Raw genomic sequence first — 72,089 nt, forward strand, 5'->3', positions numbered from 1 at the left:
ATCCGAGACCACTTATGGACTGAGGGAGAGGAGAGGAACATGATGGTATGATCAGATCCGGCAAATATCGCCGGTGACCCGCGGCCGGCCACTGTGCGCAGTTATTGACTATCCGAGACCACTTATGGACTGAGGGAGAGGAGAGGAACATGATGGTATGATCAGATCCGGCAAATGTAAATCGGTGGCCGTGATCGGCCCTTTGTCTTGTGATGGTTCGGCGATGGCTCCAGATGAGCTTTGGAGATGATTCAACTTTCAAAGGCTTCCTCATAAATTTTTGAAATTTTTGAGACACAGACAAGCTTCGGGTAAGATTATTTTCATTATTTCTCTGTCTGTGGAGCATAAATACAATGTTTCTTAAACAGGAAAAATTGGAGAAAAATTTTAAGAAAAATATATGATAAAAGTAAAATTATTTAGAGATATTCTATAGTGTTTGTTGAATTTTTGAGTGATTGTAGAATATTTTTGAAAAATATAAATGGATTTTAGTTAGATTTTTAGCATATGGGCATATAAGATTATTTGAAATTATGATATTTAAATTTTATATGATTGGTTGAAGCTTGAGGATGGAGGTTTAAATATGTGAATATTTAATTGGATTGAATTAAGAATATGTTAGCTGTTAGAAACTTATGAAATTGAGTAATATTCTTGAATAAAATATTCGTGGTAGCTTAGAAAATTATAATTCCTTTTGCATTAGCTGAGTAATATTGCTAAGGACTGCGGGGCAAAGTTTTGGAATTTTTAGAGCTCGTTTGGGTAGTTTTTGCAAAAGAGTTAAATTATAAGGACTAAACTGTAATTTTTCATATTGTGATTGTTGACTGTTTAGATGGGCCTAGGAGGGGCCTTATGATGTGATTGAGTTGTGATTGTGTGATTGGCGGATATAAAAGTGTATTTTGAAGCCTTTTGCCGATTGGGTAGGTCCTAGGTATAGGGGAGACTGTGCTGAATTTTCGGCACAAATTAAGATGTGTTTGCCTCTTTAAAATTTATTTTTATATGAATTAGTACTAATAAATTCACAATAAAATTATGTAGGTAATCAGGGTCAACTATCTTCCTTCACCCAACCTCTATAGTCGTCTCTGGTGTACTGTGAGTAAAATATTAATTTTAATTGTAATTTCGATATTATTATATATTCAAGCATGCCCATGCATCACTTATATGTATATATCTATGTAATTAAACTCTAGGCATGTTTTATATTGCATTCATAACTCTTAAAGTGCCATTGATATTATTTGTGGTAATTTGGAGCAGTGTGTGTGCGTTGGCGTGCGTGTGGTATGGTGTTGGATATGGACAGGACGAGTAGACACGGCTTGAGATCTTCGCTGGGATCCGGTCTTTCGGGGTAGACACGGCTTGAGTTCTTCTCTGGGACCCCGTATTTGGTTTATTAAGCAAAAGTCCGGCTTGAGATCTTCGCTGGCAGAGATTGGATTAAGAGGGATGTATAGGGGATCAGCTCCCATATATGTATTGTCTGATACTCTCGGGTGTGTGAGTGCTCCAAATTGCCTTTTTGATGTGTTTTGTATGAAATTTATGACGATGTTGCATTTCACTCTACATGGTGCATTAGCTTTAGATAGCTATAGAGATTATGATTAAAATTGATATTTTACTCTATGAGTCGAACGCTCAATCCTGTTCACCATATTTTTCCAGGCTACAGGAGAAGATCTTTTTCAGAATAACCTGTTCCTTTCCTCGCAGGTTATGAAAATAAAAATTTCTTAACTGTATTATTATTATCTAAATTTGTAATTTAGAACTCCGCATGTGCTAGTAGTAGCATTAATCTTATCAGGGATTGCATGAATTTAAGTTTTTGTATTAACAAATGAAAAATTTTTATGAGTCTTGAATAGTTTGTAAATAATATAACAGGGTTGAGCTGGGCTCCCCTAATTTTAGTTTCGGATAATTGCTGGGCTAAAGTTGGCCCGAAATAAAATTATAACAGTTTAATTTAAATTATTTTATATGCATATTGAGCCTAAATTGTGGGCCTGGTCATGGGTTTGAGAATTGTAAGGCTTACTACGGGCCTCGAGGCTTTATGCCGGCCTAGGTCCTAGTGCCAGTCCGGCTAATAGGTTGGGTCGTGACACTCATTTTATTCAATAATAAAATATAAAATTACTATTCTCTGTTCCCACTTTCATATAAAAAAATAATATAAATAATTTATATTTAATAAAATACCAGTGTTATATATTGATCCACTCACCTGTACTAAAGACATATTAAAGCCTAGACCGCTAGAGCACCCTTAGTATCTACTATAGTAGCTGGATCCTCTTCTAAAGTTAAAGAAAATAAAAATGAATCAAGACAGGAATTTTAATCCTATGATGGAAATATGAAATATGAAATGCATAATCTCATTCTAAAAAAAATTCTAAGAGAATCCACCTCGACTGCTGAAGCACCCTTAGTATCTACTATAGTAGTTGGATCCTCTTCTAAAGTTAAAGAAAATAAAAATGAATCAAGACAGGAATTTAAATCCTAAGATGGAAATATGAATTATGAAATGCATAATCTCAGTCTAAAAAAATTTCTAAGAGAATCCGCCTATATTTTAGTATAATTCAAATGTTCCCAAATTTTCCAATGACTCTAACAAGCACTCTAAAAGTTACAACAAATCACAAGATAATTAAAATGTCCATTTGAAACTTATACAAAAATACCTATACTTTTCTCAACTATTTTTTTCATTTCCTACACATTGATCCATTCATAATATTTCCATTCACTTCCCTTATAATTCCTACCAATTCTATTCTTCAAAATAAAAATTAGCAACATAATAATGATAAATCCAATTCCTTAGCTCATTCTTAAAATAACATACCTAAATTGGAATTAAAATTAATGTTAAGCTTGCTCAACAAATCCTAGGACATATATGAAATTTTTTTACTCAATTCTTCAATAAACAAACTTTACTATAAGTTATTCAATAATATTAAGCAACCATGGAAGCTCATGATGCAGCCTAACAATTTAAAATAAAGAAAATTCAACTTGAAAATCCTAGTATAGAGAAATTGACGTTTGGCTACCTATTGTCCATATCATTCTTTAGTTTCATTGTTACCCTAGAAGAATATCAACAACTTATTAAATCATGGAAGGAGGAAGCTATTAGTGTTACCTTGATTAAGAAACAACAAGAAAGAATTAAAGATATCAGAATCAATAAGTTTAATTTCTTGATTTTAGAATTAAATTTCTTGATTTAATCTCAAAAATTAATAAGTTCCATTTTTTGATTTTCTTGATTTTTGGATTAAATTAAGTTTAAATTGTAACTTTTGGGCTAAATTAGATAAAAGTTGAAAATAAGATAAATTAAACTTTCTAATAAGCACAACAGGTATAATTGAGGTTTAAGCCATAATCTTAGCAAGCACTTAATATAAATCGGCCACAATCAACTATTAGTTATCATTATCACTTAACATTAACCACTATCAGTTGCATCAAATAATTAAATCAAATAGACTCTTAAATCATGAGATTTTTTTTTTCATATTGACTGAGTTAAAAAGGTGTTTGGCTTAACTTATAAGTTGGTCTTAAATTGATTTGTTTGTTTAACATACTTTTAGAGCTTTTAAGTTGTGCTTATAAAAAAAGGAAAAAAAATTAAGATAAGAAAGATGAGCTTTTCATCTTGACGCTTATAAGCTAGATGCTTAGAAGTTAATTTGACTCAATATTTTATTATATTACTCTCATTTAATTTTATAATTTTACTATGTATCCTTATTGTATTTATTCTCATATTCATTTTAAAAAAATTTTTTTCCTACAATATTTTAAATAAATTATTTACATTAATTTTAATAAATTTAAAATCACTTTTTATTGATTTTAATAAAATATTTTTCCATAAAAATTTATTTATTTAATTTAAAATTAAATTATGTTATAATATAATTTAAATATATTTTAATAAAATTATGATAAAATATTGAGTTAATGTAATTTATCATTTGAGAAAATAATTTAGTAGACTTTTTAGTTATTTTAATAATAAATATATTTATAAGTTATTTTTTACTAAACGTGACTGTTTTTTATCAATAATTTATAAGTACTTTAATCAAATACATAACTGTTTAAAATTTTAAATATTTATGAGTTTAAATTAACTTATAAACTATTAGTATTTATAAATTAATTTTTATGAGTTAAGCTAAATACTCTTTAAATTTTGCATTCTTTTTTTTATTTAGATAAGTACTATATTTTATTTTGCCCTGTTGGCTGAAAAAATCAAACCTTATCACAATTTGGCGCTTATTCAATCTTTTTATTTTTGACACAATCAATCAAAATTTTAAAATATATAAAAATTTTACCCAAATTTTAAATTGAATCTAGAGAAGCTGACATGCTACGAGCTTGATAAGCTTGACCATAGTTAAAAGCAAACTAACCCCGATCAACAATGAAACCAAAATTAAAATTATTGCTCCTCATTTGCAATCCCCAAATTAAACGAGGGAACACTTCACTGATAGAAGATAAGAGGTGTCAAAGAACCAGTTCTCAATATCGACAATGTCAAGGAGATTATGCATGTCTTCAACTTCTGCACTTTCTTGCTGCTGCTGTGATATTGGAATTGGGAAACCCATTTTTGAATGCGCCTTTTCTCTATTGCTCTTTTTCCCTCTTGTTATTTTTTCGCCTTTTGTGTACACATTTTGATTCTCTTGAAAACACTAGAGTTTTGAAAAAAGATTGTTCTTTATTAATTGTTGTACCTTATTTCCAATTAAATATTGTTCCAATTTTAGATTGGTTTCTCTGTTTTGCTGTTTATTTTCGCAGAAAATTTAAGGAATGGAAAGGAATGAAATTTTTTTTTGATATATCGTGTATTTTTTTCTCGCATGTTTAAATGATGTGCTTAAATACTACATTAATCAAATACGGTTGCTAACGAGACAAATTTCACCCATATCATCATATCTTTCTCTGCGTGATTGAAAATCTTGCCTTTTCTTAATAACCAAACACTGGATTTCACTTTCTTTCTTTCTTTTTTAATCTTGCATTTTCTTACTAACCAAACACTGAATTTTCACTGTTTTTTTAAGTAACAGATTATGCAATTTTTTTTTGCCCAGTAAAACAGTATGTTGATTGAAATAGTGCAAATATTTAGGTGGGAATGAATTCAGATTGTCACAATAATCTCAATTCTTGGTATAGTATTCATATAATCTCAAAAAAACAAGGGCTTAATTAATTTTGTTATCTACTTCTGGGTAAGAGGCTCGAACAATATATGATTTGCTGCATGTTGGTAAAGAAAAACAAATCCGAAAATTTAACTTGCTAATGTAGGATTAGATGTGACTAATAATATGAGCCCTTGGCACAGTATATTCCTGCTTGGGTAAGAGGAAAAGATGAACAAATCCTGAAGAAACTCCTGCTCGTGCTGAATTGTACATTGTTGGGCTTGGCAATTGTGGTGATCCATGAAAAGAAGAAAAATTATACGGCCCACGGCCACTTTGGTTGCCGTCCACGTTGCACTGCCACAAAACAGTCACTGAGCTCTTTGCAATACGTGTCCCTCAAGCTGAAGGGTCTTCTGCAGCTATTTGCACCTGCCAAAGCTAGCATTAAAAACTGCAAGTTCCATATATCCTTGCAAGGTATCGCCTTTTGAGTCGTGTATTACGTTGTTTCTTGTTTTGGATAAAATTGCTTTCTGCTTTCTTCTTTGGGTGAGGAGTTGGGGCGAGTGGTTTGTCCACGCCTTTCACTTCAAGGTATTTATCTTTCTACAAGATGAGGAGTTGGGTCGAGTGGTTTGCATGGCTTTTCATATGCTGCTACTCTCTTTAGCTACCACATAATTTGCTAGGACTGTCTTCTCTCAAAAATGGCCTTTTGGGTTGTTCTTATTCTTCTGGGGTTCTTTGATTTTGAGGTGGTGGCAGCCTAGGAAATCTTGTTCTGTTCAACATTCAATTTCCATTCTCGAGGAGGTAACTTTATGATTCTTTTTCTTGTGTAACTGCATGCCATTAATGTTTAGTTTCCTAACTGTTGAATGTGAGTCCTTTTTTTTTCTACTCCCTTGCTGATTATTAATCTCAGCCACCAATACTAGTGATGTTCTGAGTCGAGTAAATTTGGATCAATCAAATGTTAATCATATGGCTGAAAGTGCGGATAAATGAATTTTCCTTCTTACATTTGAATTCTGAAGAGGGATGTTTTTATTTATGTTCTTATGTGATGATCTGTTAGAGGGTGATTTTCCAAGGGTCAAATCTCCAAAGATTCCTAATAATTTGTATTATTTGAGATTTGAAATTTATTGTATTATCTGGTATTCAAGAATTTGTAAAATCGCCTTGGGTTTTCCAAGGAAGACCATATTCATCTCCGCATTTTAAGACGCTTATACTACCACTGTGGGAAAATTCTTATTTGAACAAATCAATGGTAAATGAATAAAAAAGGAAAAATCAATATGGTGCTAAAAAGCAATAATCCATTGTGAATTCTGTCTTCTTCCCTGTGTATTAGACTGAATTAATCCATTTCTCTTTCTAGTGCAAATGAAGTTTACTGATTGGACATGTAAACCCCCAAAACCTGGAAATTACTCATAGACTAACTGCGGCAGAAGCCCTGCAGATCCTGCTTCCAGAAGTGTATGTAATATGAATCATTGTAAGTTTAGCAAGCCTTACTTTTATATCCTGCAAGCATTTTGATGTCTTCATGTTCCTTAATTTATGTTTAAATAGGTACAAATAAGCCTGTTATAGAGAACTTTTTCAATATCATTGTCAGGATCCATTCTGTGAATTGTGCTTCTTGAGAGTGAGCAGATACTGTGCTTGCAAAGATGGAGACCGAAATTAGTAATAACCAAGTATCAGGTGAAGAAGAGAAGATGAGCAAATCCCTAAAGAAATTCCTGCTCATAGTGAACGGTGCAATGTTAGCGATAGGCAATTGTGGAGGTCCCCTTATCCAGCGTCTCTACTTCTTGAAAGGTGGTAAGGGTGTCTGGATATCAAGCTTTCTTCAGACAGCTGGTTGGCCATTTATCATATTTCCTCTCTTTGTTTCATACTTGTATCGTCGAAGGAAGAAGGGTTCCAGGGCCAAGCTTTTCTATATAAGCCCTCATCTCTTTTTAGCTTGTGCTGTCATAGGTGTTCTTACTGGCTTGGATGATTTTCTTGCTGCCTATGGTGTTTCTTCTACCCGTCACTACTTCTGCTCTTATAATAGCTACCCAACTGGGCTTTACTGCTGGATTTGCTTATATTTTGGTAAAGCAAAAGTTCACACCTTTTACCATTAATGCAATTTTCTTATTGTCGATTGGAGCTGTTGTCCTAGTCCTCCATGCTAGTTCTGATCGCCCTGCTCATGAAACCGACAAACAGTACTTTATGGGTTTTTTTATGACACTTGGAGCTTCAGCGCTTTATGGGTTTGTGCTACCCTTGATCGAGTTGACATATAAGAAAGCAAAGCAGACCATCACTTACACTCTAGTTATGGAGATGCAGATGGTTCTGTCTTTCTTCGCTACTGCATTCTGCACCATTGGGATGCTTCTGCATAAGGATTTTGCGGTTTCCTCTCTCTCTCTCTCTCTCTTTCTCTCTCTCTCTCTCTCTCTCTCTCTCTCTCACACACACACACACACACAAGCTTACATATATATTCAAGAACATGTCCTCAATGGTAATTTCCTTTGATAAACAGTACTTATTTCGATAAACAGTACTTATCCTCTAATTAAATTTCAATGCTACATCATAGAAAGGGATATGAACTCTTAAGCGGCTAAAATTGAGGGAGTGTTACCACTTCCTATTTATCTGAACTTGGGACTTCTAATACATATCAAATGGTTGCTTACCTTAGCATTATGATAATGTTGAATGACAATTAAGAATGAAATCTAAAATGGATATTATAACTGGCATGGCTTGATGCAGACAATTCCAGGAGAGGCAAGAGACTTCGAGCTTGGGAGAGCAAAATATTATGTGGTGATGGTGTTTACTGCAGTATTTTGGCAATTCTTCTTCATGGGAGCAGTTGGTGTCGTTTTCTGTCATTCCTCGTTGCTCTCTGGTATTATAATTGCTACTCTGCTGCCTGTGACAGAGACATTAGCTGTGTTGTTCTACCATGAAAAATTCCGAGTGGAGAAGGGGATTTCTCTTGTTTTGTCTCTCTGGGGCTTCATTTCTTACTTCCATGGTGAACTCCAGCAAAACAAGAAACTTAGAATCAGGCTTCAAAATTAGGAGAAGTTCGATCATATGTTGGATATATGTAATAAGTGCTTGTATATGTTTGTTACCAAGTTTCAGATTGAGAGACAATTGTTATCATGTGACCATGCCTGATTTAAAAGTTCTGTCCAACTGAAGTTTTTAACTGCATGATAAGCTCACTTGAAATAAGAGAGTTGCTTCTTTACCGTGTTTTGCTATTTTTTGTATGCTCAATATTGCTTTCGTTTTTGTTGTTGTTGGGATTAACTACATGTAGCGTTTTAAATGTTTCCAGGGTTTTGTTCTTGCCAAACAAACTGTAACAAGTTGATATCTGTAACAAAATATTGGTATACAAGAACATTAAGAGCTGAAGAATTCCCATCCGCTATTGAATTGTATGATTTTTCAACATCAGCAAACAGAAGTCAGTACAGAAATTTCTAAACATACATAAAATCAGATCACTACAGTTTACGACTGGGAGCTAAGGTATCCAGGAAAATTCATTGCTCCAAAAAGAATAGCAAACATGCCTCCACTTAAGCTAAGTTCAACTGTAGAAGTTACAAAGATTTACATGTATCTCCAGGAAAGTACAACGCAGGCCTCTAGGACACTGGTCCAAGATAATCGCCCTCCAAACTAACCAATGCCTGAAACTCCCTTTCTGAATCAAGCCACTTTGTTCCAATAACAATGAATCTTACCACCGCATCTTTATCAATCTTTGACATCTTGTCATTCAGAAAGACTGGATTCTCTCCAGGAACATAATGGTAATCTAGCATTTTCATATAAGAGAGATACATATGCTCAGTTGGCTCACATCTCAAGAAAACACCATGCTTGAGCACCTTGTGAACAACCCCTTCATGCTATAGTTTTAAAGCATTGCTTGCTCTTCTTCAAAATCCATTCATGTCCAATCTCATAAATCAGAAAGATAATGAAGGAAACACACCTCTCCTCCTGCTTGCTGCTCTTGGGCTTAACTGTTAAACTCTAATAAAGCATCCCCTTTGTGACAAGAATGCTACTAATGACGATAACTTGACTGCTCTGGACATTGTTTTGGCCACAGCTGACATTGTGAAAGCAAGTTTAATGAAGGTATTACAACTTAAACCATTACACACATATGAGAACGGAATACAAAAACCTGGTTTAGCACAAGTTTTATTCATTATAAAACCTTCATGTAACCCAACAGAGATGATAAAGACCATATAAGATTAAAACAACTATTCTTCTTCAACATAAATATTAATATTCAATGTTTTAGCAACTTTTGATATTGACACTTCAGCAATCTCATATGGGAAAAGATGACTAAAGGAATCTCAATAAATACATGAAATTAGCCAACAAAGCATAATGAAAAAACTAAGTGCATCACTTCAATAACTGACTGATGGTAGATGGGCTATCTACCACTTGAATTAACTAGGTATATACAATCATGTGCGTTCAGTAGAAATTTATACTTTGGACCAAAAAAAAAAAAGAAATGAAAGCAATCTCATATGGGAAAAGATGACTAAAGGAATCTCAATAAATACATGAAATTAGCCAACAAAGCATAATGAAAAAACTAAGTGCATCACTTCAATAACTGACTGATGGTAGATGGGCTATCTACCACTTGAATTAACTAGGTATATACAATCATGTGCGTTCAGTAGAAATTTATACTTTGGACCAAAAAAAAAAAAGAAATGAAAGCAGAAGAGATAAATTCACAAAAATAGAGAAATATCACCGTATAACCCTAATCCTATGTTGAATTTTTTAACAAGTTAGAGACAATAATAAAAATAAATCACAGTGCCAAAGAAAGACAATACACTCCAGTATTTTCCACAAGAAATCATGCCAAAACTTCTCGCACAGAACTTTTAGGCTCAGTTATAGTAGATTCCTACATCAATCTTGACTAGCCACACTACCTTAGAAGAATTGTGTTTCATTGCCATGCATGCTACATCTCTACATCATTGCAGTTTTTCAATGATTCAAGTGAACACACAATTATGTTCCACATATTAAGTGTTGTGGAATGTAGACACACCCACCTGTTCACTAATTTACTAGAACCATCATCAATTATGCTCAAGCAATTCACTAATTTACTAGACCAATCATCAATTTTCAGTTTTGAAGTTTTATAGCTTTTCCATATGATATCAACACCAGCAGCATGCATGTTCAAAAGCAATCTAAAAACACAACTAACTAATCCAATTGCTACCAGAAACCATCACACTTATGAGCAAAACAAACTCACTAATCCATCCCAGGAAGCTTATAATACCATATGAAATTCCAATTCAAAAAATTTAAAAAGACACATAAGAAATTTTACCACACAGCTTAATGAACTGTCTGATAACAAAAAAACACAACTTTACATAGCTAAAAAGCACAGATTAACTAGAGGCCTGCTTTTCCCTCTCTCATTTTTGGTAGAATGACTTTGGTTGAACCCAAATAAGCATAACCACAAACCATGTCTTCATTAAATTCTAGAAAAAATAAAATAAAATAAAATAAATTATCGCCCAACAAACTTACATCAAAACCACCATAATACAACGACACAGAACACATAAAAAAGCTAATATTGGTATTAAAAAAATCCCTAACATTCGGCATTATAGCATAAAAAGCCCCAAAAATAGACAAAAAAGAGAAAGCACAAATTACAAAAATGCAAACAGAAAAAGTTATTAAGTGCTTCGGGGCAGAACCTGCTTTCGTCAGAGACGTTGCGAAATGCGGGTTCACTGGTTCTTCGAAGGTTGACCTCAGTAGCTTGCTGCGACAGTAGGAGAAAAGACTCTGAGTAGAGCGATGGAATTGGGATTTTCGTAGTATATAAGACGTGTAGTCGTTTTCCCTGTACATGATAATTTCTCTGTATGTGACAGCTCCCGAACAAAACTTAATTATCGAACCAACCGAGCTGGATCAAATTCGACTTCCTATAGATTATAACTATTTATAAATCACATGCAGTGCACATGTACATTTATTTATATGCATAATAATTGAAAATTATTTTAATTATTTAATTAAAATATTAAAAACTTTTTACAATAATTAATATATAATTTAATTGGTGCAATATATTTTAAAACATTCCATTATTTTATTGTTAGAAAAATACTATATTTAAAATAAAATTTTTAAAAATATAATAATTTTAATTTTTTATAATTATTTATTGTGTGAGTATTAATTTAACTATTTATATATGTTAATATATTTAATATTAAATAATTAATATTATTATTATTATAGAGATGATAAAAGTTTTTGAACTCGATTCAATATATTCTGAACTCGATATTGTGTGGGACATAAAAAGGGAGACTTTTTTCTTAACTCGCTTTCAATAATAATATATTATTATTTTTTATTAAAAAATAAATTATTTTTATGTATTTATATATTTAAATTTTTATTTATTTTATAAAAAATAATTTATATATAAAAAATATTTTTATTAATAATTTTTTTTAAAAATATATTTTTTAAAATGTTTCCTAAAAAATTTATTGTAACATCCTTAATTTTTAAATAATTAATTTATATGTAAATATAAATATTTTAGTCTAAAACCTAGTATTGTAAACTTTGCATAGGTACTTTCGTTTCGTAGCAATTCGACCGTCGCGCAGATCTTTAATTTCGGGCCAAGCAGATAAACTGCCGGAATTACTTCAGAATCGGGTCAAAGTTATAGACTACCCCACCATTTTCAGATACCCCGAACACGTTCCAAGTGTTAGAATTAGCATAGGTAAACCCGAACTCTGAGTTTCTTCAATTTTATAGTGCTGAATTTAGAATAAAATTTTATAAAATATTCGTGAGTAGCTAAAAAATTATAATTCCTTTTGCGTTAGCTCTATAATATTGCTAAGGACCGCAGGATAAAATTTTAGAATTTTTAGAGCTAGCTAGAATGACTTTTGTAAAATATCCGTTTTAAATCTTATAATTGAATTGTTAGATTAAGTGAGATTGCCTGAGTTGGATGGCCCAGGAGGGGCCATGTGTTGTTGTTGAGATAATATGTGGCTTTAGAAGTGTGATTTGAACTACTTTGCAGGTTGGGTAGGTTTTAGGTATAGGGAAGGCCATGTCGGATTTCCGGCATAAATTAGGATATCCTTATTTTTTTAAAATTTAGATTTGGGTTAGCATTAATAAATTTATAATATAATTATCTAGGTGATCAAGGTCATCCATCCTTCTCCCTTCAGCCACCGCAGCAATTTCTCGTTAATCAGTGAGTAAATATTTATTTTATTTATAATTTCAATATTATTATACTTCTGGCATGCTCATGCATCACTTATATATATGTAGTTAAATATTAGGCATGCCCCGTATTGCATTTGTACTTGATGAATACTATTTTAGTTACTGTGTTTTGATAATCTAGAGTTGTGTGTGTATTGGCATGCGTGTGGTGTGATGTGATGGATATGGGTAGGACGGGTAAATCAGCTTGAGCTAGTCTCGCTTAGGGCTCGATCCTTTTTGAGAAAGTCGGGGTGAGAACAACTTTGAGTTGATCTCGCTGACCCTCGCATATGGATTATTAAGTGAAAGTCCGGCTCGAGTTGATATCGCTGACAGGCCTTAGATTAAGAGAGTTGAGTAGGGGGATCAACTCTCCATATATGCATGCGTGAGTATGGATTTGACTCAGGTGCATGAGTGCTCCAGATTATCTTTGATGTGACTTAATATGATTTGTATGACTTGTGTGAAGATGATGCATTTCGTTTCTAAGGGTGCATTAGAATTAGATACTTATAGAAATTGTATGTAAAATAAATATTTACTCTCCGAGTCGAACGCTCACTTCTGTTCACCCTATTTTTTCAGAATATAAGAGGAGTTCTTTTTCAGAATATAAGAGGAGTTCTTTTTCAGAATAACCTGCCTTCTTCCTCACAGGTTTATTATCAGTTATTTATTTGTGATATATTTTTTTTTAATTTGAAATCTAGAACTTCGCATGTGTAAGCAGTATTGTGGATCTTGTTAGAGACAGTATTAAATTGAGTTTTTTATTTTTCACTGAATGACAAAAATTTTTATGATATATAAATAATTTGTAAATTGTAGTAATACGGTTGTGCTGGGCTCTCTTCGCTTTAGTAGCTGATAATCATTGGGTTGGGTTGACCCAAATTCAAATGAAATATTTTTATTTTATTTTATTTACATATTGGGTCTTAGTTTTGAGCCTTGGTTATGGATTTGGAAACAGTAAGGTTTACTATGGGCCTCGGGGGCTTTATGCAGGCTTAGGTCCTAGCGCCGGTCCAGCCCATGGGATCAGGTCGTGACACAGTTGGTATCAGAGCTTAGACTCCAGATTCATTGGAAGTGCATGTCTAGGGATTTAAAAGGGGTCTTGCTAGGAGATCACATGCGGAGTATAAGATCCTATTTCGTTTTATTCTATAACTCCTTGCTTCTAGCTTCTGTGTTATTCCTTGGGTAATATAAGAGTACTTCAGTTAGTGTCTTGATTTTCGTGGAGTACATAGAAATGTGAAGTAGAGTTAGGAGATGTGTTAAGGTCTGCCATGGGAATACGTACTCCAAGAGATGCTGTGTTTTTGTTAGTATGGAGCTAATGATGTGCCTATCTAGTGCAAGGTACTAGTATTTAAAGGTGAGTTATGATAGCATAGCTGCCCTAAATGAGAGTGAGGGTGCCACTGCTAACAGTCATTAGTGGATAGCCTAGTCAGAGTAAGTGTATAGTATTAGTGAGTTCAAAAGAGATAAGAGGATATGGGACGTACCATAGTAACTATACAATGTTCTTGATGTTTGTGCTGTAAGCTGCAGATTACAGTGTCGAAATGAGATTATTGGGTAGAGCTGCGTGCTTCACAGTGATGCCCATGATGAGGGTATTTGCAAAGAGCCTCTGTTTTGGTATAGTTACTCTAGAACAAAATTTTATTTCTACAAAAGACTTTGGGACTTCTAGTTAACAGTTTAAGAACTTAGAGATAGAATATCAAAAGTCACAGTTGGGTGATAACTAGAGTCAGTGACTCAGTTATCCTAACTTGAGTGCAGAGTTATAGCATAAGTGGTATGAAACTAGAGGTTTTTAGCACGGTTGCAGTGTAGTGATGACACCTACTTAGTGGGATCATCTGGTCTTCAGTATGAGATCGTTGGCAGTGTTGGCATTAAGGTGGACGTATTGCCTAAAGTTTGATGAAAGTAACACCTTCTTTGTGTGATAGTGGAGTGTAAGTACAGCTCTACTCCCTAAAGGAGACTGGAGGTTACGAATAATATTTGTAGTCTATGAAATGGCATCCTAGGAAAGTTTACAGTATAAGAAGAGAGCAGATAGCTTTATATAGTTGTGGAAATGCAGTAGATGTAGTACCTCTCTTATATTCAGTTATGCTACAAAGATTGGTAATGTCTTCCCAGGAGAGACAAAAGAGTACCACTAAAATAATGATTTGTGGAATAATATCCTAAATGAGACTGTAGTGTGATAGAGAATAGTTGGCTCAGGTATCCCCCTTAGGGAGAGTACAATTTTCATTATAAGGATCATAAGGGATCAGATCATGATAGATGCAGAACTTTTGAGCAGCAAGGAAAAAGGGGATCTTATAGATTCCCTCCTTAAGATATTAAAGGGTAGTTTGTAGCTAAGCAGAGGAAAGGACAATGACTGCAAGTCAGCGAGAATAAGTTAGTAGATAAAAGGAATTATAGAAATGAAAATTTGAATGGTTGGTCTCAGATGTAATGGGAGAAGAATGAAATTAAGGAATAAAGTAATCAAGGTTCTATTTTGGTAAGATAAAAGAGATGAATTAAAGAGCAAATGGAATAGCCACGAATAGGACAAGGTTAGAAAGATCAAAGTGAGATATAAAGTACATAAAGTGCTATCCTCGGCAAGGTAAATAGGTTGAACTGAAAAGCAATATTAAAAAGTCCCAAACGAGATTACCTGAGTGGGGACAGTTGTCCAGATATATAACCCAAAATTGTAGGACTTAGAGTTAATCATAATTGGTGTAGTGTTAGGAGCTAAAACATGAAGCTCAAAGTTGCAGGATATAGAATAGATTATTTATTTTCTATTCCCAAGGTGGAATAATGGCCAATGGGACAAAATCCCTTCACCCAGTTAACAGTATGAGCAAAGTTAGTTGAGGAAATGCAATTAGAGTAAGCAAAAGTTATAGGATGTACAGTGGTGTCATGAACTGTCTTATCAAGCAAGGGAATGAATTAATAAGTAGTAAGTTAAATAAGAGTAAACCTGATGGTTTAAACAGGCATAACAAACAAAAAGGATGGTGGAAAATGGCAAATAGCCTTAGGACCTGAGTAGAGATGGTGAGATAGCAGTTATGGGGTCTGCGATCAAGGGTTAGGTAAGCATTTTCAGTATGACCAATAAGGTCACTTTGTAAAGAAACATGAATGAAAATAAGTGACAGAACGACAGTAGGAGATAGAATAGGAAGAGATATGTATGAGTGGTAGTCACAAGTCACTGAGAAATACCAGGATAAGAGTTATAGCAATGAGTATGATTGGAATCAATTATAGAAGAGTCTGTTAGTGAGAGGTATCTTCTAGAATACAGTAAAATATAGGAATGCCAAGGAGCGATGGTAGGTAAAAAGGGTAAAAATAGAGTATAAGTAGAGATAGTAAATCTTAAGATGATATGTTAGCCAATTGGTGGTACAACAGAAGGATGGTCGCGGTTGATATCTTATAAAAAGGAGATGATGAAATTTCAAGGAAAATACTAAATAAGTAAGGAAAATTGTGTGGAGGCGACCCAATATTTAAGAATTTGGTAGGCATCAATCTGTACACATTCTCCTTAAAAGGAAATGACGTTAAGTGTGTACCTAATGTTAAATATGAAAGGACGATCAGAGTAGTGATAGGAATTAAATCGAGTTAGTTATCAGGGCTTGCAACCTTTCTGAACTATAAGCTGGAGGAAGTACTATTTGTGGATGAGTTACAGTTGATGAACTTATTATTGATGGGTAAGTTTAAGGCTGAAGTTTGGAGAGCTGTGGGCAGTATATGTGATTATATTAAAAAGAATGGACATGTGAAGTATCTTATCTAAAATTATGGCATAGTACACATTTTCCATAGCCATGTTAGTTCGGGTGGAACTTATAGTTTCAAGGACTCCTATCCAACCATGATGAGCGATTTCCTACAAAGAGTGGTAGGGAATGATAACTTTTGATGGTCAAGTTGGAAAAGAAGATACAAGAAGAATTTTCTATGGTTAATCACAGGTGTTACATATTGTGAAGTATATGTTGGTAGGAGCCAATCGTAAGGTTCAAATTTCGGAAGTGATGGAACTAGTAATCAAGATAGGACTAAGAAATAAAAAGTAGATTAAAGTTGATGATGGAATAGACATCCTTAGAGGTATAAAGGTGAGAGAGGACAAAGGTTAAAGAATAAGTATAGTAGGTTGGAAAGATATCAACAATAGCAGAAACAGGAAAAGGAAGTGGATAAGATCTAAAGGATAGGAGAAAAGCTCGATAGAGTTGATTACAATGATTAGAATAAAAAGAAACAAGTATGCTAGGGGCACACTAAGAGATGTTTAAAATAAGTTATGGTGAGATGATAGACTAAACAAATAATGGAGCCTCGATTTAAGTACCAATGTGTCCGAAAGCACGTCAAATAGTAAGAAGTTTCAAGCAGAAGTCAAGAATCTTTCTTTTTAGAAAATGAGTAGGCTATGATAAGTAGTATTGATTGGGTGCAACTCTACACAACTAATTATCTAAGATAGGTAGGAATTGTTACAAGGAACTCTTTGGTGACACAAAGTAAGTTAGAAGCTTGTAGTATCATAGAATTAGGAAGGTAAAAATGTTTTTAGTATGGGAGGATCTAGCTAAAGCTTCAATGGCCAACAAAATTAGCAATGATCTTAGGTAAGGTGCATGCAAAAGTAGTTATTAGAAGGGTGTTTCATGAGATGTTGTAAAACAGACAATATGAATCACATCCTTACACCACAGAGATTGGTAATAAAGGGGAGGAAAGGCTAGTGCTGCAGGATACCATATTAGAGTGCAAAAGAAGCATAGATGGTGTAGGTACATTTGGCATTTCGATGGAACTCTTCATGACTAGTTGTATAAGATGGACAGGAGTTAGTCTAAGGACCTTAGTAATGACACAAAGCAGATTAGAAATTCGAAGTATCATGGGAGTGAGAAGATGCATAGGTATTGACCATTGAGGTCACAGAACAAATAGAAATTTCGAATGAGATGCTTATGACAGGTGCTGCAGGAAAGCATCTCATAGGATACTATAGGATAAGAAACATAAGTTATGTCTTTGGGAAGTAGAGATTGTTAAAACAGAGGAATGGGAATTGAAGTCGCTAAGAGATATGTTAGGACACAATGAAGGAGAGGTAAGCACTAAAGCTTATTGAAGTTATGAGATATCAAGTCAAGCGTAGTGGAGGTATAGTGCGTACTGAAGATGTCAGAAAAAGATTAAGGAGTGGTTTGAGGTACGAGTTTCACTATGAAATGACGATGATAGCTAGGACACTACAGCAGACAAAAGAGCTATGCAGATCCTAAGTGCAAGGATTTAGAGTTTACAGTGAGTGATTATGTATTCCTGAAGGTCTCTCCGATGAAGGGAGTTATGAGATTTAAGAAGAAGACCAAGTTCACATCTCGATACATAGGGCCTTTTGAGATTATTGATAGAGTTGGAGTAAAGGCCTATTGGTTGGAGTTACCACCAAGCTTTTCTCATGTCCATCCAGTGTTCCACATTTCCATGCTTAGGAAATACATACATGATCCTTCCCATGTGTTACAACCCAATATAGTGGAGTTGAAAGAAAATTTTACCTTCGAGGAGCAGTCAGTATGTAACACCCTTATTTGTATAGCTAGTACATTTTACTGTTCCGGTGACCGGTATCGGTCCGGATAAGTAAGAGGAGTAGAACCACGTCTAAGACACCTAGATAAGCCTTGAACACAAATAATTAGTAATTGCCAAATAGTTAAGTATAAAGAAGAAAAACAAAGTACAAAAAGTTAAATGAGCCGGGAGTCACAACGATGGGTGACCTTCTTGAGAATGACTGCGAGGTCAGTCTAAACTCAAATTTCGAACGGTAAAATATGACGCCGCGGTCCTTAGGACTATTGCGAACACAGTGGAAAAGAGAAAATTATAGAAAAGAATTGTTAAGCAGGTCAAATAATTAGGTCAGGGATTCGGAAGAAATATCAAATAACTTGCAAATCAGATTGAACTGGAGAGGGGCAATTTGGTCAATTCACCCCTAGAGCTGACTCTTGACCTAACTGTCCAATAAAATTGGAGAAAAGAAAATTTCGGGATCAAGAATTAAATTAAAGAACTAATGAAAAAATAAATGTAAAAAGAAAAAAAATTGAAAAAGTTTATTACATCATTGGATGACATCATCATGATGTCAAAATGCAATTTTATTTCCCCACCATAATTAACCAAGTCAATTAAGTTAATTACCTATAAAATAACAAAAAAGAAAAGAAAAAAAATCATTTTGTTTCTTCTTCCTTCATATGTGCCGCCCTCTCTCTTTTACCTTTCTCATCTCTTTCATTTTTTCCACCATGAAAGCTTATTTTAAAGCTTTCTAAACAAAAAATTCAACCATAGATTTTGAGGTTTCCTTGGTTAAAACTTGTCCTTGGGTCTTAATTTGAAGATTGAAAGTGAAAAAAAAAGGAAAATTAGAGAGTTTGAGAAGATAGAAAAAACTTCATTTGAGGTAAGTGATTGAAGTTGAAAATCTTAGTTTATTTATTGTGTGTGTAGCTCACTAAACTTAGAATTTATGCAAAATCAATCAAAAACAATTGTTGAGGGACCAAACATGAAATTCGTCTAGCTAGGGTTAGGGTTTGAAATGAATAAGTTTGAAGTGTTTGAATGATTATTTGAGGTGCATTAGGTTTAGAGATCATGAATGTGCACTTTGAATGCATTAAATTGAACTTTATGTGTAGCTAGGGTTTGAGCATTTTGAAGAAATTTGAGAAAATTTTGAGAATTGATCAAATGATGTAGTTAACCTTATTTGAGTTGAGTAATGGTCAATTGTGACCATTTGTGGTGTGTATGAATTATTGGAACCAAGTTCCAATTCTGATTGGTGAAGGTCAAGTCAATCTGCAGGCAGCTTGACCTAGGTCCTTTTCAGAGACCAAAACTAAAAATTTACTAACCCAATTGGTGTGAGGCCAATTGGGAATGAAACTAGACACAAAATGGCACATTTTTCATTCAGGAATCATGCCTAGAAAATGACCATAACTTAGTGAACAATTAGGCCAAATCCGGATTGGGCAAACTGACCTGTACAAAAATGACCAAATGAATAGTAATTACATAAATGACCATAACTTAGTCTAGAAAGGTCCAAATGACCTGAATTTTATACCGATAGAAAGCTGAGACATAGCCCTACAACTTTCATGAAGAAAACAAACCCAAATTTTGATCATAACCTGTTTGAAAAACCACCTGCAGTCAACCCACAAAAACTGCCAATAACCAGGAATTTGCCCAGAATTCTAGGTGACACCAAATTCGGCCAATCATGTTCTAATGGCCATAACTAGGGCTACAAAACTCCAAATGGAGTGATTCATAAAGGGAAATAAGGTTAAGATAATAAGAAACAACTTTTATGAAGAAAACTTAGTCAAATTACCACAGTAACTTGACTAATGGAATAGTGTAAAACAGGACACCAAATATGAAATTTTGGAATTTTACCTAAGAAACTTAAAGTTTGAGGAAAACAACCAAAACCAACAAGTTAGGTAACCAAAATATGGTATGTGGGTGAAATTAGAATTCACATACCTATTAAGCATTAGAAAGTCAACAAATTGACTTGAATAGTATCGTGAATAGTAACTCCAAAATAAAAATTTTCAAAAATGTTAGTTTAAGTATATTGGGGCTAGAATTAAGTATATATGAATTAATTATTGGATTTATTATGAGATAAGATATTGAAACACTATAAATTGCGTGTTTTAGATGAAAAAGACCTGGAAAAGGATAGGGCAAACTGAGTCAAGTCCTAAAGGCGACTCACATCAAGTTTGTGTATAATAACTTTAAATTATCATTTTCCTATTGAAAACTTGATTAGTATGCATTGTGTTAATTATGGGTTTCGATAACTACTGTGTTTGTAACACCCCAATATTTTAAATTTTATGAGCATTTTTGGTATTTTTATTTTTATTTAAATTTTAGGAATTTTTTTGAGATTTTTCGGATTTTAAAAATAGGGTTCGATTTTCCGAAAATATAAACTTTGATGATTTTTAAAAATAAATTTAAAGACCACGTGGCAAAACTAAAAATATATTTGGAGTTTACGTATTTTTCTGAGTTTTCTGGAATTTTTTCAAAATTTTTGGACCTCGTTTTCGGTCCCGAGACAGAGTAAAAATTCAAAATTTTGTATCTTGAATCGGACCGGCCGAATCGAACCGGACCGGATTGGACCGGTCGAATCGGATCGGCTTTTTCCTTTTTCTTCTTTCCTTTCCCGCGCGCGTCGACCTCTCTTCCTTCTCTCTCTCTTTTCTCTCTCCTCGCCGCCACGGCCACCACCTCCCCGCCACCCGATCGGCCGGCGCCACCCGACCTCCCGGCCCGCAGCACTAAACGGTCGGAACGCGCGAAGTCCTCCTCCTCGGCGTTTCGACTTCTCCGGCCAAAATCCGGCTGATCCGGCCACCAATCGGACCGGGTCTTGTGTCTAAAATCATATCATCTACTCGGCGAGAGCTTTCCATAGACACCAAGAACGCCGAAATTCATCTAGCGGTTTGTCCAATTTTTGCTCGGGAAGTTTTTAGCCCATTTCGACTTTTGGGCTAGATTTCTCGAAAACCGTGAATCCCACGAGAAAACCGAGGGTACCAGCACGCTCCACTCGTCGAGAGCTTCGTGTCGACATAAATTTCAAATTTTTCCGACACCGTTTTCGGTGGGTCCCACGAAACTTCGCAGTGTTTTTCCGAGCATTTAATGAGCTTAGAAAATTCTGAAAAATTTATGTACTAACCCCCGTGTTATGGGCTTCGTGTAGGTATCCTCAATTCGCGGAAATTCTACATTGGCCAAGATCAGTAAATTTCCGGCCGCATGCACTGCTAGGAAAAGTCTCCGAATTGGATCGAGGTTTTGGCTATCCCCCCATTGTCAGACGTCCCGAGCGCGTCCCCTAAGTCGGAATCGGCAAAGGTAAACCCAAACCTTACTTTTTCGTAATTTTCTAGTGCTTAAATAGGATTAAAAATCCATAAAATATTCGTGGTAGCTTAGAAAATTATGATTCTTTTTGCAATAGCTTAGTAATATTGCTAAGGACCGCGGGGCAAAGTTTTAGAATTTTTAAAACTTATTTGGGCAGTTTTTACAAAAATGGTCAATTATAAGGACTAAATTGAAATTTTACATATTGTGATGGATGATTGATTTGATGGGCCCAGGAGGGGCTGTGTGATGTGATTGAGTTGTGGATATATGGATTGTGAGTATAGAAGTGTGTTTTGAGCCCTTTGCAGTTGGGTAGGTCCTAGGTATAGGGGATCTGCGGATTTTCGGCACGAATTAGGACGTATTGGTCTTTTTCTTTATTTGTATTGAGTCAGATTTATTAAATGATTGTAATAAAATTGTCAGGTGAGCCGGGACAGCCTTCTTCCTCCGCCAAGCCGCCACAGTGACCACCGTCAAGTCTGTGAGTAAAATATTAATTTTAATTGTAATTTCACTATTATTATATGTTCAAGCATGCCCATGCATCACTTATATGCATATATTTATGTAGTTAAACTCTAGGCACGAATTATGTTGCATTGATAACTGTTAAAGTGCCATGATGTTGTTGTGGTAATTTGAAGCAGTGTGCGTGCGTTGGTGTGCGTGTGATGTGGTGTGGACTATGGACAGGACGGGTAGTCACAGCTTGAGTTCTTCGCTGGGACCCCCGATTTGGTTTATTAAGCGAAAGTCCGGCTTGAGTTCTTCGCTGGCACCAGGTTGGAATTAAGAGGGCTGTATAGGGGATCAGCTCCCATATATTATGATTGATGTTACAGGGTGCGTGAGTGCTCCAAATTACCTTTTTGATGTTATGATGTGAAAATGTTGTTGATGTTGCATTTCACTCTACAGGGTGCATTAGTTTTAGATAGTTATAGAGATTATGGTTAAAATTGATATTTTACTCTCTGAGTCGAACGCTCACTCCTGTTCAAAAATTTTTCCAGGCCACAGGACGATATTTTTGAGGTTAACCTGCTTTCTCCCTCGCAGGTCGATTACTAATGTTTGTATAAACTGGTTAAATCTTAGAAATTTCGCATGTGTTAGAAATGTTTATTTGATTTGGGTCTGTAACCTAAATTATTATTTTGGACCTGTAAACTTAATATTCTATGCATGTTTGATGGATTGGATGAGGGAGCTGAGCTCCCATTTATTTTTATGCTGATGAGTATGTGGAGGGTGAGCTGAGCTCCCCAATTGAGTATTTATTATGTTTACAGGTCGGATGAGTTGAAAACTCCCCGTTGGAAAGTCCATTTTATGGCCGGACTCTGTCCGTTTAGTTTCTTGAATTTGGGCCCAAATGGGCCTTAGAGTTGGGTTAATGAACAGTTAGGCTTACTACGGGCCTCGGGGGCTTTATGCTGGCCCAGGTCCTAGTGCCGGTCCGGCCCATAGGTTGGGTCGTGACAAATGTGGTATCAGAGCTTAGGCTCCAGATTCTTAGGGAATGTTTGTCTAAAGTGTTGGGAAGAGTCTACTAGGAGTCACATGCGGAAAAATAGGGTCCACATTCGTCTTGCATTGTCGTCTTTGCTTCTAGTTTCTGCTTCATATATTGTGTGTAAATATGAGTCTATAGAGCTGTGTAATGTGCAGTTTTGAATTTTGTGGGCTAATGCTGCTGAATTTCAGGAAAATGCGTAGAAGCAGGAGAGCTGCCACTGCACCAGAGCCAGATGTGCCTAACGAGGTGTCAGCACAGGATGAGGCGCCTGCCCCGAGGAGGCGGGGTAGGAGGCCTAGAGCTGCTCAAGTAGAGGAGCAGCCACCCGATCTGAGATCAGTCCTTTATGGCACAGGGTCCCATGGACCCAATGGCAGCTACTCTAGCTGGGTTGCAGAGAACCATCGATATGATGGCACAGTATATGGTCCACCCTCCACAGCAGCAGCAGTCCACCGCACCAAGAGGGGAACCTTACAAACAGATCATAAATTTTAAGAAGTTGGTGGTGTCAGATGATGCATATCGGTTTTTAGATTCCTGCAGACAGGCAGGAATAGAATTACAGTTGACTGATAGAAGACTGATAGAGTGTATGCAGCATGTCATGGGGCCTATGCCTAGACAATGGATGAATGACTACGTGTTACCCCGGATGGAGGGTTTGACATGGGCTCAGTTTGTGGAACTTTTTATCAATCGGTTTGTGCCAGAAAGCTTCAGAGATCAGAAGTAGTGGGCCTTTGAGGCCTTAAGACAGAATGGCAGGTCTGTAGATGAATATGCTACAGAATTTCTGGAATTGAGCAGATATGCCCCTGCAGCAGTAGCTACAGAAACTATGAAGGTGAAGAGATTCCTAAAGGGGCTTGACAGGAGGTATGCGAACCTGGCCATGATGTCTAATCAATCTTTTGATGTGGTGGTTGATCGAGCCAGACAGATTGAGATTAGCTATGCTACGGATGACAGCGGGAGAGCAAAGAAAAACAGAGCAGAGGGTTCCTCAGGTGTCCCTTCCATGGGTACTCCGGACAGTGGTGGCCAGAGTAATTACAGAGGAAAAAGTAGGAACAAGAAGAGTGGTTTTAGACACAAACCTCGAGGATTCGCACCGATGCGGATCCAGCGGTGGTCACGATTCGAATACAGCAGCGAAGTGCAGTTCAGATCCTCCTTGGCACCTTGTGCACGATGTGGAAGAGGACATTGAACCTTGTTTGATGTGTTCAGGAGTATGTTTAGTGTGGCCAACCAGTCACTTTGCTAGGGAATGCCCGTGTTGATGAGCCACGGATGGGGTCACGAGGTTATTGCAAATGTTCCTCGCCATTGTATCCGGTGCTTCCAACATGGCGATCGATTCGATGGCCAGGCCGAGGACAAGGGGCGTGGATTTGGAGGCATATCGAGGTAGAAGTCGATGTCGAGTTACGCCACTCGGGGTAGGGGTCAAGCTCGGGTTTTCACCCGACCCACCGGGATGCTCGAGCTTCCAATGCGGTTGTGGCGGTATTCTTACAGTGTTCTTATGAGGCTCGTGTTTTGATAGATCCGGGTGCTACGCACTCATTTGTCTCCCCTGTGTTTGCCATGAGGTTGGGTAGAAACCCTACAACCTTAGGATGTCCTTTGTCGGTAGCTACCCCACTTAGTGACAACATAGATGTAGACATGGTTTTTCTGGGTAGCCCAGTAGTAGTGGATGGAAAGATCCTCCCAGCAGACTTGGTTCCTCTACCAGTAATGGATTTCGATGTAATCTTGGGGATGGATTGGTTGGCAACTCATTATGCCACTTTAGACTGCAGGAAAAAAAAGGTGTATTTCCACATACCTAGTGTGGAAGAGTTTAGCTTTGATGGTGACAGGAGCGTGGCTCTATATAATTTGGTGTCAACAATTAGTGCTAGAAAAATGTTGAGGCGTGGATGCCAAGGGTATTTGGCATTGGTGAGAGATACATCTATAGAAGGTGTCAGCATGGAAAATGTTCCTGTTATCAGAGAATTTATGGATGTCTTCCCAGAGGAGCTTCCAGGGTTGCCACCAGAAAGGGAAATAGAGTTTTGTATTGATGTTGTGCCGGGTACAAATCCCATATCCATGCCACCTTACAGGATGGCACCAGCAGAATTGAAAGAGCTAAAGGAGCAACTACAGGAGCTTTTGGACAAGGGTTTTATACGTCCGAGCACTTCACCTTGGGGCACTCCTGTTCTATTTGTGAGAAAGAAGGATGGGTCATTGAGGTTGTGTATCGACTACAGACAGCTGAACAAGGTGACTGTGAAGAACAAGTATCCACTTCCTCGGATCGATGATTTGTTTGATCAGCTCTAAGGAGCTAGATTCTTTTCCAAGATAGACCTGCGATCAGGCTACCATCATTTGAGAATCAGGAATGAGGACGTGTCCAAAACGGCTTTCAGGATAAGATATGGTCATTATGAGTTCTTGGTGATGTCTTTTGGACTCACTAATGCACCAGCAGCCTTCATGGACTTGATGAACAGGGTGTTCAAGCCACCGTTTTGTCATCGTATTCATAGATGACATTTTGGTGTACTCTCGGACCGAGGAAGAACACGTGTGGCACTTGAGGATGGTGTTGCAGACCTTGAGGGAGCACCAGCTATATGCCAAATTTTCAAAATGTGAATTCTGGCTAGAAAGCATCTCATTCTTGGGACACGTGGTTTCTAGTGACGGTATTCAAGTGGATCCCAAGAAAATTGAAGTCAGAATCGATTGGCTTAGGCCTACAACAACACTGAGGTGCGAAGTTTTCTGGGTTTAGCTGGCTACTATAGGCATTTTGTACAAGATTTCTCCAGGATAGCGGCTCCCCTAACTAAGTTGACCAGGAAGAATGTTCCATTCATTTGGACAGATGACTGTGAGGTGAGTTTCTAGAAGCTTAAGGGGTGTCTAACCACTGCCCCTGTGTTGACACTACCTGTGAGTGGTGAAGGATACACCGTGTATTGTGACACCTCCAGAGTTGGCCTAGGGTGTGTTTTGATGTAGAATGGAAAGGTAGTGGCTTATGCTTCAAGGCAGCTGAAGAGGCATGAGCAGAACTACCCCACCCATGATTTGGAAATGACGGCTGTAGTCTTTGCACTTAAAGTCTGGAGACACTACCTGTATAGTGAAGTGTGCGAGATATACACCGACCACAAGAGTTTAAAGTACATCTTCCAACAGAGGGATTTAAACTTGAGACAGAGGAGATGGATGGAGCTTCTGAAAGACTATGATTGCACCATCCAGTACCACCCTGGGAAGGACAATGTTGTAGCAGATGCTTTGACCAGAAAATCTTCCGCGGTTTGCGCACATTTCGAGAGAAGAGACCATTGATTCAGGAGGTACATGAGTTGATGGATCAAGGTTTAATCCTAGATCTTTCAGATGAGGGGGTATTGTTGGCTCACTTTTCAGTGAGGCCAGACTTGAGGGACAGAGTTAGAGTTTCCTAGCACAGAGACCAACAATTGATGAAGATCATAGAAAGAGTACAGCAAGGTGAAGGTGGTGAGTTTGGATTTGCCAATGATGGCGCCCTAGTGCAAGGTTCTAGGATATGTGTGCCCGATGTGGACAACGTCAGGAACGAAATCATGCGAGAGGCACACTATACACTGTACAGTGTCCACCCAGGTTCCACCAAGATGTACCATGATGTGAAAGATAGCTATTGGTGGAATGGCATGAAGAGAGACATAGCAGACTTTGTGTCCAAGTGCTTGACTTGTCAGAAGGTGAAGTTTGAACACCAGAAACCGTCAAGGAAGTTGCAAGAGCTCCCTATCCCAGAATGGAAGTGGGAAATGATCACTATGGATTTTGTGACTGGGTTGCCTCGTACCGCGCGAGGATATGATTCGATATGGGTAATTATAGACCGTCTAACCAAATCAGCTCACTTCTTGCCTGTAAAGACTACATATTCTGTGGCACAGTACGCCCGACTCTACATTCAAGAAATAGTCAGATTGCATGGAGTTTCGGCTTCCATAATATCTGACAGAGGGCCCCAGTTCACTTCTCGATTTTTGAGAAAGTTGCAGGAGGCACTTGGCACACAGTTGAACTTCAGTACGGCTTTCCACCCTCGCATGCATTGACAAATTGAAGGACAATCCAAACACTGGAAGACATGCTTCGCATGAGTGTTTTGGATTTTGGAGGTTAATGGGATGAGCAGCTAGCTTTGGTGGAGTTTGCCTACAACAACAGTTATCACTCCAGCATAGGGATGGCACCCTATGAGGCATTATATGGAAGAAAGTGTAGGTCTCCTCTGTGTTGGACAGAAATGGGGGAAGCGAAGGTGCATGATGTAGACCTAGTGCAAGACACTTCGAGGTAGTTCCTTTAATCGAGGAACGATCGAGGACGGCTTTCGAGGCGTAAGAGTTATGCACCAGACGGAGGGATGTGGACTTTGCAGTAGGCGACTATGTAATCCTCAAGCTTACTACAATCAACGGAGTCATGAGATTTGGAAAGAAGGGCAAGTTGGCACCTCGGTATATCGGACCTTTTGAGGTTACTGATAGAGTTGGAGCAGTTGCCTACCGGTTGGAGCTACCACCCAACCTTTCTCACGTTCATCCCGTGTTTCACATCTCCATGCTCAGGAAATACATTCTCGATCCTTCTCATGTACTGCAGCCGGATGTAATAGAACTAAAAGAAAACTTGACATTTGAGGAGCAGCCTGTAGCCATAGTGGACTACCAAGTGAGACAGCTGAGATCCAAACAGATCCCTATGGTTAAGGTTTTGTGGAGGAGTCAGTCAGTGGAAGAGTGCACCTGGGAGTCAGAACGGGACATGCGTAGCAAGTACCCTTATTTGTTCAATGTATAATCATGTGCTTTATTCTGCCTTGTGTAAAAATTCGAGGACGAATTTTCTGTAAGGGGGGAAGAATGTAACACCCCAATATTTTAAATTTTATAAGCATTTTTGGTATTTTAATTTTATTTAAATTTTAGGAATTTTTTTGAGATTTTTCGGATTTTAAAAATCGGGTTCGATTTTCCGAAAATATAAACTTTGATGATTTTTAAAAATTAATTTAAAGACCACGTGGCAAAACTAAAAATATATTTGGAGTCTACGTATTTTTCTGAGTTTTCTGAAATTTTTTCGAAATTTTTGGACCTCGTTTTCGGTCCCGAGGAAGAGTAAAAATTCAAAATTTTGTATCTTGAATCGGACCGGCCGAATCGAACCGGACCGGATCGGACCGGCCTTTTCCTTTTTCTTCTTTCCTTCCCCGCGCGCGTCGACCTCTCTTCCTTCTCTCTCTCTTTTCTCTCTCGCCCGCCGCAGCCGCCCACCTCGCCACCCTAGCCGACGGCCGCCACCCGACCTCCCCACCACCGGCCGCCCCAAACGGCCGAAAAACGCGCGCGAACTCCCTCCCTCGCGCGCGCGGCGTTTCGACTTCTCCGGCCAAAGTCCGGCCGATCCGGCCACCAATCGAACCGGGTCTGGTGTCTAAAATCATCTACTCGGCGAGAGCTTTCCATAGACACTAAGAACGCCGAAATTCATCGAGCGGTTTGTCCAATTTTTGCTCGGGAAGTTTTTAGTCCATTTCGACTTTTGGGCTAGATTTCTCGAAAACCGTGAATCCCACGAGAAAACCGAGGGTACCAGCACGCTCCACTCGTCGAGAGCTTCGCGGCAACATAAATTTCGAATTTTTCCGACACCGTTTTTCGATGGGTCCCACGAAACTTCGTAGTGTTTTTTCGAGCATTTAATGAGCTTAGAAAATTCTGAAAAATTTATGTACTAACCCCCGTGTTATGGGCTTCGTGTAGGTATCCTCAATTCGCGGAAATTCGACAGTTGACCGGGTCTGTGAATTTCTGGCCAGACAGACCCGTTACCGGAAAAGTCTCCGAATTGGATCGAGGTTTTGGCTATCCCCCCATTGTCAGACGTCCCGAGCGCGTCCCCGAAGTCGGAATCGGCAAAGGTAAACCCGAACCTTGCTTTTTCGTAATTTTCTAGTGCTTAAATAGGATTAAAAATTCATAAAATATTCGTGGTAGCTTAGAAAATCATGATTCTTTTTGCAATAGCTTAGTAATATTGCTTAGGACCGCGGGGCAAAGTTTTAGAATTTTTAGAACTTATTTGGGCAGTTTTTGCAAAAATGGTCAATTATAAGGACTAAATTAAAATTTTACATATTGTGATGGATGATTGATTTGATGGGCCCAGGAGGGGCTGTGTGATGTGATTGAGTTGTGGATATATGGATTGTGAGTATAGAAGTGTGTTTTGAGCCCTTTTGCAGGTTGGGTAGGTCCTAGATATAGGGGAGACTCACGATTTTAAACTACGACTTAGGACGTATTGGTCTTTTTCTTTGTTTGTATTGAGTCGATTTATTAAATGATTGTAATAAAATTGTCAGTGAGCGATGACCTTCTTCCTCCGCCTCACTACCAATGACTAATCACAAGTCTGTGAGTAAAATATTAATTTTAATTATAATTTCACTATTATTATATGTTCAAGCATGCCCATGCATTACTTATATGCATATATTTATGTAGTTAAACTCTAGGCACGAATTATGTTGCATTGATAACTGTTAAAGTGCCATGATGTTGTTGTGGTAATTTGGAGCAGTGTGTGTGCGTTGGTGTGCGTGTGATGTGGTGTGGACTATGGACAGGACGGGTAGTCACGGCTTGAGTTCTTCGCTGGGACCCGATCCTTCGGGGGGTAGTCACGGCTTGAGTTCTTCGTTGGGACCCCCGATTTGGTTTATTAAGCGAAAGTCCGGCTTGAGTTCTTCGCTGGCACCAGGTTGGAATTAAGAGGGTCAGATAGGATCAGCTCCCATATATTATGATTGATGTTACAGGGTGCGTGAGTGCTCCAAATTACCTTTTTGATGTTATGATGTGAAAATGTTGTTGATGTTGCATTTCACTCTACAGGGTGCATTAGTTTTAGATAGTTATAGAGATTATGGTTAAAATTGATATTTTACTCTCTGAGTCGAACGCTCACTCCTGTTCAAAAATTTTTCCAGGCCACAGGAGGATATTTTTGAGGTTAACCTGCTTTCTCCCTCGCAGGTCGATTACTAATGTTTGTATAAACTGGTTAAATCTTAGAAATTCCGAATGTGTTAGAAATGTTTATTTGATTTGGGTCTGTAACCTAAATTATTATTTTGGACCTGTAAACTTAATATTCTATGCATGTTTGATGGATTGGATGAGGGAGCTGAGCTCCCATTTATTTTTATGCTGATGAGTATGTGGAGGGTGAGCTGAGCTCCCCAATTGAGTATTTATTGTGTTTACAGGTCGGGTGAGTCGAAAACTCCCCGTTGGAAAGTCCATTTTATGGCCGGACTCTGTCCATTTGGTTTCTTGAATTTGGGCCCAAATGGGCCTTAGAGTTGGGTTAATGAACAATTAGGCTTACTACGGGCCTCGGGAGCTTTAGGCTAGCCCAGGTCCTAGTGCCGGTCCGGCCCATAGGTTGGGTCGTGACAGTGTTGCCACTTTGTGAATGGAAAATTGACTTTGGAAATTGATTTGTGTTTTGCGTGAAATGTTTGAATTACTTGATTTAAATTGTTTTTTATTCACACTTTGCATGGCAATATCACTATGATTCCTCCTCCATTTATGGGGTGAGTGTAACACCCCATTTGTATAGCCTGGTATATTTCAATGTTCCGGTGACCGGTGTCGGTCTGGACAATTAAGGGGATTAGAACCACACTTAAGACAACTAGATAAACCATAAACACAAATAATTAGTAATGTCCAATTAGTTAAGTATAAACAAGAAAAACAGAACATAAGAAGTTAAACGAGCCGAGAGTCACAGCGATGGGTGACCTTCTCGGGAACGACTGCGAAGTCGTTTTAAACTCAAATTTCGAACCGTAAAATGTGACGCCGCGGTCCTTAGGACCCTTATGAACACAGTGGAAAAGAGAAAATCACGAAAAAGAACTGTTAAGCCAGTCAAATAATTAGGTCAGGGAGCCGGAAGAAATATGGAATTAATTACAAACCAGGATGAACCGGCGAGGGGCAATTTGGTCAATTGACCCCGAGAGCTGACTCCTGACCTAACTGTTAAATAAAATCGGAGAAAAGAAAGCTTCGGGATCGAGAATTAAATTAAAGAACTAATAGAAAAAAAAAGAGAAAATGAAAAAGGTGTAGGGAGATGACATCATGCATGACATCATGCATGATGCCATAAAGAATATAATTAATAAATTTACTTAAATTGATTTTTGGTCTTCTTAAGACATAAAAGAAAAGAAAAAAAATAAATAAAACACAAAAGTCTTCTTCAAAAACGTCACTCTCCCTCTCCCACACCAAAACCTCCATTAAAGCTCAATTTTGAGCTTGCATATTATAAGATTTCACCATAGAAAAGTAAGCCACCATAGTTAAAGCTTGTCTAGGCAACTTGAGAAGAAGATTGGTCATCAAAGAAAGAAGAAAAGAAGAAAGAAAATTGGAGAAAAGGGGAGTTAGAAGTTGCTACACAAAGGTTAGTGATTTAAGTTGTAAATGAGTTTATTACTTGTGTTTATAACTTAGTTAACTTAGAAAAATGCTTAAAATGAAATAAAAATTTATTGAAGGACCATGAATGATTTTCAGCCAGCATGTATATGGGAGTATATTTGCGTGGTTTGATGGATTTAATTGGGTATATAAACCTTAGTTAGTTGAATGACTATGGTTAGAGGCATGGAATCAAGTAAATGCATGAGGTTAGTGAATTAGGGTTTGGATACTTAGGGTTTAGAGACAAAAAATGTGAAGAAGTGCTAAATGATGTCTTTGACATAGTTTAAGAAAAGAAATGGTCATTTGTGACCTAATTAAGTGTGTTAGAAGTGTTTGAATCAAAGTCAAATTCGGATTGGGTATGCACCATGACCAAAAGTCAACTTTGAGGGACCAAAAATGGAATTTTACATGTCCAATGGATATGGGACCAATTGGGGATGAAAATAGGCACTAAATGACACAATTTTCATTTAGGAAGCCTGCCCAAAAAGTGACGAAAACTTAGTGAACAAAGTGGCCGAAGTCGGAAAATCGCAGTCAAGATAAACTGACCAAATGAACAGTATTTGTTCATTTGGTCATAACTCGAGCTATGCAGGTCAAAATGACCTAAAATTTTACCAGTAATTAGATAAGATATAGATCTAAAACTTTTATGAAGAATACAAACCCAAATTATGCCATTAACGAAATCAAATTACTGAGCAAATTTGGGTCACTGAATCTGCAGACTGCAAATTTGCCATTTGAACAGTAAAGTTTTAATGGCTATAACTCTCTCTAGAAAACTCCGATTTAGGCGATTCTTGAACCGATGGAAACCTAAGACATGGTAGAACATTTCATATGAAGAAAATTAGACCAAATTATGGACTTAACTTGATCAAATTGCTGAACGAAGTTGGAGCAACAAATCTGCAGAACCAAATTCTGCAACATGAACAGTAAACGTAATTTGTTTATAACTTGAGCTACAAAACTCCAATTGGGGTGATTCAAAAAGAAGAATAAACTTAAGACAATAAGGAACATTTTCTATGAAAAAATTTTTGCCAAATTCCAACAGTAAACTGACTAATGAAACAGTATAATTAAGGACACCAAAACTAAAAATTTGGCAATTTTGCCTAAAAGACCTAAGTTTTGAGAAAATGACCAAAACCAACAAGTTTGGTGACCAAAATGTGGTATGTGGGTAAAGTTGGAATTCCCATATCTATTAAGCCTTAGAAAGTCAATAATTTGACTTGAATAGTGCAGTGAATAGTAACCCAAAACACAAAATTTCAAGAACGTCGAATTTAGCACGTTAGAGCTAGGTAAAAGTGAAGTTAAATTTATTTTTGGATTTATGCTAAGTTATGGTACTGAAACGCTGTAAAATTATGTGTTTCAGTTGAAAAGAATACCGGGAAAGAACCCGAGGAACCGAGTCAAGGCCAAGAGGTGACTCGCTTGAGGTTTGTGCACAACGTATACTTTTTATAATTATCTTCTGCATACTGTTTTGAACAATGTGAAATATTGAATTATGGCATTCTTATGATGTTTGATTTAAATTGTGAAAGTTATCGTGTATATTTGAAATGACAATGTTTAGCAAATTGTTAAGATAAGTTTTGAAACCACAGTGTCATGACCATATATTTGAACACCTCACTAGCACGACTAGTGGGGGTAATTAGTTTTGAATTTTGATTCCTTCTCTGGAGAAGTGTTGAGGTGTGCCAGTAGAAGAGGATGTGAATGGATATCCATATATTTGAGCTAGCTAGCCTTGTGATGTGATTTCTCTTTAGCCTCTGGCTATTGAGATTCTATTTGTATCGAATGGCATGATCTAACTGTGGGTTTTATGAAACGTGTTTTGATACTTCGAAATGAACTTGGTTTGCATTAAAACCTCATAATTCATGTTTTGTGTTTAATGCTCATGTTTAGTCAAATTTTTGAATAAATATGATTTATATTTTGCATAAAGATTATTTTAGTATGTTGTGCACCACTGAGTCCTAGTACTCAGCGATAGCTTCTATTGCTGTCGCAGATACAGAGACTAGAGGAGCAGCAAACTGAGCTGCTGAGGTGTGAGGAGCTATCAGCTTGAAGTCATCGGGTATAATTTATACCCTAATTGTAAATATTTCTTTTGATGTATGTATTGCATATAAATGTATGGACATGTAAATGGGTCTTGAGCAGCTTGTACAAAAATTTGTATGAAGTTTGTAATAAAGTTTAGTTTGTGTTTCTTTTGATGTAAATTTATAAGGATGTGTATAAATTGTTTTGTCTCTAATGAAATATGAGTACAACTATTTTATTTAATTTAAATGAAATGTATTGCTAGTATGCTGAGGATTATTGAATTTTAAACTTGAGAAATTTATTGAAATGATTGTGAAATTGATTGAGTTTGATTGTGAAATTGAAGTAGTGGTTGAGAAAAATTTTTAGAAGTGCTTTTTACAGGTATTTGAAGAACTGTTTTCTCAAAATACAGAGGGAACTCTATCAAAATTTTTATAAAATTTGCGAAAAAATAAAATGGGCCAAAAATATTAACTAGTTTTAATTTTAACTAAATGTTTTAAGTACTTATTAGAAAATGCTCACCACTTATCAAAAATAAGAAAATTATTTTAAAATCCCTTGTAGGGTACTTAATGAGTTATCGGTAGGTGAAGTTCGGTAGTTCATTAGGTATTCTACGGGATCATGTTATGCCTTACAGAGGGGTAAGGTGTGACATGTTTTAGTGGTATCAGAGCAAATTTTTGAAGTATGTTTTAACTTGTGAATTTGTGTTTTTCTTTGTTAAGTACAACTGCTCAATGTCCATAATTGTTACATACAGTGCATTGCATCATGAATATGAACTAACGGAGGGAAATCTCCATGTGTTACTTGTTCAGGAGATACCCTAACTTCAGCCTGAAATGGAAGAAGGAGATCACTCAGTTGAGCAGTCTGTTGAAGCTGAGGCACAAGGGGAAGCTCCAGCTTTACTGAATGTCAGTGGGTCAGTAGCACCAGCCCCGCAAATGCCGCAGTTTCCTGCACAGTTTGCATAGCAGATAGCGGCAATGTTTCAACAAATGGCTGGGGGTATGCCTGTTCAAGCTCCACCCCAACCACCTGTGGCACAACCACTGCCTCCAGCCAGACAGTATGATAAGTTATTGAAGTATGGGGCTGCAGAATTTAAGGGTACAGTGGACCCTTTGGAGGCAGAGCAATGGCTTGAAAGAATGGACAGAGTATTTAAGAAGCTGCACTGCCAAGATGAACTGAAGTTTGAATACTCTGTGTCGCTACTGCAAGGGGATGCATATGATTGGTGGAAGACCATCCCCCACAGCTTGGTTGAACCACCAGTGCTGACCTGGGATGACTTCATCAGAGAGTTCAGACAGAAATACATCCCAGATACATATGTTGATCAGAAACTGCAAGAATTTTTAAGTTTGAAACTAGGAAATCGATCAGTGGCAGAGTATGAGAGGGAGTTCTCCCGCCTGAGTCACTATGCGGGGAGTCTCCTTACTACCAGCAAGGCAAGGTGCAAGAGATTTGAGACGGGTTTGAAGCCCAGCATAAGGATGCAAGTTGTGGGATTTCGACACAGCAACTTCTCAGAGCTTATGTCTCAAGCACTTGAACTGGAGAGAATTGAATCAGAAGCAACCCCAGTGAAAGAAAAATCAGAAAAAGCTGAGAAATCAGAAAAAGACAAGGGGGAAAAATCAGTTGAACAGAGTTCTGGTGCTACCTCTGGAAAGAGAAAGAAGTTTAGTGGACCCAGCAGGGGTCGAGGTGGAAGATTTGGTAGGGGCCGATTCTCCGGACAGAGACCCCCTAGGTCTGGTCAGCAGTCGAGCAGGGGTTCACATTCTGCCCGCCCCTGTGAGACTTGTGGCAAGATTCATGGGGGGGAGTGTTATTGGGCCACTGGAGCCTGCTTTAACTGCGGAGGCAAGGGTCATTTAGCAAGAGACTGCACTAGTGCTCCGTCTTCGAGATATGGTCCAGCTCCTACTACTGCCGAGGGATCTACTCGCAGTCCCGCCTCTGCAGGTTCACAACCAAGGCAGGAAGAGGCAGAGGTAGAGGCACTGCTTCAGGCAGTCAGGGCACAGTTGGTCATTCAGGACAAGGAAGTGCTTCAACCAGAATCTACACAATGAGACAGCGAGAAGAGGCTGAGACTTCTGATGTTGTAGTCGGTATATTCTCTATCTCTGATCAAGAAGTATTTGTATTTTTTGATCCGGGTTCAACCCATTCATATGTTAGTGCTAGCATAGTCAGTTCACTTGCTATTCCATGTGTGCAAATGTGTTTTGAAGTGCTAGTAACTAGCCCGTTAGGACAAGAGGTCCGGGTCAACAGAATTTATAGAGACTGTCCTTTGGTGATCCAAGGACATGTTTTCCTATCAGACTTGATTGAAATGCCCTTCAGAGAGTATGATATCATCTTGGGCATGGATTGGTTAGCCAGGCATCATGCCATGATTGACTGTAGACTGAAGACAGTCACTTTTGGTCTCCCTTTGTACGGTGATGTGGTAATACATGGGGAGAGGCATTTACTGCCATCAAACATCATTTCAGCTACACTGGCCAGAAAAATGATTAGGAAAGGGTGTGAGACATATTTGGCACATGTGATAGACACCCAAGTGGGTAGTCCAGCATTGAGGGACATCCCTACTGTATGTGACTTTCCGGATGTGTTTCCCGATGAATTGCCAGGATTACCTCCAGAAAGAGAGGTGCAGTTTGAGATTGATGTTATGCCTGGTGTGGACCCAATCTCCATAACGCCATATAGAATGGCACCTGCAAAATTAAAAGAGTTAAAAGTACAATTGCAAGAGTTGCTTGACAAGGGCTTTATCCGCCCTAGTGTGTCACCTTGGGGAGCGCCAGTATTGTTTATAAAGAAGAAGGATGGCACTCTCTGCTTGTGTATTGATTATCGGCAGTTGAATAAGGTGATAATAAAGAACAGATATCTATTGCCCCGCATTGATGACTTGTTTGATCAGTTGAGGGGTGCAGCTGTGTTCTCCAAAATTGACTTGAGATCAGGTTATTATCAGTTGAAAGTACAAGAGCAGAGTATTGCTAAAACTGCCTTCAGAACCCGTTATGGCCATTATGAGTTTTTGGTTATGCCATTCGGGTTAACTAATGCTCCGGCTGCTTTTATGGATCTAATGAACACTATCTTCAGACCATACCTCGACCACTTTGTTGTGGTATTCATAGATGATATATTGGTCTATTCGAGGAATGCAGAAGAGCATGATAGACATCTGCGGATTGTACTGCAGACTTTGAGGGAGAAACAGCTATATGCCAAATTGTCGAAGTGTGAATTTTGGCTGAAGGAAATATCTTTTTTGGGGCATGTAGTATCAGAAGAGGGCATCAAGGTAGATCCAAGTAAGATTGAAGCTGTCCTTAATTGGAGGCCACCCAGAAATGTCACAGAAATTCATTGTTTTCTGGGTTTAGCTGGATACTACCGTAGATTTGTGAAGGGATTCTCCATGTTGGCATCTCCATTGACCAAGCTACTTAGAAAAGACGTAAAATTTCAGTGGACGGATAAATGCCAACAGAGTTTTGATGAATTGAAGAAATGTTTGACTGAAGCTCTAGTCCTGACTTTACCTATTCTGGGTAAAGAATACACAGTTTATAGTGATGCTTCTCACAATGGGTTAGGCTATGTATTGATGCAAGATTGAAATGTCATTGCCTATGCATCACGCCAGCTGAAACCGCATGAGAGGAACTATCCAACACATGATTTGGAGCTTGCAGCTATTGTGTTTGCTCTTAAGATCTGGAGACACTATTTGTATAGAGAAAAGTGTTACATCTATACAGATCATAAGAGTTTAAAGTATTTGGGCACCCAGAAAGAGCTGAATTTGAGACAGAGGAGATGGTTAGAGTTGATAAAAGACTATGATTTTCTGATAGACTATCAGCCAGGGAAAGCTAATGTTGTGGCTGGCGCCTTAAGTCGCAAGACTATGGCAAGTCTACAGGTTACTCCTTTGTCTTTGGTACACGAGTTAAGATCATTACATGCCAGCTTAGAGATTAATGATGAGGGACAGAAAGCAATTGCATGGCATGTACAGCCTATGTTGATTGATCAGATTAGAATGGCTACTCAGAATGATCAGAAGTATCAGAAGCTGTTGGAAGAAGTCCGGCAGGGCAAGAAACCAGAATTCTCAATCAGAGATGATGGTCTACTGCTACACCAGGGCAGAATGTGTGTTCCTAATGATGTTGAATTGAGGAAGATCATTTTGAAGAAAGCACATGAGTCTCCTTTTGCCATGCACCCTAGTGGCACAAAAATGTATAGAGGGCTAAAGGAGCATTACTGGTGGATGGGTATGAAAAGAGATGTGGCAGAGTTTATTTCTAAATGCCTAACTTGTCAGCAAGTAAAGGTAGAGCATCAAGTACCCGCTGGGTTGTTACATCCACTACCAGTACCAGAGTGGAAATGGGAGAGAATAACGATGGATTTTGTGATGGGACTTCCGAGGACACAGAAGAGTCATGATGCAGTTTGGGTCATTATTGACAGACTGACTAAATCTGCTCATTTTTTGCCAGTTCGGATGGACTACAGTTTAGAAAGATTGGCCAAGTTATACATCGATGAGATTGTGAGACTGCATGGAGCGCCAGTATCCATTGTGTCAGACAGAGATCCTAGGTTCACTTCTAGATTCTGGGATAGTCTTCAGAGAGCCCTAGGAACTAGATTGAACTTCAGTACTGCATTCCATCCACAGACAGATGGCCAGTATGAGAGGGTAATTCAGATCTTGGAGGACATGCTGCGGGCTTGTGTGATTGAGTTTGAGGGCAGTTGGGATACACACTTGCCTTTGATTGAGTTTGCTTACAACAACAGCTACCAATCAAGCATTGGGATGCCTCCATATGAAGCTTTGTATGGCAGAAAATGTAGAACCCCGTTGTGTTGGGATGACGTGGGTGAAAGAAAGATGATTGGACCTGAACTTATTCAGCAAACTGAGGAGAAGATCAGGGTGATCCGAGATCGACTTAAGACTGCATCAGACCATTAGAAGTCCTACATTGATCTGAAGAGAAGGGATATTGAGTATGCAGTGGGTGAGAAAGTTTTCCTCAAAGTTTCTCCTTGGAAGAGAATTATGAGATTCGGCAGAAAGGGAAAACTGAGTCCCCGTTTCATTGGGCCATATGAGGTTCTAGAAAGAGTGGGTCATTTGGCATATCGGTTGGCATTACCTCCAGAGTTGGAAAGGATACATAATGTTTTCCATGTGTCTATGTTGAGGAGGTATCGATCAGACCCATCTCATGTACTACCAGTAGAAGAAATTGAAGTGAATCCAGACCTCACATATGAAGAGGAACCCATAGAGATTCTGGCTTATAAGATGAAGCAGCTACGGAACAAACAGATACCGTTGGTAAAAGTGCTGTGGAACCATCATTCGGGTCAGGAGGCTACTTGGGAACGAGAAGAGGACATGAGGAGACAGCACCCACAGCTATTCAGAGATTAGTACCAGGTAAAATTTCGAGACGAAATTTATTTAAAGGGGGGAGAATTGTAACACCCCATTTGTATAGCCTGGTATATTTCACTGTTCCGATGACCGGTGTCGGTCCGGACAATTAAGGGGATTAGAATCACACTTAAGACAACTAGATAAACCATAAACATAAATAATTAGTAATGTCCAATTAGTTAAGTATAAACAAGAAAAACAGAACATAAGAAGTTAAACGAGCCGAGAGTCACAGCGATGGGTGACCTTCTCGGGAACGACAGCGAAGTCATTTTAAACTCAAATTTTGAACCGTAAAATGTGACGCCGCGGTCCTTAGGACCCTTATGAACACAGTGGAAAAGAGAAAATCACGAAAAAGAACTGTTAAGCCAGTCAAATAATTAGGTCAGGGAGCCAGAAGAAATATGGAATTAATTACAAACCAGGATGAATCGGCGAGGGGGCAATTTGGTCAATTGACCCTGAGAGCTGACTCCTGACCTAACTGTTAAATAAAATCGGAGAAAAGAAAGCTTCGGGATCGAGAATTAAATTAAAGAACTAATAGAAAAAAAAAAAGAGAAAATGAAAAAGGTGTAGGGAGATGACATTATGCATGATGCCATAAAGAATATAATTAATAAATTTACTTAAATTGATTTTTGGTCTTCTTAAGACATAAAAGAAAAGAAAAAAAAATAAATAAAACACAAAAGTCTTCTTCAAAAACGTCACTCTCCCTCTCCCACACCAAAACCTCCATTAAAGCTCAATTTTGAGCTTGCATATTATAAGATTTCACCATAGAAAAGTAAGCCACCATAGTTAAAGCTTGTCTAGGCAACTTGAGAAGAAGATTGGTCATCAAAGAAAGAAGAAAAGAAGAAAGAAAATTGGAGAAAAGGGGAGTTAGAAGTTGCTACACAAAGGTTAGTGATTTAAGTTGCAAATGAGTTTATTACTTGTGTTTATAACTTAGTTAACTTAGAAAAATGCTTAAAATGAAATAAAAATTTGTTGAAGGACCATGAATGATTTTCAGCCAGCATGTATATGGGAGTATATTTGCGTGGTTTGATGGATTTAATTGGGTATATAAACCTTAGTTAGTTGAATGACTATGGTTAGAGGCATGGAATCAAGTAAATGCATGAGGTTAGTGAATTAGGGTTTGGATACTTAGGGTTTAGAGACCAAAAATGTGAAGAAGTGCTAAATGATGTCTTTGACATAGTTTAAGAAAAGAAATGGTCATTTGTGACCTAATTAAGTGTGTTAGAAGTGTTTGAATCAAAGTCAAATTCGGATTGGGTATGCACCATGACCAAAAGTCAACTTTGAGGGACCAAAAATGGAATTTTACAAGTCCAATGGATATGGGACCAATTGGGGATGAAAATAGGCACTAAATGACACAATTTTCATTTAGGAAGCCTGCCCAAAAAGTGACGAAAACCTAGTGAACAAAGTGGCCGAAGTCTGAAAATCGCAGGCTGCCTCTGCACAAACTGACCAAATAAACAGTATTTGTTCATTTGGTCATAACTTGAGCTAGGCAGGTCAAAATGACCTGAAATTTTACCAGTAATTAGATAAGATATAGATCTAAAACTTTTATGAAGAACACAAACCCAAATTATGCCATTAACCAAATCAAATTACTGAGCAAATTTGGGTCACTGAATCTGCAGATTGCAAATTTGCCATTTGAATAGTAAAGTTTCAATGGCTATAACTCTCTCTAGAAAACTCCGATTTAGGCGATTCTTGAACCGATGGAAACCTAAGACATGGTAGAACATTTCATATGAAGAAAATTAGACCAAATTATGGACTTAACTTGATCAAATTGCTGAACGAAGTTGGAGCAACAAATCTGCAGAACCAAATTCTGCAATATGAACAATAAACGTAATTTGTTTATAACTTGAGCTACAAAACTCCAATTGGGGTGATTCAAAAAGGAGAATAAACTTAAGACAATAAGGAACATTTTCTATGAAGAAAATTTTGCCAAATTTCAACAGTAAACTGACCAATGAAACAGTACAAGTAAGGACACCAAAACTGAAAATTTGGCAATTTTGCCTAAAAGACCTAAGTTTTGAGAAAATGACCAAAACCAACAAGTTTGGTGACCAAAATGTGGTATGTGGGTAAAGTTGGAATTCCCATGCCTATTAAGCCTTAGAAAGTCAATAATTTGACTTGAATAGTGCAGTGAATAGTAACCCAAAATACAAAATTTCAAGAACGTCGAATTTAGCACGTTAGAGCTAGGTAAAAGTGAAGTTAAATTTATTTTTGGATTTATGCTAAGTTATGGTACTGAAACGCTGTAAAATTATGTGTTTCAGTTGAAAAGAATACCGGAAAAGAACCCGAGGAACCGAGTCAAGGCCAAGAGGCGACTCGCTTGAGGTTTGTGCACAACGTATACTTTTTATAATTATCTTCTGCATACTGTTTTGAACAATGTGAAATATTGAATTATGGCATTCTTATGATGTTTGATTTAAATTGTGAAAGTTATTGTGTATATTTGAAATGACAATGTTTAGCAAATTGTTAAGATAAGTTTTGAAACCACAGTGTCATGACCATATATTTGAACACCTCACTAGCACGACTAGTGGGGGTAATTAGTTTCGAATTTTGATTCCTTCTCTGGAGAAGTGTTGAGGTGTGCCAGTAGAAGAGGATGTGAATGGATATCCATATATTTGAGCTAGCTAGCCTTGTGATGTGATTTCTCTTTAGCCTCTGGCTATTGAGATTTTATTTGTTTCGAATGGCATGATCTAACTGTGAGTTTTGTGAAACGTGTTTTGATACTTCGAAATGAACTTGGTTTGCATTAAAACCTCATAATTCATGTTTTGTGTTTAATGCTCATATTTAGTCAAATTTTTGAATAAATGTGATTTATATTTTGCATAAAGATTATTTTAGTATGTTGTGCACCACTGAGTCCTAGTACTCAGCGATAGCTTCTATTGCTGTCGTAGATACAGAGACTAGAGGAGCAGCAGACTGAGCTGCTGAGGTGTGAGGAGCTATCAGCTTGAAGTCATCGGGTATAATTTATACCCTAATTGTAAATATTTCTTTTGATGTATGTATTGCATATAAATGTATGGACATGTAAATGGGTCTTGAGCAGCTTGTACAAAAATTTGTATGAAGTTTGTAATAAAGTTTAGTTTGTGTTTCTTTTGATGTAAATTTGTAAGAATGTGTATAAATTGTTTTGTCTCTAATGAAATATGAGTACAACTATTTTATTTAATTTAAATGAAATGTATTGCTAGTATGCTGAGGATTATTGAATTTTGAACTTGAGAAATTTATTGAAATGATTGTGAAATTGATTGAGTTTGATTGTGAAATTGAAGTAGTGGTTGAGAAAAATTTTTAGAAGTGCTTTTTACAGGTATTTGAAGAACTGTTTTCTCAAAATACAGAGGGAACTCTATCAAAATTTTTATAAAATTTGCGTAAAAATAAAATGGGCCAAAAATATTAACTAGTTTTAATTTTAGCTAAATGTTTTAAGTGCTTATTAGAAAATGCTCACCACTTATCAAAAATAAGAAAATTATTTTAAAATCCCTTGTAGGGTACTTAATGAGTTATCGGTAGGTGAAGTTCGGTAGTTCATTAGGTATTCTACGGGATCATATTATGCCTTACAGAGGGGTAAGGTGTGACAGTGAGGTTGACTATATTCCTCCCTCTCTGGCTTGCCAGTCTGAGGTGAGTTTGGATGAGTATACATTAGCTAGCTAGCCACCTTCCTCATTGATTTTGATTAGTGGGGTGAGTTTGCCTTGTCGTGGTGTACAACACGGCATGTTTGGAAATTTTGTGTCACGGCTTAAGTTGTGTTATTGATTGGCAACACTATGATTATTAAATTGTTTGATCAAATTTATGTTATATTAAGCTTTGAAAATTGTAAAATATTTAAATTGTGATTTGTTATAAATGTGATTTGAAAAAATTGTGAAATGTGATTGTGAAATATTTGAACTATGAATTAATGATAAATGTTTTATATTTTGCATTTTATATTTTATTGTGCACCACTGAGTATTATACTCAGCGACAGCTTTCTTTGCTGTCGCAGATAGAGACAAGGAAAAAGCAGTAGAGTGAGCTACTGATTGTTGGGACTACACGGAGGCTTTTGTACATGTATTTAGTTATACCCTTGTAGTTTATTTTGATATAAATAGTTTAGTGTCATATGTGTTAATGTAAAATTGAGCAGTTGTATATTAAAGTTTGTAATAATATTATTTTTTATTTTCCTTTGTAAATTAAGATTTGTGTATGTAAATTTAATTTAATGCAATATTTATGAGTTATCGAATTGTTTTGAAAAATTTTTAAGTTGTGAAATTTGAGTTGAAATTTGGTTGAATTGTACTGATTTGAGGATATATTGGTGGTTGGGGTTGAGAAATGAAATGAAGTATTTTGAAGTGTTTTTCACAGGTTTTGAAGAACTGTTTTTCTCAATTATAGACGGCACTCTGCAGAAAATTTTTCAAAATTTGCGTAAAAATAAAAATGTACAAAAATTTTAACTAGTCTTTAAACTTCAAGTAAAAGTTTTTAATTCCTACCAAAAGTGCTCGCCACCTTCGAAAAGTAAGGAAATTGTTTTAAAATCCCTTGTAGTATATTTAATGGGTTACCGGTAAGCGAAGTACGGTAGTTCATTAGATGTACTACGGGATCATGTTACATCTTACTGAGGGTTAGGATGTGACACAGTAGCCATAGTGGACTTTCAGATGAGGCAGCTAAGGTAAAAACAGATCCCTATGGTTAAGGTTTTGTGGAGGAGCCAATCAGTAGAAGAGTGTACCTGGGAGTTAGAGCAGGACATGCGCAAAAAGTACCCGTACTTGTTCACCATTTAATCTTGTAATTCTTTATTTTGCCTTGTGTAAAATTCGAGGATAAATTTTTTGTAGGGGGGGGGGGAGAACGTAACATTCCTAATTTTTAAATAATTATTTTATATGTAAATATAAATATTTTAGTCTAACCCCTCGTGTTATGGGCTTTGCATAGGTACTTTCGTTTCATGGCAATTCGACCGTTACCCAGATCTGTAATTTCAGGCCAAGCAGATAAGCTGCCGGAAGCACTTTGGAACCGGGTCAAAGTTATAGGCTACCCCACTATTTTCAGATGCCCCGGACACATTCCAAGCGTTAGAATTGACATAGGTAAACCCGAACTCTGAGTTTCTTCAATTTTATAGTATTGGATTTAGAATAAAATTTCATAAAATATTCGTGGGTAGCTAGAAAATTATAATTCCTTTTGCGTTAGCTCTATAATATTGTTAAAGACCGCGGGATAAAATTTTAGAATTTTTAGAGCTAGCTAGAATGACTTTTGCAAAATATCCGTTTTAGATCTTATAATTGAATTGTTAGATTATGTGACATTTGCCTGAGTTAGAGGGGCCATGTGTTGTTGTTGAGATAATGTGTGGCTTTAGAAGTGTGACTTGAACTGCTTTACAGGTTGGGTAGGTCTTAAGTATAGGAGAGGCTCTGCCGGATTTCCAGCATAAATTAGAGTGTCCTTAATTCTTTAAAATTTTGATTTGGGTTAGCATTAATAAATTTATAACATAATTATCTAGGTGATCAAGGTCATCCATTCTTCTCCCTTTTTTGCTACCGCAGCAGTTTCTAATCAATCAGTGAGTAGATATTTATTTTATTTATAATTACAATATTATTATACTTCTGGCACGCTCATGCATCACTCATATATATATATATATAGTTAAGTATTAGGCATGTCCCATATTGCATTTGTACTTGATGAATACTATTTTAGTTACTGTGTTTTGATAATCTAGAGCTCTGTGTGTGTGTGTCAGCGTGCGTGTAGTATGGCATGATGGATATGGGTAGGACGGGCAAATCGGCTTGAGCTAGTCTCGCTTGGGGCCCAGTCTTTTTTGAGGAAGTCGGGGTGAGTACAGCTTTGAGTTGATCTTGCTGATCTCCGCATATGGATTATTAAGCGAAAGTCCGGCTCGAGTTGATCTTGCTGGCAGGGCTTGGATTAAGAGAGCTGGGTAGAGGGATCAGCTTCCCATATATGTATGTGTGAGTATAGATTTGACTCGGGTGTGTGAATACTTCAGATTATCTTTGATGTGACTTAATATGATTTGTATAACTAGTGTAAAGATAATGCATTTCATTTCTAAGGATGTGTTAGAATTACATAGTTATAGAAATTATATGTAAAATAAATATTTACTCTTTGAGTTTAACGCTTACGCATGTTCACCTTATTTTTCTAGGATATAGGAGGAGTTTTTTTTTTTCAGAATAACATGCATTTTTCCTCACAGGTTTATTACGAGTTATTTATTTGTGATATATATATTTTTTTAATTTGAAATCTAGAACTTTGCATGTGTTAGCAGTATTGTAGATCTTGTTAGAGACAGTGTTAAATTGAGGTTTTGATTTTTCACTGAATGACAAAATTTGTTATGATATATAAATAATTTGTAAATTGTGGTAATAGGGTTGAGCTGGGCTCTCATCGCTTTAGTAGCTGATAATCATTGAGTTAGGTTGATCCGATTTAAAATAAAATATTTTTATTTTATTTTACTTTATATACATGTTGGGCCTCAGTTTTGAGTCTTGGTTATGGAGTTGGGAACAGTAAGCCTTACTACGAGTCTTGAGGGCTTTATACCAGTCTAGATCCTAGTGCCGGTCCAGCCCGTGAGATTGGGTCGTGAGATTTATTTTTTTATTATAATATTAAACTAATAATATGTGTTTATATAATGTATATATAAGTATTTTTATTTTTTAATAAGATCAATAAAATTTAGATAATGAAAAATGACTTTCTTAAAAAAAAATCATTTTTCTTAAAAATTACTTAATTTTTATTTTGATTGAGAAAATATTTTTCATTAACTTATTTTTTTTATATCCTAAACATTGAAAAATATGAATTTTTTTAAAAAAATATTTTTCATAAAATAAATGGAGTCTTAAATATCATAATTTAAAAAAATATAAATATATTATTAAAATTATATTTAAAACTTATGTTTCTAATTTATATTTTATATTATATAATAATAAATTAAAATAAAAAATAAAAAGAGTTTCTGTGGGAAAACTCGCCCGCCTCGCTCCCTCGTAGGAAAGTTCTCGCCTCTAACTCTTACCTCTCGGGATTGAGATGGAGCAGCGATTCTTTCCCAACCCTTCTCATTATCATTTTTATATTATTAATTAGTTTTAATTTAATAATAAATATTAAAATAGATAATTTATTAGAAAAGAAAATTGTTACTGAGCTCTTAATAATAAGTGTCCACGGCCCATTTCCAAAGGTCAAATAAAACTACAACCCAACAAGAAAAATTATACGGCCCGCGGCCACTTTGGTTGTTGCCCGCGTTACAGTACCACAGAGTCACTGAGCTCCTAGCAATACGTGTCCCTCAAACGGCAGGGTCTTCTGCGGCCAGTTCCTCCTCTCAAGGCTAATATTAAAAACTGCAAGTTCCATAAAATAATTCAAGGTACCGGCTTTTGGGTCTTGATTGTTACGTCGTTTCTTGCTTTGTATGAAATTGCTTTCTGCTATCTTCTTTAGGTGACGATTTGCATGGATTTTCATATACTGCTACTTTCTTTGGCTGCCACATAATTTGCTAGGACTGTCTTCTTTCAAAAATGGGCTTTTCGGTTCTTATTCTTCTGGGGTTCTTTGATTTTGAGGTGGTGGCAGCCCAGGAAATCTTGTTCAAAGAGGTAACTTTATGATTCTTTTTCTTGTATAACTGCATACCATTAATGTTTAGTTTCCTAACTGTTGAATATTAGCCTTTTTTCTTTCCTACCGCCTTGATCTCCATTAAACTCAGCCACCACTAGTAGTAATGTTTCCGAGTATAGTAAATTTGGATCAATCAAATGTTAATCATATGGCTGAAATGGGGATAAATGAAATTTCATTCATCTGAATTCTGAAGAGGGATGGTATTTATGTAAGTCCTTATGTGATGATCTGTTAGAAGGTGATTTTGGAAGGGTCAAATCTCCAAAGATTCCTAATAATCTTTATTATGGTTACATTAAGATTTGAATTTTATTGTCTTATCTGGTATTCAAGAATTTGTATAATCGCCTTGCGTTTTCCAAGGAAGACGATATTCATCTCCGCTTTTTGAGACAATGATAACACCACTGTGGGAAAATTCCCATTTGAACAATCCAATGGTAAATGAATAAAAAAGAAAAAAAAAATCCAATAGAGTGTTCAAAATCAATTATCCATTGGCAATAATCTATTTCTCTTTCTAGTCCAAATGAAGCTTAACCTGGAAATTACTCATAGATTATCTGCGGCGGTAACCCTGCAACTCCTGCTTCCTGAAGTAAACATGATATAAATCAATGTAAATTTAGCAAGCCTTATTTTTATATCCTGCAAGCATTTTGATGTCTCCATGTTCCATACTTAATTTGTGTGTTTAAATAGGTACAAATAAGCCTGTTATAGAGAACTTTTGCAATATCGCTGACAGGATCCATTCTGTGAATTGTGCTTCATGAGAGAGCAGATACTGGCTTGCAAAGATGGAGACCGACATTAGTAATAACCAAGTATCAAGTGAAGAAGAGAAGATGAGCAGATCCCTGAAGAAATTCCTGCTCGTATTGAACGGTGCAATGTTGGGGATAGGCAATTGCGGAGGTCCACTCATCCAGCGGCTCTACTTCTTGAAAGGTGGTAAGGGTGTCTGGATATCATGCTTTCTGCAGACAGCTGGTTGGCCATTTATCATATTTCCTCTCTCTGTTTCATACTTGTATCGTCGAAGGAAAAAGGGTTCCAGGGCCAAGCTTTTCTATATTAGCCCGCACCTCTTCTTAGCTTGTGCTGTTATAGGTGTTCTTACTGGCTTTGATGATTTTCTTGCTGCCAGTGGTGTTTCTCTTCTACCCGTCACTACTTATTCTCTTGTAATTGCTACCCAACTGGGCTTTACTGCTGGATTTGCTTATATTTTGGTCAAGCAAAAGTTCACACCTTTTACCATTAATGCAATTTTCTTATTGTCTGTTGGAGCTGTTGTCCTAGTCCTCCATGCTAGTTCTGATCGCCCTGCTCATGAAACCGACAAACAGTACATTATAGGGTTTTTAATGACGCTTGGAGCTTCAGTGCTTTATGGGTTTGTGCTACCCTTGATCGAGTTGACATATAAGAAAGCAAAGCAGACCATCACTTACACTCTAGTTATGGAGATGCAGATGGTTTTGTCTTTCTTCGCTACTGCAGTCTGCACCATTGGGATGCTTCTGCACAAGGATTTTGAGGTTTCCTCTCTCACTCTCTCTCTCTCTCTCTCTCTCTCGCCCGCGCACACACACACACACACCAGCTTACATATATATTCAAAAACATGTTTTCAATGGAAGTTTCTTTTGATAAAACAATACTCATCCTCTAGTTCAATTTCTATATCAGAACATAGAAAAGGATGCGAAATCATAGTTGGCTAAAATTTCATTTATCTGAACTTGGGGCTTCCATACATATGAAATGGTTACCTTAGCATTATGATAATTTTGAATATCAATTAAGATTGAAATCTAAAATAGATAATTTAACTGGCATGGCTTGATGCAGGCAATTCCAAGAGAGGCAAGAGACTTTGAGCTTGGGAGAGCAAAATATTACGTGGTAATGGTGTGTACTGCAGTGTTTTGGCAATTCTTCTTCATGGGAGCAGTCGGTGTCATTTTCTGTCATTCCTCGTTGCTCTCTGGTATTATAATTTCTGGTCTGCTGCCTGTGACAGAGGCTTTAGCTGTGTTGTTCTACCACGAAAAATTACGAGTTGAGAAAGTGATTTCTCTTGTTTTGTCTCTCTGGGGCTTCATTTCTTACTTCTATGGTGAGCTCCGGCAAATCAAGAAACTTAGAATCAGGCTTCAAAATTAGGAGAAGTTTAATCATATGTTGAATATATGTAAAAAATATATGTAATAAGTGCTTGTATATATTTGTTAGCAAGTTTCTGATTGAGAGGCAATTGTTGTCAAGTGACCATGGCTGATCCCAAAGTTCTGTTCAACTGAAGTTTTTAACTGCTTGAAAAACTAACAAGAGAGTTGCTTCTTTACAGTGTTTTGTTTTGTTGGCTCTGATCCTAATTTGGTGCTGTTACTTTCTGTGGATTTTCAGATTAACAACTGGTAAGATTACCTTTCAATTAAATTAGAAGTAGCGATTTTAACTGTTACCACGGTTTGGTTCTTACCAAACAAACTGTAACAAGTTGATATCTATAACAAAATATTGATACGCAAGAAAATTAAGAGCCGAGAATTCCCATCCGCTATTGAATTTTAGGATTTTTTAACATCAGCAAACAGAAGTCAGTGCAGAAATTTGAAAACATATATAAAATCAGATCACTACAGTTTAAGACTGAGAGCTAAAGTTATCCAGGAATATTCATTGCTAAAAAAAAAAAAAGAAAAAGCAAACATGCCTCCACTTAACCCTCCATTTAAGAGGAGGTAAAGAATAGTAAAGTTTTATAAAGTAAGTTTTTCAAAGTAAAGTTTTTCATGATTTTCAGTAAATTCATAATTTTTTAGTGTTAATGAGGGAATGAAGGTTTTTTGAAAGTATTTGAAAATTTAAAAAAAAAAACCTCTTAATCTATCAAATTTGATAGGTTGAAAAATAAAGATTTTTGAAGGTTTTAAAAATGTCAAAAAACCATATTTTAAAAAACCTTCTATCCTTCCAAACAAAAGTTCAAGGTTTTTAAGTCTTGAAAAATCTCTTGTTACTTTAAAAAACTCCTTCCCAAACACAGTATAAGCCAAGTTCAACTGTAAAAGTTAGAAAGATTTACATGTATCTCCAGGAAAGAAGAAGGCAGGCCTCTGGGACAGTGGTCCAAGATAATCACCCTCCAAAGTAGCCAATGCCTGAAACTCCCTTTCTGCAATGAATCTAATCACGCATCTTTTTCAATCTTTGATATCTTGTCATTCAGAAAGACTGGATTCTCTCCAGGCAAATAATGGCAATCTGGCATTTTCATAGAAGAGAGATATATATGCTAATTTGGCCCGCATCTCATGAAAACATCTTGCTCAAGCACTTTGTGAACAAACCCTTCCAGAATCTCTCCCCTGAAAATCTTGATGACTATGCCACTGAACACAACTGGAAAGAGCACATCTCCAGTGTGCTGTGTCTCACTTTTCCCTCCCCTATGTTCTCCAAAGAGGTGATGGCAAGGTAGCATCCGAAATCTTTGGTAGCATCCGAGATCTTTGGTAGCTTTTATACAAGCAAAATCTTCTAACAAGCGGACAACGATTGACCTTTGGCATCCAGGTGCTCAGCAGGGATAATAGCATTCCAACGCAACTAATTTACTAGACCCATCATCAATTACGCTTTAAACAGAACTTTTTATTTGGCCCATTCAAATTCTATCTTATAGTTAAAATAAAATTAATATCTTAGATTAAAATACTATAAATTCAAATAAATGAATAGTCTAATAAAATATAAAATTTTTTAAATTTAGGGGCTATTTTTTAATAAGTATTAAATTTAGAGAAATAAAATATATTTTTTAATATAATAAATTATCTCATTAACAAAAATAATGTTATAGAGTTTTACGTTAATTAAATTAAAGATATAATTAAAAATAAAAAAATTTATGTTACAAAAGTTAAATTACATTACTATTGCACAACCTTAAATTGAGTACCATGTGTGACATTTACCCCTCAACTTTATATATTCTTCACACACATAAGATTATATCTATTAAATTATTATATAAATTAAATTAAAATTATATTAAAATATCTACATAATTAATAATTGCAATAATTTCTTTTATTAATATAAAAATTATTTTTAATTAATATTAAATTTTCATTAAAATTGTTCCTTTAATTTTATTCCTAAAGATAAATAAAATTTTAATTTTAAATATTAAAATATTTAAAAGAAATTTAAAATCAATTTATATATACAAATTGAGTAGTTATAATGAAACCAATCGCATTAACTATATAGTTTATATATATATAGAAGGGTAAAATTATATTTTAATTAAAAATAAAAAGAATAATAATAAATTTAAATGCATCAAAATATATAATTTAACTTATTAATTTGATTAAATAAATAGATCATTGCATGTTTTGTAACGTTAAATAGATTAACCTGATTAAATCATTATTTTTAGAGGTGGCTCATTGTATGACTAAATCTTATAAATGCTAAACCTAAATCCATTTAACTACATCTCTAATCTTCTCATGTAATTAGATCACTAACTCTAAGAATTTATTTATATATATTTTATTGGCATCTCTTAATTTTTTTTAATTCTTTACATTTATTATTTTCAATTTATATTTATTTTCTTTATATTTTTATATATGCATTGTACAAATATTTCTTAAAATATTTAAATTAAAATAAATATTTATGTGAAAAACATTATATAGCTATATCTTCATTCAATTAAATAATATATTGATAATGATTGTACGCAAGCAAGTCTTTCATAAGTTTCTTTTCTTTTTTTTTTTTTTTTTTTCACTGGCTTCATTGTACGAAGTCCTTGGTGCTGAAGAATGGCTCGTTATGTTCTTGATTCCCCAACAAATGCCTAAACATCTCGAATTAGGACTATCGTCTGCAATTTGGCTTCAATTTAGCCGATGCCAAGAAGAAAATTTTGGCATATGAGTAACTTTAAATCCTACCCTCCACAACCCAACATTAAGAGAACTGAGATTGCCAATTTGAATCTTACAAAAGTATCAAGAGGAGTGTTGAAGCATATGATACTTTGCTTCAAACTCCGAATTTCTATAAGTTTCAAGAATTTGGCTTACATCTATTTTGAGTAAAATATTTTCTTGGAAAATACTTTTTGTATTTTTTAGTGTTTGGAGTTCTTAAGAAAATGAGTTAATAGAAAATTTTTTTCTGATCAAAGAAAAATTAAATATTTTTAAAGAAAATGACTTATTTTTTTAAAGAGAAAGTCATTTTCTTGATAATTTTATTAAGATGTGAAAATACTTATATACGAATAATATAAATACATATTATTAATTTAATGTTACAACTAAATAATAAAAGATATTTTTATAAAAAATATTTTTTAAGAAAATAATTTAATAAAAAATATTTTACATATATAAGTTATTTTCTGTTAAATAAATAGAACATTAATTTATATTTTTTTTATTTTAATTATAATCCTGATATATACATGAAAAAGAATATTTATTTTGTCTTAAAAGAGTAGTCTTAGTAAGATGCTCGTATACTCTAATTAATCTAAATTTTCAAACTTAAATTTGTGATTTAATTTGTGCTTATTTAACTCAAATAATGAGAGTTTATTTTTATTTAAATTTAATTTATTATAAATTTAATATATAAAATATAATATATAATAAAATTTATATATTATTTATTAAATATATAAATTTTAAATATTTATATTTGATTCATAGTCACCCAATATAATCAAAGGATTTCCGATAATGAGTTCTGTGTTTCGGTGTGAGGGTGGTCCCGGTCCAGGTCCATCACTTCTCGTGGTCAGGGATCGCTCCATCGGCAGAGATAATAGTTGAAAAAGTTGAATTTTTAAAATATAAGTATGTGTAATTTATAAATAAAATAAATTAATATTATTATATATTTTCTTCTTTATTTTATAATAATCATAATAATCAAATTTAGTTTCTTGAAAAGGTTTTTCTTATATATATATATAGAAAAGGTTTTTCTTATATATATATATATATATATATATATATATATATATATATATATATATATATATATATATATATATATAATCGAAGTTGTTTTAGGCTTCATTTTCTCTATCACTTTAGTTAATAAGTAAAGTGGGTCGTGTTATCTACTTTTCAAAAAGAAACTGTAAAAAAAAAAAAAAAAAAAAAAAACTAGCCCATATTAATTTAATTAAAAAATTAAAATTAATTCTTTTATCTGATGTTGTTATAAATTTTTTTACTTAATATTTTGAGTTTTAAATTAGGTATATTGAGTAGATCTATTGACCTAAGTCTAATTTTAACTTAATATGTTAAATTTTTCTTAAATTATTTTAATAAAATTATTAAATTTAATTTTAACAAATTGAAACACTGAACTTATATATATATTGAGGGATCAAATTGGCTTAATTGTAATGCTTCCCTATAGTTAATTCATTATACCAATAATATACATGATAAGATCCTATATTGGTTTGGGATTGATGTAATATATCCTTATATGATTTTTGGCACTTTTCTCTCTTGAGTTAACTTTTAGAGATAATTTAAGCCTAATCTATTTTCTTAAGATGGTATCAGAGCCTCCTAACTAATATTTGAGTCTCCCATAAATATTTCATACTTCACGTGTGAGAGAGTGTGTTAGATCTCCATTGGTATGAAATAGGAGTAATGTGCCTCTTATATAATTTCAGGCATTCCTCTCCCCTTGAGCTAGGAGTAAGTTTAGTCAAACTCATTTTTTAAAGAATTTATTTATAATAATCTAATTATAATGTTTTTTTTAATTGAGGATTAGAAAAGTAGGGATTCAAATCTAAATTAATTTACAAATGAACAGTATACTTTCAACCAGTGAACCTGAGTATTTTTCTATGCATTAATGTAGTTCATGTTCAAAGCATTTCATTTTACTAAAGGAATATGGGCCTAGCTTTAATTGCTAGGAAGTTGCTCCCTGATCTCTGTCACCTTGCACAATCATCGATGACAACTTTGCTTGTAACCGCGATAAAGCGAATTAAAGCTCATTACCATGCAAATAAGATCCTTTGTGGCTTGCTATATACAAAAAAAAATTGCAAGTCTAACAAGGCAATTACATATGCAAAATGGATTCCTAAATCAGATAGTTCTGGCTTGCTATATACAAAAGATATAGGGGAAAATTAAAATCGTCTCTTAACGACAAAAATCGTCTCCAACATTTATCTCCTTAATAAGCATCCCTTATTCTTTAGGGAATAACTTTAGAAGATCGCCCCAAAAAAGTTTTTTAACATGGAAAATAAAGCCGTCTTGTATTAAGGGACAATAGTAATTCCTATTTGTAGGGAAGATTAGGGGACAATAGTCATTCCTATTTGTAGGGAAGATTACTCTCACCCAATATGAAGAGTAAAATAGTTATCTTCGTATTAAAGGGACAACAATTGTCTCCATTATATGAGGGACGATAGTTTGGACTAGGAAATGTGATCATCCCCTTGGACAAACCAAAATTATGTCATGCATGCATATGGATCCCGATTTGTTCAGGGCTGCAGCAGATGGCAATATTAGTCCCTTCTATGGCGATTTCCAACCCCTTGATCTTCTACTTACTCCAAACAAAAACACAGTTCTACATATTTACATCACTGCACGAGCAAATGCAGCAAAATCAATCGAATTCATGCATAAAATCCTACAAAAATGTCGGTCACTCTTAGATCAGGCTAATAGAAGAGATGAAACTCCACTGCACTTTGCAGCAAGATACGGGCATGACGACATAGCGGAAGCACTAATTGAACACGCAGAAGCCCAGCATGATGACGTTGAACGCGGAGCAGCTGCAGTAAGGGAGATGATGAGAAAGATGAATACAGAGAAAGACACTGCCTTACACGAAGCGGCGAGATATAATCATCTTAACGTGGTTCGAAGATTACTGGCTAAAGAAGATGTTAATTTGTGAAAACCCATATACATTTATTATTTATTATTATTTTATTTTAATTAGCTAACAATAATTTAATATATTTATAAAAATATATATATATTTTATTAGATGGTCTGCTTATTTATTTTTAGATATATATATATATATATTATTTTTGAGATTAAATATATATCTGAACAACCCAGTTCAATAATAACTCTTATCCCATTCTACACCTAATAGAACTCTTGAAATATATATATACCCTAATCATCTCTTCTGCTAAACTTTGCTCTCAAAACCTATTTGTCACCTCCTTTTCCTACCCAATACTCTCAACAGGTATTTTCATAATCTTTTATTTATTGTTATACGTATATATATAAAATAATCTGATGTGCGCAGATAATCCTTAAATTTTATTTCTCAATTCATCACCTTTGATTATGTTTTCAAAATAAAAATTCTCATTCTTTATTCAATAATGGGTGAATTTGATTTTATTTTCCTTCCTCGATTTGTTACAACTACTCTAGAAATTTATTTTTTTTCCTTTGATCATTGGTATTGAATTGGGTTGATCATGATTACTGTGAGATAATAATCTACAATTTAGATTATATATATATATATATATTTGTTGGCTTCTCTTCCCACGCATTGGCTTCTCTTCGCACGCATTCCTGTGCGTGTGTGTATATATATATATATATATATATATATATTAAAAATCATTTTATTTTACTGTTATTTGATATTTCTCTTTAATACTTTGGGTGTGTAGGAGATTCGAATATTCAATCAGTCAATTGAAATTGTCTCTCTTTCATTGAAAATAACTATTGTCTTGGAGGTTCCAGGTGAGTAATAATTATAGTACATGGCACCGTTTTTGTCCATTTTAAAATTTCTTAGCATTAAGTTTGTTATTAAATGAAATTTTAAATCAATATTTTAACAATGATTTTATATGTGATTTTCTATAGTTTTATTTTATTATTAAATTTTATTTCGATTTTGATCAAATAATTGATTTTGCCAACTATCTCTGCATTAGACCCATTAGGATTCCGGGAACAGGCCTTTAATGTATTTATATTGATTGATATTTGACTATAAAATTTACCGATGTGTTACTGAATTGATTTGAGATTGATTTGATTTTATTGAATTGATTTGAGATTGATTTGATTTTATTGACTCTCTGAAACTATTGAAATACACTATTGGAATTGCATTATCAGTTATTAATTGCTATCTGAAATTTTTTAATGATTTTGATTGATTTGTACAAATTGGTTTTCTGTTTTGAATTGGTACCGTGCCCGATGTCTGTTTACATTATCCGGCCGTAGTGTGGACTATCACGGTATTAGGTTGCATTGTCGAGTCATGCATCATTGCAGTTTATGGTTTGCATTAGTATCATATGCATTGATATTTGTGAAGGAGGAGGAAAGTATCGATATCCGTAGCGCTTACCATCTGGCCTTTGGTGATGTGGGGTATCATCACCCTGGTGCACTGTACCATAAAATTTTTATTGAATGAATTTCTTATATATATATGTTTTATGAAGTTATTTTATTAATGATTTTTGACAGCATGAGCATGATTTTATTGAATAGAAAAATTTATTGTGAAATTAATCAAGCGTCTGCCTGTTCCTATTCCGTTGTGTGCTATAATTATCATTCACTGAGCATCTAGCTCAAACCACGTTTTCTCATGCATTATCCATTTGAATCAGTAGAACTCTGCAGCTGATCCAAATATTCAGTCCATTTTCTGGAGAGGGACAACTTTGATTTGTTCTCATGGTATGCCCGAATTCATGTTTTCTCGGGCTAATAATTAATTTAGTTTATTGAACAGTTTGAGTTTTTATTGAAATCTGTAGAGACTCCGCAGTTTACCTATGGGATAATTATGATGTTTATTCAGCATTTTGGTTATTTGGATTTTGTCTATTTTTGGGATTAGTAAGTGACAATATATTCATTTAAGATACTCTGATAAGGCTTGCATGATTTAAGAATACTTAAATTATGCGCTGGTCACGATTCAGAATTTTGGGTCGTGACAAAGTTGGTATCAGAGCTCGGTTGAGGTCTAGTAAACTTGCGGAGCATAGGATCCTTAACGTCTTTTCAGTTTATCATTGCTTCAGATATCTGCGTCCTTCGTACTTTTTCACCTGTCTTAATTTGGCTCACATTTTCAAATTTAATGCTTGTTTATTAAAATGAATAGCTGCCTGAGTTTGTTAGACGTAAGAGGAGAACTAGGGCCAAGGGTCTTAATGGTGCAAACCTTGATCCAACAACGGAGGTACCACCTCAAACTATTAATCAGACATCTGAACAGACGCCTATGGCTAAGACTGGGGCACAACCATTCCTTTGTTTCTCCATACTTTTCCATGATATTTAGTACACCACCTACTTTGTTAGAGTATCCTTTATCTGTATCAACACCTATGAGGAACGCAATAGACACTGATATGGTGTATAGGGGATGTATAGTTCACATTGGAGATAGGGAATTAGCTGCAGATCTTGTTTCTTTGGATATGTTTGAGTTTGATGTGATTTTAGGCATGGATTGGTTAGCCACTTATCACGTTTCATTGGATTGTCATAATAAAGTTGTACTCTTTAAAATTCCTGGGGAGGCAGAATTTCAATTTCAGGGAGATCGCAGTATGGCCTCTAGTAATCTTATCTCTGTAGTGAGTGCTAGACGATTATTGCGAAAGAGGTGTAAAGGGTATCTAGCTTATGTTACAGCAAGTTGCAAGAAGAAATCATCTATCAGAAGGTACAAGAAGAAACTTGATTAACGCTTGATGTAAACAATGTCACTGAAATAAGATCGTCCAAGAAGATAGGTCAGAGAGAATGAAAAGAATTGAGAGCATGGGCTCAAGAAAGCCAACGAAACCCAACAGATAGCGGCAACACTCACTGCAACAGTAACTTTCGTAGCCGGTTTCACAATGGCTGCTGGATACATTTCTGACAAAGGGACTGCAGTATTATCAGAAGAAGCAGCATTTAAAGTGTTTCTTCTAGTAGATGGATTTGCACTGATCCTCTCTACTTCTGTTGTGCTTATCTACTTCACGTTGCCAATGCAAAGCAATGAGAATGAGTTCTTTTGGTTGTTTTACTGGGCTTCTTATTTGACCATCATCGCCACAATATTTGTAACACCCTTATCCAGGACCCCAGAGTCTAGCCAATCGGAGCATCTAAAATCTCAAACTGATAGTTAACCGTTTATCCTATATCACCTGCAAAACTGGTGAGTTGAGAGAGGTGAGCTTCTGGAGAAAAGCTCAGTGAGTTAGCATTTACAATACTCATCAGGAAGCAGAAGGAATTAGGGAACAAGAAGCTAAACAAATAAATTCAATAATAAAATTTTTTAGAACAAACTGAATAAAGTAGATAATTGATTTTAACATGGATGTTATGCAATTCGTAAATCTCTATATCACTATTAAATTAAAATTTTTTCAGTCTTCAATCATTCCTCACATATGTAACAATATTGATAATTGACTCTTGACATCCAAAAATATGCCAAAGTATTAAAATAAATATCAAAATCATATCCATGTTTTGTTAACCTTGCAGTAGTGGCTTCACCTCTCTATGGGTAGCTCTTTTCTATTGCAATAATTAAATTGCTGGCATCCCTCTATAGAGAGCAAAATATTCTAAATATAACTCAATATCTCACAATGATACAAGGACATATTATGGTTGTCAAAACTATAGACCATCAAACTCACAAACTCCAATAATATAATTCTGCTAAATCAAATTATTGCTACCCAAAGTAGCTAAACAATCATCAAATTAATCCATAATCTCATAATATTTCCCAATTCCAAAATATTAAACCTTATATGTTAAACTCTGATGTTGTCTCTCCATAACATGATACTAATCTTATTGCTTTTTTGTTATGAATCTGGGGAGCCCAAAGCCCCTAAAGAGAATCATTCTTTGATGGGCCTTGTGAAAGAACACACTCATGAGCTTTACACCACATCCAACCCAAAACCTTAAGGCAATGAGTTTATGGGTCCTTCCCTCCATTGGGCCTACCAGGAGTCTCTTGACTCTTTCATCCATGTGTCAAAGCATCACGAGGATTATTGACTACCGTTTCCATACTCGTCCCTTGCTAAACCAAGGCTCTGATACCACTTGTTATGAATCTGGGGAGCCCAACCTTGTGAAAGAACACACTCATGAGCTTGACACCACATCCAACCCAAAACCTTAAGGCAATAAGTTTATGGGTCCTTCCCACTTATGTGTCTCTCTCTCTCATCCCATCTTTTTCTGATGTGGGAATTCCACACTTGTATATTCTCAACATTTTTGCTATTTTTCTCTCTTTCTCATAACCTCTAACTCTCTCTCTCTAGACTTGCTAATATGCATAAAATAAATTGGAGTAAAGAATGAATAATTATATTTTAAAACTAGGATGACTCATAATGAGAAGTCAAAATATCATAATATAATAATGATATAAAACAAACAAATCATAGCTTTCAAAAGATCAAGAAGTTATTGAGAAATAAATTCATGCTATATATTGTAAATACCACTCACCTGTATTATAAGATACCAACTCACATATGTCACTTTTCCTTCTCCTAAACCATAATAATTTAATAATCAAAATCAATCACAAGCTTCACTTTCTATATTAAATATCTAATGAAAATTCGATAGCATTTCCTCTTAAAATTAAATTAAATTCAATAATTTAATAATCAAAATCAATCACAAGCTTCACTTTCTATATTAAATATCTAATGAAAATTCGATAGCATTTCCTCTTAAAATTAAATTAAATTCCCTGTCACAAACTCAAATCCATAATTCAATAATTATATCAACATATCTAAATTCCCAACTTATATCTTCATATAAATATTATTCCCAACACTTTATACTCAAATCTCAATCAAAATATTCTATAATAGATCCATAAAACCAAAAATCCAACTAAACATATATAATTTTTTTCTCCGAAATATTCTATAATCACTTAATAATTCAACGACTTTATATCCTATCTTAAAATAATTTTAGTTCCAATAAAATAACTTATTCAACTTAATCCAATCCTTAGTACCCAATCTAACACTCTGTAATTTTCTACTATTTATTTCCCTCAATTTTCAGCAACTCAAGTTCAGAATTTCAAAATCCACACAATCTATGTTCTAAAATTCATTTCTCCAAATCCAAACTCACCTTAACGGATGGAAGAACTGTTGCCCCTGCAGAGTCTTGCTTTTGCCAATAATCACCTTATTCTCCATTTCTCTTTCAAATTTCTTATATGCTAGACCAAAATCCTTCTTTTTCCCTTATTGATGTCCTTTATTACTAGAAAAACATCAAAAATCCAGCAATCTTTCCTCCCTCTTCCCTTCTTTTCTTCTTCTCCTTCTTTCCTTCTTTCTTTCTTTTCCTTTCTTCCCCTTTTCTTCCTCTTTCCCAATTCTTCTTTCTATATATATATATTTTTTTTTTTTTTTTTTTTTTTTTTTATAAAACCTGCTAGAGGAGTCACGTGGGTGTGCAACTTGTTGTCCACGTTTTAAACCAAATTTCATTTTGGACTTTTAACTTTCCAAAAGTTTATTTTTCACCCAAAAGCTCATAATTTATTTATTTATTTTTTGTTAAGCTTCTAGAGAAGTCCACCATGTAACTCTCAGCTGCCAGCTGCCCATTAAAAGAAAAATATCCCTTTTGGTCATTGAATTCTCTAAAAATCTTATTTTCCACCCCAAAACATCCAAACTTTTCTTTCAAGTCTAAGTTCAAATTAAATTTTTCTCCTCAAAACTTTATAAATTTTATTTCTATTTCTAATGACAACCATATTTAATTTGTAAACAAAGTACAAGAAGAAACTATCTATCAGAAGGTGCAAGAAGAAACTTGATTAATGCTGGATGTAAACAAAGTCGTCGAAATACGATCGTCCAAGAAGATAGGTCAGAGAGAATGAAAAGAATTGAGGGCATGAACTCAAGAAAGCCAACGAAACCCAACTGATAGTAGCAACACTCATTGCAACAGTAACTTTGGCAGCTGGTTTCACAATGCTTGGTGGATACATTTCTGACAAAGGGACTACAGTATTATCAAAAGAAGTAGATTTAAAGTGTTTCTTCTATCAGATGGATTTGCACTTGTAACACCCCTAATTTTTAAATTATTATTTTATGGAGAAATATTAATATTTTAATTTTATTTAAATTTTAGGAAATTATTTGAAATTTTTTTAGATTTTAGAAATCGGGTTTGATTTCCCGAAAATATAAAACTTTGATGATTTTTAAAAATTAATTTAAAGACCACGTGGCAAAACTAAAAATATATTTGGAGTCTATGAATTTTTCTAAGTTTTCTAGAATTTTTTTCAGAATTTTTGGACCTCGTGTTTGGTCCCAAGGCAGAGTAAAAATTTAATTTCGAGTATCCTGAATCGAACCGGCCGAATCGAACCGGACCGGATTAGACCGGCCAAATCGGGCCAGCTCCTTCTTCTTCTTTTCCTTCCCACGCGCGCTTTCCTCTCTTCCTCTCTCTCCCGTTTTCTCTCTCCTCTCACCTCCCCTTGCCTGCCAGCCGCCACCCCAGCCTTCCCAACTCGGGGGCGCACAGCCCCAGCACCTCCCCATCGCCGGTCGGCCTTTCAAACGGCCGGAAATGACGCGTGAAGCTCCCTTTGCGCGTGCGCGCCTTTTCGGCTTCCCGATCGAAATTCAGCCGATCCGGCCACCGATTTGGCTGGGTCTTGTGTCAAACACCATCTACACCTCCAGAGCTTTCCATAGACACCAAGAACACCAAAATCCATCATTGTCCAATTTTTGTCTGGGAAGTTTTAGCCCATTTCGACTTTTGGGCTAGATTTCTCACAAACCGTGAACCCCACGAGAAAACCGAGAGTAGCAGAGCGCTCCACTCATCGAGAGCTTTGCGGCAATATAAATTTCAAAATTTTTCGATACCATTTTTCGGTGGGTCTCACGAAACTTCATAGTGTTTTTCTGAGCATTAAATGAGCTTAGAAAATTTCGTAAAAATTTTATACTAACCCCCGTGTTGTGGGCTTCGTGTAGGTACCTTCAATTCACGAAAATTCGACAGTTGTCCGGGTCTGTGAATTTCCGGCCAGACAGACCAGCTACCGAAAAAGTCTTGGAATTGGATCGAGATTTTGGCTACCCCACCGTTGTCAGACATCTCGAGCGCATCCCCAGAGTCAGAATCGGTATAGGTAAACCCGAACCTTGCTTTTTCGTAATTTTCTAGTGCTTAAATGGGATTAAAAATTCATAAAATATTCGTGGTAGCTCAGAAAATTATGATTCTTTTTGCATTAGCCTATAATATTGCTAAGGACCACGGGGCAAAGTTTTAAAATTTTTAGAGTTTATTTAGGTAGTTTTTGCAAAAAGGGTCAATTATAAGGACTAAACTGTAATTTTACATATTGTGATTGATGACTGTTTGGATGGGCCCAGGAGGGACTGTGTGATATTATTGAGTTGTGAGTATATGGTTTGTGGATATAGAAGTGCGTTTTAAGCCCTTTTGCAGGTTGGGTAGGTCCTGGGTATAGGGGAGACTCTGTCGGATTTTCGGCACGACTTAGGACATCTTTGGTCTTTTCTTAGTTTGTATTGAGTCAAATGTACTAAATAACTATAACAAAATTGTCAGGTGAGCCGAGACAGCCTTCTTCCTCCGCCCAGCCACCATAGTGACTGCTGTTAAGTCTGTGAGTAAAATATTAATTTTAATTGTAATTTCAATATTATTATATGTTCAAACATGCCCATGCATCACTTATATGTATATATCTATGTAGTTAAACTCTAGGCACGTTTTATGTTGCATTCACAACTGTTAAAGTGCCATGGATGTTGTTGTGGTAATTTGGAGCAGTGTGCGTGCGCTGGCGTGCATGTGATGTGGTGTTGGCTATGGATAGGACAGGTAGACACGGCTTAAGATCTTCGCTGGGACCCGGTCCTTCGGGGTAGACACGGCTTGAGTTCTTCGCTGGGACCCCGATTTGGTTTATTAAGTAGAAGTCAAATGAGTTCTTTCTTTGTACAGTTGGAATAAGAGAGTCAGATAGGGATCAGCTCCCATATATGTATTGTTTGACATTATCGGGTGTGTGAGTGCTCCAATTTACCTTTTTGCTGTTATGATGTGAAAATATTGCCGATATTGCATTTCACTCAACAGGGTGCATTAGCTTTAGATAGTTATAGAGATTATGGTTAAAATTGATATTTTACTCTCTGAGTCGAACGCTCACTCCTGTTCAATATTTTTCCAGGCTACAGGAGGGTTATTGTTGTGGTTAACCTGCTTTTCTCTCTCGCAGGTCGTCTATTCATGTTTGTATAATTTTGTTAACTTCTAGAATTTCTGCATGTGTTAGAAATATTTATTTGTTTTGGGACTGTAATATAATTGTCATGTTGGGCCTGTAAACTTATTATTATATGCATGTTTGTTGGACTGAATGAGGGAACTGAGCTCCCATTTATTTTTATGTTGTTATGAGTATGTGGAGGGTGAGCTGAGCTCTCCAATTGATTATATATTATGTTTATAGGTCGGGTAAGTCAAAAACTCTCCGTTGTAAGGTCCACTTTATGGCCGAACTCTGTTCGGTTGAATTCTTGAAATTGGGCCCAAATGGGCCTTAGAGTTGGGTTAAGGAATAGTTAGGCTTACTACGGGCCTCGGGGGCTTAGTGCCGGTTCGGCCCATAGGTTGGGTCATGACAGCACTGATCCTCTCTACTTCTGTTGTGCTTATCTACTTCACGTTGCCAATGCAAAGCAATGAGAATAAGTTTGTGCTTATCTACTTCATTTTATAATTTCTATAAACCCTTAAATAGTATTGGGAAAAATTTAAAATTTTCAAACTAATTATATATGTTTTATAGAAATTATAAAATGCTAAAATCTAAGTATTAAAAAAAACTCAACATTTTATTATTAAAGAAATTTAACACGAAAATATATTAACCAATAAAATAATAAATATTTAAGTTTATATATTTATAAAACACTTACAATTATAAAATTATGTTATAATTATAAATTTTTCTTAATAAATTTCACCTCTTATCATATTATTTACAAATTTATAATTTCTTATTTCTAATGATATATGCTTTCATTTTCATTAATTGAAAATCTAAAAATGATAAAGTGCACATACAACACATATGTCATAAAAAACAAAAAAATTATAACATTAATAATAATAATAATAATAATAATAATAATAATAATAATAATAATAATAATAATAATAATAATAATGTATTATAATAATATTATATCATATATAAAAAATTAGTAAAAAATTATATATAAAAATATTAAATAACAATAATGTATATAGAAAACATGCAATACACCTGTACAATAAATGTCCAAATGACTTAACATCGCAAATCTAAAATTAAATCTAGTAGGATATTCATGAAAATTACTTATTTGAACCTGAACACGAATTTGTTTAATATTTTCAAAATTTGAATTTATCTTGAATCCGATTAAAATTTATTTTTAACTGCTTAAACCCCTATTCCGAATCCGATTATTATTATCTGAAAAATATTTGAATCTGTTTAATTTTATATTTTTTAATTAAAAATTTACATTAAAATTATTTTTATTAATAATTTATATTTCAAAAATTTAATAATTTCATAAAATATTTTAATTTTATTTTATATAAAATAAAATATATAAAAATTTATTTTATATTAATTAAATATTTATATAAATAAGTTTGAATAATGAATACCTAACATGTAAAATTCAAATCCAACTCAAACTCAATTATATACTATTCAAACCTATAATATTAAAATTTAATCGAATTGAATAACCCAAAAACACAACTTATTGCCATCCTTAGTTTTCACATGAAAATGATTTATTAAAAAAAATAAAGAATCATTATATTATTTAATTGTACACTTGTATATCTTTTGAAAAAAAAAAAAGTTAACAATTATTGTTCACATCATGGGTAGTGAGAATTAATATATAATTGTACTTCAACGAACCAACTTGTTAAATTATTACTTTTATTTTAAATTTAATATTTATTTTAACTCTTATTAAAAATGACTACGTACTTATTCTCTTATATTTATTTTAAGAAAGACTCGCATTTCTATAATATAACAAGATGTTTTATTTAATTTTATATATAAGAATATTTTATAATTTACCTCTACGAGACAAGTACAGAATTAACAATTACTTTTATCATATTATGTGTCGTTGGGATTAATGTTTAGTTGTATTTCTATGAACTAACTTGTTGAATTATTCATTCTCCAAATTTTTTAAAATTTTTAGCTTGTTCTTCTTAATTTGTTGTTTTAATCTTTTTTCCTTGTTTGTCCTCTTTTATTCGTTCACACGGATAATTCAATGATTGTGAATATTTAAAGACAATTACGAAGAAAAAAACAAGAAAGGAGAGGGGGGTTCATTATTTCTCAAATGCAAAGTCTTTCTTTATTTATTTATTATTATTATATTGCCATCCTTAGTTTTCACATGAAAATGATTTATTAAAAAAAATAAAGAATCATTATATTATTTAATTGTACACTTGCATATCTTTTGAAAAAAAAAAAAAGTTAACAATTATTGTTCACATCATGGGTAGTGGGGATTAATATATAATTGTACTTCAACGAACCAACTTGTTAAATTATTACTTTTATTTTAAATTTAATATTTATTTTAACTCTTATTAAAAATGATTACGTACTTATTGTAACACCTCTATTTGCATAGCCTGGTATATTTCACTGTTCCGGTGATCGGAGTCGGTCCGAACAATTAAGGGGATTAGAACCACACTTAAGACAACTAGAGAAGCCATAAATACAAATAATTAGTAATTGCCAATTAGTTAAGTATAAATAAAAATAACAGAACATAAGAAGTTAAACGAGTCGAGAGTCACAGCGATGGGTGACCTTCTCGGGAACGATTGCGAAGTCATTTTAAACTTAAATTTCGAACCGTAAAATGTGACGTTGCGGTCCTTAGGACCATTATGAACACAGTGGAAAAGAGAAAATCACGAAAAAGAACTGTTAAGCCAGTCACATAATTAGGTCAGGGAGCTAAAAGAAATATTGAATTATTTGCAAACCGGGTTGAACCGGCGAGGGGCAATTTGGTTAATTAACCCCGAGAGCTGACTCCTGACCTAACTGTCAAATAAAATCAGAGAAATGAAAATTTTGGAATAGCAAATTAAATTAAAGAACCATTGAAAAATAAAGGAAAAAGAAAAAAAAGAAAAGAAAATTGCCTTATGATATCATGTGTGTGACATCACACATGACCTCATAATTAAATTCTAATTACTTGAAATTTTGACTAAGTCAAAAAGAAGGATAATTATACATAAAAACAAAATTAAAAAGCTATTTTTCTATCATCTTCTCCATGTTTGCCGTGAACACTCACTTCTCTCATTTCTCTCCCTAAGTTCCTCCATGAGAGCTTAAATTTAAGCTTTCAAAACCCTAAATTTCACCATAAATTTCCTAGTTCCTCAAGTCAAACCTTGATTTTGAGTATTGAAAAGAAGTGTAGATGAAAGAAATTAGAGAAAAATTGGGGAATTAAGAAGATTGGAAAGCTCAAATGAGGTAAGAATTTAAATTGAAATTTTTAGTTTAAAACATATGTTTTGAGTTAATTTAACTTAGATTTTAACTTAAATTCAAAAGAAAATAATTGTGAAGGACAAAGTTGAATTTTGGCCAACTAGGGTTTTGATGTATGTATGCATGAATTTGGTGGATTTGAAAGTGTTTGTGAGCTTAATTGTGTTGAATAATTATGATTAAATGCATTGAATGGGTTAAATGCAACAATTTAGTGAGTTAGGGTTTTGGACACCTAGGGTTTAGAGGCAAAAATGTGGAAAAATGGGTGAAAGATGTCTTTGACCTAATGTGAAGTGAGAAATGGTCAATTGTGACCAAATGAAGTTTGTTGGAATGGTTGGAGTTAAAGCCAAATTCGGATTGAGTATGGTCATGCTGCTGGCAGCAAGACCAAATTACCTTTGAGGGACCAAAAATGAAATTTTACAAGTCCAATTGGTATAAGACCAATTGGGAATGAAAATAGACACTAAATGACACAATTTTCATTTAGGAAGCATGCCCAAAAAGTGACCAAAACCTAGTGAACAAATTAACCAAAGTTAGAAAATTGCAGGCTGCCCTGTACAAACTGACCAAATGAACTATTTGTTCATTTGGCTATAACTAGAGTTAGGCAGGTCTAAATGACCTGAAATTTTACCAGTAGTTAGATGAGATATAGACCTAAAACTTTCATTAAGAACACCAACCCAAATTATGCCATTAACCCAATCAAATTACTGAGCAAAGTTGGATCACTGAATCTGCAGACTGCAGATTTACCATATGAACAGTAAAGTTTCAATGGCTATAACTCTCTCTAGAAAACTACGATTTAGGTGATTCTTGAACCGATGGAAACCTAAGGCATATTAGAACATTTCATATGAAGAAAGTTAGACCAAATTATGGACTTAACTTGATTAAATTGCTGAACGAAGTTAGATCAATAAATATGCCAGAACAAAAATCTGCAGCATGAACAGTAACCGTAATTTGGGTATAACTTGAGCTACAAAACTCCAATTGAAGTGATTCAAAAAGGAGAATAAACTTAAGATAATAGGGAACATTTTCTATGAAGGAAGTTTTGCCAAATTCCAACAGAAAAATGACCAATGGAACAGTGCAACTTAGGACTCCAAAACTAAAAATTGACAATTTTGCCTAAAAGACTTAAGTTTTGAGAAAATGACCAAAACCAACAAGTTTGGTGACCAAAATATGGTATGTGGGTGAAGTTGGAGTTCCCATACCTATTAAGCCTTAGAAAGTCAACAAATTGACTTGAATAGTGTAGTGAATAGTAACCCCGAAACACAAATTTTAAGGAACGTCAAGTTTAGCGGATATAAACTAGATAAAAGTGAATTTGAATTTATTTTTGGATTTATGCTAAGTTATGGTACTGAAACACTGTGAAACTATGTGTTTCAGCTGAAAAAGACTTGGAAGGTCTGAGAGACTGAGTCAAGGCCTAGAGGCGACTCACGTCAGGTTTGTGCACAATAAACCTTATTTGAGTATTTTGTCATTGAAAAATTGATTTAGTATAATTTATGAAAATTTGATGTTAATTATAAATTGTGTTGCTACCTTGTGAATGAAACTATGACCTTGGAAATTTATTGGATTTCTCATGAATTATTTGAATAAATTGTTTTGAATTGATTTTGTGTTCACACTTAGCATGACAGTATCACATTACTCTTCCTCCATTTATGGGGTGATATCGATTATTTTCCTCCCTCTCTGGTTTACCAGTTGAGGTTGTAGATTGGATGAGTACTCATTAGCTAGCTAGCCACCTCCCTCATTGATTTCGATTAGTGGGGTTGTAGATTGCTTTGTCGTGGTGTATAACACGGCATTGATCAGAAATTTTGTGTCATTGCTTAAGTTGTGTATGATTTGGCAACACTGTGTTTATTAAATTATTTGATCAAATTATGTTATTATGAGTTTTGATAATTTATGAAATGTGATTGAGAAATATTTAATTGTGTTTTGTTAATGAATGATTTATATATTGTATTTAAAATTTTTATTGTGCACCACTGAGTATTTTTATACTCAGCGATAGCTTATTTTGCTGTCGCAGATAAGAGCAAGGAGAAAGCAGCAGAGTGAGCTACTACTGATATTCAGGACTACACTAATATTTTTGTACGGGTATTGTTTTATACCCTTGTAGTTAATTTTGATGTAAATATTGAAATGTTTTATGTATCAATGTAAAGTTGAGCAGTTGTATAATAAATTGTAATAATATTAATTTTGGATTTCCTTCTGTAAATTAAGATTTGTATTTGTGAATTTCATATTGTATGCACTGTGGATGGAATTATGAAATATTTTAAGTTGATAAATTTTTGGTTGAATTATGGAATGATTTGAACTGTGTTGATTTGAGATTAATTGGAGGTTGGAAGTTGTGGAAAATTATTGGAAGTGTTTTTCTCAGGTATTTGAAGAACTGTTTTCTCAAAATACAGACGGCACTCTGCCGAAATTTTTATAAAATTTATGGAAAAATAAAAATAGACAAAAATTTTTACTAGTTTATAAGCTTTGAATAAATGATTTTAATTCCTACCAAAATGCTCACCACTTCCAAAATGCAAGAAAATAGTTTCAAAATCCCTTGTAGTGTACTTAATGAATTATAGGTAGGTGAAGGTCGGTAGTTCATTAGGTATTATACGGGATCATGTTATGCCTTACAGAGAGGTAAGGTGTGACATGTTTTAGTGGTATCAGAGCATGGTTTTTCAATAATTTTTGACTATGTGTATGAATATTTCTTTGATAAGTTCAACTGCTCAAGTGTCTTTAATTAATACATATGACATATTTACATCATGAATATGCACTAACGGAGGTCAACCTCCTTGTATTTGATCTCAGAAAGTAGAAATTTTTGGAAAACGGAATGGAAGAAGGAGATCATTCCGTAGAACAATCTGATGAGGCTGAGGTTCACGGGGAAGCCCCAGCACTCCAAAACGTGAGTGGGTCAGCCACTCCAGCTCCTACTCTAGCACCGCAGTTTCCTGCTCAGTTTGCACAGCAGATGGCTGCGTTTTTCTAGCAAATGGCAGGAAATGTGCTACCCCAAGCTCAGATGCAAGCACCTATAGCACAACCACAGCCCTCAGCTCGGTAATATGAAAAATTGATGAAATTTGGGGCCACTGAGTTTAAAGGCACTGTGGATCCACTGGAGGCAGAACAGTGGTTGGAAAGAATGGAACGGGTTTTCAGAAAGCTGCAGTGTACTGAAGAATTAAAATTTGAATATTCAGTATCTCTTCTCCAAGGGGATGCATATGAATGGTGGAAGACCATCCTCCACAGCCTGGTTGAGCCACCAGTGTTAACCTGGTCAGACTTTTTGAGGGAGTTTCAACAAAAGTGGGTCCCCGATGTATATGTGGATATGAAGTTGCAAGAATTCTTGAGTTTGAAATAAGGGGACAGAACCATAGCAGAATATGAGAGAGACTTCTCTCGACTGAGCCACTACGCTGAAAGCTTAGTCTCCACCCCCAGAGATAGATGTAAGAGGTTTGAGGCTGGGTTAAGGCCGAATATGAGAATGCAAGTTGTGGGTTTCCGACATCAGAATTTCTCTGAGTTGATCTCACAGGCCCTGGAATTGGAAAGGATAGAATCAGAAGGGGTAGTGAAGAAGGATACACAAGAGAAAGAGAAGACTGAAAGGACTACTGGACAAACACCTGAGAGTGGTTCTGGGAAGAGGAAACAGTTTGGGGGATCCAGCTCCCGTAGATCTGGCAGAGGCAGATTCTCTGGCCAAAGACCACCCCGGTTTGGTCAGCAGACCCAACAAGCACCCCCAGGAGCTCTATCAGTACGACAGTGTGAAACTTGTGGTAGAACACATGGTGGGGTTTGTTTCAAGGCCATTGGTGCATGTTTTAACTATGGAAGGAGCGGACATTTCGCTAAGGATTGTACTAGTCCGTGCCGGTCTGGACCTTCTGCTACATCTGAAGGATCAGCCCAAGTCTCTGCACCTAGAGGGTCACAGTCAGCTGCTAGAGGTAGAGGCAGAGGTAGGGGTCCTGGTAACACTCTTGGAAGTCAAAGCACTGTTAACCAGCCAGTACCCAGTGGCGCACCAATCAGAGTGTATACCATGCGTCAAAGGGAGGAGGCTGAAACATCAAACATAGTAGCTGGTATTTTCTCCATCCTTGACTAAGATGTACATGTGTTATTTGATCCTGGCTCCACACATTCGTATGTTAGTGCTAGTGTGATGTGTTCTACTACTATTCAGTGTGTACCAATGGACTATGATGTGCTAGTAACTAGTCCATTAGGCCAGGAGATCAGGGTAAATAAATTATATATAGATTGTCCTTTGGTGATCCAAGGACACACTTTTCTGTCTGATTTAATTGAAATGCCCTTCAAAGATTATAACATTATCTTGGGCATGGATTGGTTAGCCAGACATCATGTGATGATTGACTGTAGACTGAAGACAGTCACTTTTGGTCTTCCTCAGTATGGTGATGTAGTAATACATGGGGAGAGGCAGTTATTGCCTTCAAACATCATTTTCATTTCACCAGACCGCCGTAAAAATGATTAGGAAAGGGTGTGAGGCATACTTGGCACATGTGATAGACACCCAAGTGGGTAGTCCAGCATTGAAGGACATCCCCACAGTATGGGACTTTCCGGATGTATTTCCTGATGAATTGCCAGGATTACCTCCAAAAAGAGAAGTGCAGTTTGAAATTGATGTTATGCCTGGTGTGGACCCAATCTCCATAACGCCATACAGAATGGCACCAACAGAACTAAAAGAATTGAAAGTACAGTTGCAAGAGTTGCTTGACAAGGGCTTCATACACCCTAGTGTGTCACCTTAGGGAGCGTCAGTATTGTTTGTAAAGAAGAAGGATGGCACTCTGATGCGTCCCAACCGCAAGTGCACGGGTCGTACAAGTAGTATAGAAAAATATCGATCCCACGAGGAGTTGTGTTAATGATTGAATTTTTGATATAAAAGTTGACTAAATTGAAGTATTTAT

General features: G+C 35.5%; 2 protein-coding genes and 1 pseudogene across 8 annotated transcripts; 2 read left to right on the forward strand and 1 right to left on the reverse strand.

Annotated features, from left to right (window-relative positions):
- Positions 1–4,554: 4,554 nt before the first annotated feature.
- Positions 4,555–8,526, forward strand: LOC110631978 (purine permease 3). The gene is given in 5 exon segments (XM_058134006.1): positions 4,555–6,053; positions 6,628–6,747; positions 6,871–7,281; positions 7,283–7,667; positions 8,037–8,526. Coding segments are annotated over 3 exon segments (1,056 nt in total). The 5' UTR covers positions 4,555–6,053; positions 6,628–6,747; positions 6,871–6,925; the 3' UTR covers positions 8,352–8,526.
- Positions 8,527–8,692: 166 nt separating this feature from the next.
- Positions 8,693–51,259, reverse strand: LOC110672901 (DNA-directed RNA polymerase V subunit 7-like; annotated as a pseudogene).
- LOC131172639 (purine permease 3-like) lies at positions 46,873–49,627 on the forward strand. Of its 7 annotated transcripts, none has more exons than XM_058134008.1 (4): positions 46,873–47,014; positions 47,151–47,246; positions 47,977–48,818; positions 49,132–49,627. In XM_058134008.1, exons 3-4 carry the CDS (start codon positions 48,075–48,077, stop codon positions 49,444–49,446), a joined length of 1,059 nt encoding a protein of 352 aa, XP_057989991.1. In that variant the 5' UTR covers positions 46,873–47,014; positions 47,151–47,246; positions 47,977–48,074; the 3' UTR covers positions 49,447–49,627. The 7 variants fall into 7 exon arrangements, with proteins under 7 accessions (XP_057989991.1, XP_057989994.1, XP_057989995.1 ...); XM_058134011.1 differs by having other exon boundaries at positions 48,023–48,818; XM_058134012.1 differs by having other exon boundaries at positions 48,059–48,818.
- Positions 51,260–72,089: the final 20,830 nt, after the last annotated feature.

Source organism: Hevea brasiliensis, chromosome 14 (assembly GCF_030052815.1).
Source record: "Hevea brasiliensis isolate MT/VB/25A 57/8 chromosome 14, ASM3005281v1, whole genome shotgun sequence".
NCBI lineage: Eukaryota > Viridiplantae > Streptophyta > Magnoliopsida > Malpighiales > Euphorbiaceae > Hevea > Hevea brasiliensis.

Coding starts and splice junctions, on each gene's coding strand:
- LOC131172639 (XM_058134008.1), top strand. CDS start 48,075: ATGGAGACCGACATTAGTAATAACCAAGTATCAAGTGAAGAAGAGAAG. Junction 48,819..49,131: donor TTCTGCACAAGGATTTTGAG/GTTTCCTCTCTC, acceptor GGCTTGATGCAG/GCAATTCCAAGAGAGGCAAG.